We start from the raw sequence: 72,089 nt of genomic DNA, 5'->3' as shown, positions 1-72,089 counted from the left end.
TCTATAAACGACCAAGATTTCAGGGTTCCTCCTCCCAATCCAGAATACTACATCATTTTTCTTTTCAATAAAAGAGGACAAGATATATTTAGAATTTTGATTATAATTTGTAAACACTATCTTATAAGCTAAAGTTCTGAAAATTTTAATAAACTTCTTGGAAGTTAAATAAATATTACATGTACAAAATGCATTGAATTAATATTCACTTATTCAAACAAATTGCATATTGCTGAGTGACTCATATTATTTTCTACATATTTTGGAAGTGACATGTTTTCTCTTCCTTTACTTTTACTATTTATTGCTAATAGAAATTGGTTTGCCATTTTTGTTATGAAGATGAAGTCTCATATATGGAAACATTTTCTAATACAACACAGAGTAGAAAGGGATTACTGACAAACTAAATTTTCTGTTTAATTAAGTGAAGTGTATTCAAAATGAAATGCCAAAATGAGAATATCTTGCCTGGTATATTATAAACATGCTTGATATGTTAAAAATATTTATTTTATAAACATAGTGATTATTTTTTTCATGTACTTACAAATATTACCAAAATTCTAAGTATATCTTGTCCTCTTTTATTGAAAAGAAAAATGATATAGTATTCTCTAGTGGGAAGGTGGACCCTGAAATCTTGGTTGTTTATATATTCTAAATTCATTGAAGTTTTGCTAGAAAATTAAATGGATAAAACAGCAATTAAGCTATTTTTTGTGGTGCTGGGTGTTATTTTCATATTTTTTTAGATATGTTAATACTATAAAGTATATTAAAATATTTTATAATATTATTAGTAATATTATATATTGCTGTTGATAAAATTTCTTCACAAAACAATCCAGATGGATTGCCATGGGTAGGTGAAGAAATCATCTGAAACTTTCTTTGAAGGTGTTCACTTTGGACAGTCTACTTCATCTGGTGTCAGTTTTCATAAATTATATATTCCTAAAATATTAAAAATTTTAAATGACATTTTTCAAATTTATTTGTATACAAATTATTAAGAAAGGCTTCTTCTTATTCTATTAATTTCTTAGCCATGTCTTCATTTTTAACTCTATTGGGTCAATTTTCTTTTTCCTTTTCCTTTTATTTTTAATTGACCTTTCAAAATGTAGCTTCAAGCCTTCTCCTCCATAAAAAGTTTTATTTAGTTAAATTACTTAATTTTTGATTTATTTGATTATTATGGTCTTCTTCTTCTCTGAAAAGACCAATTATGTCTCTGTTGGATGCTAAGTCTGCTGAAGTGTGCTGTCTCTGGGCAAGGTTAGTTGTCCGTGGTTCTCAGCTGTCAAGGACACTATTGGGAGGTAGGGCTTTAAATATAGGTCATTAGGTCATAGAGCTTTGTCCTCTTGAATGTATTAATAATGTTACTGTGGGAGTGAGCTACTTGTGGGAAAGCAGGCTTGTTAAAAAAGTGAATCAGGTTCCCTCTTGATCTCTTGCTTGCCCTCTCTTATCCTTCTACCTTCTGTGAGAGGTGACACACACACAGGCACGCCAGGTTCTAGTGTCATCCTTTTGGACTTCTCAGCCTCCAGAGCAGTGAAATAAATAAATTTCTGTTCACTGTAAATTATCTAGTTTTGAGTTTTCTGTTATAAAGGAGAAAACAGGCTGATAAACCATCTATACATCAAGCATTTGAGAAATATGAAGGATATGCATATATAGTACTAATAATGATAATGGAAATTAATGGTGGTTGCTAGAGATAACTGATGCTTTCAAGAGAGATAATGTAAGGCTAAAAGTGATTAGCTGTCAACTAAAGGCTGATAAGGAAGTCTTTAAGTCTGCTTGACAGCATCTAAACTATGTTTTCTGTAGTTACAAAGGGGGGAAAAAGTAATAAGGACCAGACCCATGACTTAATCACAGCAGTAACAGCTCCAAAGATGTTCTGAGTCCCAACCTAGACAGGTTGGTAAGCCATGTTCAGGACCTTGATAGGAAAATAATTGAACACTGAAAGGGGCCTCTAGGTTGAATAGCATTCAACGATGGCTTTTTAAGGAAGTAATCTTGAAAGTCTGGATGTAATTGGAGATATTTCTGAGCAATCTCTTCTATGGAGTACAAATCCCATTGTCTGCCCTTCCAACAGTATGCCTTAAATTCTATCAGTATCAAGTTGTCTTTTCCAGTGCATTGACCCTGAGTGATGTCCTGTATTCAGTAAGCCCCAGTCATCAAGCACCAAATTTAGTACTAGAAGCTTAGGAGTGATTGGCCTGTCATCAACTGAGAATAAGATATTATTTTTCTCAAGGAGGAAAATAGAGCAGAAATTCAAGAAGGATGAAAACAGAGTTATATCAAAAGCAAACTATGTCAATCTTCTTCCCAATTTTTCTGGCCATTACTGACAACTGAGGGCCCAACAGTGTCTAATAGCAAGTATAGAAACCTTCCCAATTTTTACCATTGACAAATAGCTACATTTTTCTGGGTCTCAATGGCTTTGTCTATAAATCACGATGATATTATTTTCACCATGCACATTCTCCACAAGTTCATAAAACTACTTGTTTAGTACAAAAGTTATAATGTTAGTACGGTAATAAGGAAAGCTATCATTCAAATATTCACTTACAGCAAGTGGGGGCATGTGTCAGAAGAAAAGTTCAGTCGCCAAGACAAGTTTGGGAGAATGTTTAAAACAGAGGCCAGCAAAGGTTACAGAAAACCCCAAGTAGAAATAGTCTGAAGACCACCAGTGTTGTCCTTCACCACCTGCCCACTTGGAAGATACTTTCACATTTTAGAAACTTATCTGTGCTACTTTTTTTTTATTTTGCTCTAATAGAAGAAAGATGTATAGAGAAATGTAAGTTCCAAAATAATCACTACTTGCCATCTCCTAGAAGCAGCCCCCAAGCGATTCTCCAACTCTATTCGTTGAGCTGGGCACCGAGTCCCCAGGACACTCATCTGTTTACTTTACCAAGTCAAAAGTCTTAATCTCACTGGAGAGCCTCACCCCCCGGCCTCTCTTCAAGTTCGTGGTCCAGGCATCTATGAAATTTCACCCCAGGTCACTGTGCTCCTTCTAGTCCCCATCTCAGTGGAGTACCCAGTTGCTCTAAAATTTCCCACTCTTGGCTACTGACTTTTTCCTCCAAAGAATATCTATTGTACAGAAATCAGTTCCACTTTTTTTTAGTACAGTGATAAAAGTAAATGGAGAAAAAAAAAATGGCACTAAATTCCTGTATTAGAACAATCTGAATCACCCAGAGCTGTATTAACTATTCTAATTTTGATCAATAGGTTGTAACTATGTTCACCTGGCCTTCCACCTATCAAGAGCTCAAAGCATTGATAAGCATGGACTCATTATATATTGAAAAAGAAAACTTCTGGATAAATGATTGGGGATTCGAAAAACAAATACATATGAAAGATATTTTGTTACTTGGGCCATGTCCCCCTTTATTTTCAATGTGAAAGAAAGATCTTTTCCCCATCATCTTAATGTCAGTGCTCTTCAAGGTGTGAGGAGAAATTTTTGAGTTAACTGCCTCTTTTAAGGCTTCCATTTTGGTGATTGTATTAGTGTGCTAGGGCCATCACAGAGTATCATGAGCTATAGGAAATGTATTTTCTCACAGTTCCTGAAGCTAGAAGCTGCAGATCAAGATGTCAGAAGGATGGTTATCTTCTTAGGGAGGCATGGGAAGGATCTATTCCAGGCTCTCTCCTTGGCATGTCAATGGGTTGTTTTCTCCTAAGTCTCTTTATTATCTTCCCTGTGTGTCTTTGTGTTCAAATTTCCAATTTTTGTAAGGACACAGATCATACTCTATTAGAAGCTACCCTGCTCCAAGTTGACATCATCCTAACTTAATTGGTTGCATTTACAATGCCTTATTTCCTAATGTCATGTTATGAGGTAGTGGAGGTTGAAATTTCAACATTTAAATTTGGGGGACACACAAGACACTTCCTAAGACTTAATACAAATTTTAGATACTTATCGAGGAAGAAGGAAAAAGAACTTAAAACATATGATAGAAAGGAACTAAGTTGGAACTTTATTATTTTGAATATCTAGCTACTCAATCTTAGAAAACTCCTAAAACAAGAGTAGTCTTTTGGGCAGAGATCTATTAACCTTTATGTCAACTCTGGACTGTAAAACACATCAATCATGAAGCAGGATTTGTTTATGAAAAGCTTTTTATCTCTTGTGTTTGTGTTAGGTAACTTCATATTTTAAAATTTATTTTTACTTTTTCTGATTGTTATATAATAATTGTACGTATTTATGGGATAACTGTGATGATTTGATTTATGTATACATATATTGGGTAATAATTAAATCAAGGTAATTAGCATATCTACCACCTTCAGTGACTATCATTTCTTTATGGCAAATACATACAAAATCCTTTTTGCTGGCTATTTTGAGATACACAGTGCATTATTGCTAACTATATTCACCCTTATTGTGCCATGGAGAGTTATCTTACCACAGAATTATACAAAACAGCATCTCTCTACTGTAGTGAGACAGTCTTATATTAGCAATAATAAAAGATATTCAACATTTGCACATGAGACTTCTAACCAAAATTGTAACAAAACCTAATGACTATATCAGTTCTTTCTAACTCATGAAAAATCATAAATCTTTTTCATCAACCACCATATTTTTTAAAATTCATCAATCCTTTGTTTGAACTTATTAATGAGAAATCAACAATTTGAGCCTCCTTTCTCACTGACTTAAACCCACTAATTATTTGGATAATATGAAATCATGCAAACTTAATGCATATGCATTTTTAAAATAAAATTTTTAAAATAAAATTTTTTCTTCAGTAAAAAAGCCATCCACTTCCACTTAGACCTGTTCCATGGAACTTATGTAAAGAACAGTCAGGGACTAACTGATAGACATCTGAGTTATTAGTGTGTAATAGAAGATTTAAAGTGTTGCTTTTCAATTTAGACCAAAGCTTCAGAATGCTGATAAGGCTTCCTTTGTGTTTAAAGTGTTAGTGAATTAAATACAATCATGATAGGGAAGTATTCGGGATTTCAATATAGACTGCTGTCAATTTTAATTAATGATAGGACACTGTTTTCCTTACCCATTCTATTTGTTAAAATTTATTCTGATACCTAAATGCATCATACAACTAATAAAGTAATATTTGCTTTCTTAAATTTCTCAGTTCCACAAGTTGTTTCTTTTAAAACATTTCATTCAACATGTTTTCTAGAATGTAGTCTCTAGTTTAAAGACAATATAAGGTCAAAACTTTTAGCTCATTTCTATGCAGGCTCAAAGAAGCATGTTATTTAAAGTATGAGCTTCTTGGACTAATTTTCATAAATATCTGGTTTATTAATAAGCCTATATCCTATGTCTTATTCATTTTCCTTGACACTACAGAGGGATTCTGCCACCCTAAGAGTTATAGTTCCCATGTATAATGTGGAGATTTTATATTCAGCTTTATGGATTTTCTTTAATTTTTAAAAATAACCCTATCAGATATATTCTGAATAAAATAGCAACAATTTAAATCTAAGATGTCTGCAATAAACAAACAATAAGATGAATAATTGGTTCATGTATGTGGAAAGTCCAGAAAATTTAGGATTTCAGGCCAGTTCAGAATTGCAATATTAATTTCTGTGGCTCTCTATACTTATTTGTGTGCTGTTTCCATTTGAGAACTGGTTATCTTCAGCTTTACAGACAGGACTGGGGCCCTCATAGAATGCATGTCTAATCGACTCATCATGATAAGCTGGAGGACTACCCAACTGTTTTCTTCAGCTTCCATGGAAGAGAAGAGAAAAATATTTCCTAAATGCTCCAGAGTTTGTTTCCTTATTTCTTGTTGGTGTAAATACAGTCATGTGCTTCCTATTTCTGGGATGGGCTAATGGGTTTATAGTAGTCTGATCTAGCTACACAACTAAAATTTGAGTACATCTTATCCAAATAATATATCTGAGGACAGAGGAGAGGCTCTTGAAGGAAATGCAAGAGCATCAGAAGGAAGAAATAGATACAGGTAATCAAGCAACAAATGCCTACTATGGTAGGCTTTATGATTACCACTTACTAGACAAATTGAAATATGGAGAATAAGTTTTGCTTGTGTCAAGATTCTTCAGCTACTAAAATATACTTGAAAAATACATAGTTAGTATCAGAAAAGAGCTTCATCTGCAAAACTAAGTTCTTATACAGAGGTTTAGTAATATTAAACTACTTTGACAGTTGATAAAATCTTGTCTCAACCTCAGTGTATCTGTTTCTATTTTTGAATTAAAAAAGCATTTACTTAGTTTTTATAGCTATGACATAATTAATTATTGACTATCATATATTAGCATCAGTGGCCAAAAAATCATTTATTCCCACATTATACAAAAGCAGTACAATGATTATCACCAAATATCATGAACCAGATACAACTTCTGGTTGTACTAAATATACCTAGGAGGTGCCATTTGTTATCAAGAATTTTAACTGGATAATACAGTAACAGAGTTCCATAAAGGTTATACTCCTGAAAATGCTCTTTACTTAAATAGGTCCATATTTGAAAAGAATGCAGTTATGGGAAGAAAATATGCACTCTGTACATTTCACACAATTGCAATGCCTTCCTGCCTTTGCTAGTATTGCTGCCCTTATAGCCTCTAAGTCATCTGCTTCCAAGTAATTCTACTAAATTTTTACTGTAAACACAATTTCTATCTCTTTATGATTTAAAAAATCTCAAATGCCACATTGCTTTTGTAAACCTGACGTTGCAACATACCCAGGGAAGCTGTTAGGAATGCAAATAAGAAGGTGACTTCGTTATAATATTCAGAATGGTAAAGCCTCATGAAATTGAAAGCACACTTTTTAAGATACCATTAATAACAACTGGTCTCCTCTTGGTGTTCTGAAGCAATGGAGAAACTGACATTGGAGCCCCATGGGAAGGAGAATTACTGCTTGATTAATGGCAACCAAACTGCCCAATACAGCAGAAAGCTAGGGCTAAGATGGAAATCCCTTTGCCCTGTTACCTTCCTGAACAATTCATACCCTGGAAATACCTATTGGACTCAACAGACTTGACCAGCCAGCAAAAGAGAAAAGCTTAGAAATTGTAACAGTGGAAGCAAGTGCTGACTCATCTGGGTAAAACAGGAGGCAATCACAAAGGAGGAACCTCCCTGCTTCTTTTCACCACCAGGTATAAGTATACAAGAAAAAGAGCTGAGAAAAAAAAATAGCAGAGATTTAACCCAGTTCCCATGAACCAACAAGTAAGAAAAACAAACAACAACAAAAATTCTTAAATTAAAACACATAAATTTTAATTTTTAAAAAATTCCAAAATACATGCCCTACCAAGTTCTTGTTGTATAATTGTTGTATGCAGATCAATAGATTTTTTCCCCCAGTGGTACTGAAAATTAAACCTAGGATCCCTTAACTGCTGAAGCACATCCCCAGCCCTTTTTATTTTTATTTTGAGATAGGGTCTTGATAAATTGCTGGGGTTGGCCTTGGAGTGGTGATCCTCCTGCCTCAGCCACATAAATTGACAAGATTATAGGAATGTGCCACCAAAACCACAAGATAGGATACTAATTAGAACAAGTTATACTCCTAGTACCTATAATATGTCAAAATACACTCTGCTGTCATGTATATCTTAAGAGAACAAATAAAAAAGTTAAAAAAAATAAAAGATACTTTGATTCAAAGGCATTATTGCAGTAAGTAAAACACTGTGACCATGACATCTGCAAGTATCTCAAAATAAATAAAAATAATTTCTGCTAGTAACAAAGGCAGTGTAACAGAAATTAAAAAAAAAAAACTTTTTGGTGAAGCTAGACAATGAGGAGAAATGACCAGCAGTATTCAACGAGAGAAGAGTCTCACTGTATGGTGAGGTGATACTCAGGAGAAGCTGAGGAGAGCACAGTTGGCTTTTCATGCCTGCTCAGGTTTGGGGTTAAGCAGAATGCAGGTGCCTATAGGAAAGATCAGCATGAAAAAATCTGACCAAAGTTTGGTAAAGACAAAGCAGGGGGTGAGAAAGGGGTCATTATAAACACTGGTCCTCTTCCTAATCCAATTCCAAGTAATTCTCTTCTGGCTTTACCACTGAAGGCCTTTTTGTTGTTCAGATGGGAATCTTCTTGTACCCAAGGCTTTATGCTTGTTTCTGGAAGGTATTGCTGGTAAAATTATCCATTGGTGCTTCGCATAACTGGGGCAACTGTGCTGAAAACCTTCTCTACTGGGTTTGCCACTGGAATTGAAAGAACACAAAAGTCATTGTCTTTACCATCCCACTGAAACCATTTCTACCCTTACTTGGAAATGGTACATTCCTCTAAAAGGTTCCTATTTCAGTTAATGCTTTTCTAGAAGTGAAGTAAGTAATCCTAATCTGTCATGAACCAATAGAGCATTTCAATAATCCAAGTTCTTCTCAATTTTCTCCAGGTAGTTTTCTAGTGTTACACTTTACTTCTCAACTTGAGATCTCCCTGCATCTTCTGTAGGATGGGAGAAAGAAATTGTTTAATGGAATACACATCTGAGCAATACAGTCTCCCTTCTTCTACATATTCTACTTCTGGGTTCTCTTACATTTGCCAGGAGCATCAGTTTTCTTATGAGACACTAAATATTCAAACAGATAGCCACATAATAAATAGTCACAGAACTCTGACCCACAATCTCTGTAGCATCCAGACCAGAAATCTAAACTAATCAATGCAGTATAGGCCCATATGATTAGGACTTGGTCAACAATGGTCAACTTCCCCAATTTTTGTCCCTGTTCCAACTCATGAACTAAGAACCAACCAGAGAAAGCCAATTATGCTCTGGGAACCAATCACATAGAAAAATTGACTTCCAGATAGTTGGCTTGCCTTCAGATGCCTCATTCTGCAAAAGAAAAAATTCCTTATACACTTGTTAAAATGGCAAGGAAATTTGTAATCAAGACCATACAAGAAAGGTCAAGACAATCGCAATAATAGATATTGAACTGAATACTGCTGAAATGAAAGACTGGAGGATTTTTAAGCAGTGGGAAGAAAAAATATTGGAGGACTTTAGAGGGAAGGTAGGTCAATGTGATGAGTCCATCTGGAATTACAGAAGTTAGACTCCTACTCTCTTCAGAGACTGGGAGACATGATCTCTACCTTTCTTGATTACATTTCAAAATATTAGCTCACAGGCCCTTGGAAAAGTTTTCTTAATTGCAGAATATTTATATCTTAAAGGGCCAGAGGAAAAACATGCAACTTTCAGCTTTCTAAAATGAATGCACTAAAAATGGAGGTCAGGGCCTGTGGTCAGAAAGAAGACTATCTATGGTTTAGTTAACCTGAGGGAACACTGTGCTACCTTGGCAGTGCCAGAAGCCTCTAGTCAGAGGGCACTTGAGGACTTCCTGTTCTTTATCAGAAAGTTTTCCCACCCCCATTCCTGTCCTCCAGTCTCTGCTGAACACAGGTGATGGTGACTGGCTCCCTGACTATAGCCACCTCCAAATAAAATAGAGCCCTTTATCCTCACTGGGGTTGTCTTCATTTATTCCTACACTTGGAATATGAAATTCTCCTATAATGATCCTTAGATATTTTTATCCATTTTCATGTATGGTGACTAAAATGAACAAAAAGAAACCAAGTGATAAGTAATGATATCTCCTCATATTTCAAGTCCATAAAGAAGGAATTCTACTAAATTGTAAATTTAAGAACATTAAAAACAACTGTGAATTTTGACCCCATTTCTATCTGGGCTCACATACATACACATGCAAACACACACACACACAAAACTTGCAAAATACAGTAATTATGAGTTAATAAATAAATAAGTGCAAAATGATAGAGAGCAAGGTACACAGACTCCATATTGGCAAGGATGGACAGATTTCATAGAGAAAGTGAAATTTGAGCAGAATCTTAAAGGAGGTTTGTCCTGGAGCTTTCTGGGGAAGTATTCTCAAAAACGCTCTGTGTGCTTGGTATGTCTGGGAAATAGCAAGGAAACCAGCAAATAAAAACAGTATTATCTGAAGGAGATGCATGGGAGTGGAGGGAAAATGGGTGAGGTCAAGGAGACAGTGGAGTGGGGGGGAGTATCAGACTACACAGGACCACAGATTTATAAGGGCAAGTAGAAATGCATTGGCTTTTCCCCTGGATTAAACAGATAGGCATTGGAGGGTTTTAAGCAAAATTATCTTTGCAATAATTTTATGTGACAAAGAGAAAAACACAAGGCAGAGCTAGTCACAGTACTTGGCCTCTCTCTAAGGCCACTCTACCACAAACCTGGAAGAAATTCTCTAACCAGACACTACTAGTGCAGGGTTTATTCTGACAAGATGGGGCTGGGGAGCCTTTTATCCTCACTTACCACTCTAAAGAACCTCTATTCTCCTGAAAAATCTATGCCAAGTGGAAAGACTTCCAGTTCCTCAAATGAGTTGGGGATTGACCAATGAGTTGGGGATTGACCAAATGAGTTGGGGATTGACCAAGGCCACTTGTTCTGACAGTTGGAAACTGTCTTAAGTGCTTTCTCCTCTGCTTCCCTGATCTTGACAAATGTTCAACAAGCTTTATCTTTTTGTCTTTTTTTTAATTTTAAGCCTAATTCTGCTGGAGGTTTCTATTTATCAAAAAAGGACTGCCAAGAGAGAAACTATTACAAAGAAAACACATTTTGGTGGCTTATGTAGGATTATTTCCAAAAGGTAATGTAGATTCCTATGAAAAAGATAGGATCAAAATTCTCCAGGAGCCTAGCTTGCTAAGCCCATTATCACATTCTATGTGCTACTATTAGCAGAACAAAGTCAATCAATGCATTTTGGTCAATAATCCTCTCAACTATTAACAGGGAAAAAATGTGAGACTCTAAATGAAATATCTTGAGTTCGATAAGGTGCTCATTATACTGAGAGGAGCAATTTGCATGTTAGCACGGAAATACGATAGGGTTTTTAAAAACCCTCTTCAGTCTCCTAGTCAACTTGATTGTAAAGGATATAATCATTGCCTCTTTTCTGTAAATTGCATTTAATAATTCTGCATTTTCCCCACCATTTTCTACTGAAAGACAGAGATAAAGAATAATAATTGAAAAGAGTAAGCAAGAGTTTCCTCGCATTTAAAATGTTGTCAGTTTTCCATGCTATGTAATGTAGAGGTAGGTGTTTCTCCCTACTGGGGAGCTCCTACTTAAACTTAGTGAAATATCAATGTGGTTGATAAACTGAATTCCCAGAAAAGATACTACTGTAAAGGCTCAAGGCCAGGAAGCAAAAGTTATGTAAGTCACAGAGAAGAGAACATATCCTTTAAAATATGCCCTCTCTCTTACAAGAGCTGCTAATCAATTGAAAGAGATAAAGGTGTGTGGGGGGCATCAATGGCTGCCACATCTATAATAAGAAACCTAATTTTATGCTATTATCTGTTTGATGGTTTAAGCAGAGTAAAGTGACACTGATCTGGAAATGTGAGGATGAAGCAGAACAAGAGAGTGTTTGTAACGGGAATAATTTCAGGCACCCATGAGGGTTCACATAAAACTCATTTGCACATAGACAAGGCTCTCTTATGGACGATGGATAAATGTAATTCGTAGTTACCAGAGGAATTTTTTTTTTAACTTACAAGTAGTCTAAGACAGAATAATGAAATCCAGACTGAAATTGTTTTAAAAATTAAAGCAATTTTAAATGAATTGAATTTCTAAATGATTAGACATTCATGGTGGACAGTTCCTTTAAATAACTAATGCAAATTCACTTAGTTATTATTGTAATATTTAATATTCTTAAACAATACTGCCCAAAGAATCAATATCGCCCAATGGATATTTGCCCATGTGAAAAGGGGTCATGAATTTTTAATAAATATATGAGAGCTTTCAGGTACATTTCACACAATAGAAAACATATATGAACTTTAATCTTTTATCCATGATCTTCCTGACAAGTAGAAAAGGGGATAAAATTTGAAACAAGAAAGATCAAAGCTGATTAAAAATGTACTAGCGCCATCTGGTGTGTGAAATAAAAATCATTATCTACTTTAGCAGCTAAATCAACTCTCTTTTTGTGGGCTTAGTGCAAAGCGGTTATGGCATAATTAAGCCATAATTCTTGCAATGGGATTCCCTTTACGGCTAATGCCCAGATGTGAATATTTACCATTTGGATTGGAACTCAATGAACCTAGGAACGTGAGGCTGGTTCAAACAGTAAGTTGCCATTATACATATATTCAAATGTTTCAGGAAAAAAATGTGCTTCAACTCAAGAATCCACATAAGTGCTACAGTTTTCCTCTCTATGTTTCTTAAGAAAACCTTGATTGAAACTGGAAAAGTGTTTCTATACTTTTAGAAACAACATCTCTATACAAATATAGGAGAAGCAGATGGGGAGCATATTTTTAAGGAAGAAACTTTGAGGCTTATAATGCTAATGCACTAAGATAAATTTAGCAATATATATAAAAAATAGAAATCTAAGTAGTGGAATTTAAGTGGCTTGGAAATTTATGCACAAATCTATTAAAAGGACTTGAAAAATAAACTGCACTTCATGCTGTTCCGCAACTGATTTTTAATGTATCTATACATTAAATGCAATAACTCTCCTGTTCCCTGACATTCCTGGTATGCTTTGAGCTACAGACTTCCTTTATTCATTCCTTCTTTTCTTTCTTTCTTTCTTTCTTTCTTTCTTTCTTTCTTTCTTTCCTTCCTCCCTCCCTCCCTCCCTCCCTCCCTCCATCCCACCCACCCACCCTCCCTCCTTTCTTTCTTTCTTTCTTTCTTTCTTTCTTTCTTTCTTTCTTTCTTTCTTTCTTTCTTTCTTTCTTTCTTTCTTTCAGGGATTATACCCAGAGGTTCTTAACAACTTAGGCACATCATAGCCCTTTTTATATTTTGTTTTGAGATAGGATCTCGCTAAATTGTTTAGGCCACATTTCAACTTGTGATCCTCCTGCCTCAGTCTCCCAAGTCACTGGGATCACAGGCATATGCCACTATGCCCAGTGAGCTACAGAGATTTCTGACAATTTCAAAGACCATCAGAATATTCCTACTTAAGAATATGCATACTTACAACTCAGAAGCAGTCAGCCCTCTGGTATCAAGAATTCTTTAGACTTCCTCTTTACGTTTTGGCTACATTAATGAGACCTAATAGCATTGTGCTTGTTTCTTTAAATAAATACATTTTCCAATGTTGTAGCCATGTTCCTTCCACACAACTAAGTAAGATGCAGCACATAGCCCAGCCATAAAGAACATGAAAACTAAAGTTATAGCTCCTTGTCATATTAAATAAGAATTTTGAAGAGGGTATCCTCTGACTCTTTAGTTATCAAGAAATCAAACTTTTATTAAAAGACAAAAACAATAAAATAGTGAAAATTTTGGGACTTTAAAATGGCAGACTTTTAATATTTGATAACGGATAACTGAGATCATTGCTTCAAAATAAAACAGTTTTACAAGATATCTGCTGGATGTTGGAATCTAATTTCAAGTGATGGTAAGAAATTTTATGTTCTTTCTGCCTGCAGCCCCGAGCAATCATCCCTACCAGAAAAGCAGAGAACAAAGAAACACTAGGGAGCTGGGCAAGCTTATCTTCCTGTCCCACTAGAGAACTGATGGATGTGGCAGAGGAAAAGAGTGGATGCTGGGACTGGGCTGTATCAGCACTGGCCACTTGCTCTCACCTGAGAGGATGCTTCGAGGAGCAGGAGAGGTCTTTAATACAGACATCCAAAAAGATTCAGGAGAAATGATACTGTTTATACCAAGTCATGAATTTCCAAAGTGACTAATAGAGAACTTACGGTTTGACTTAAAGCAAGATCAATAATTCAGTAACATTTCCCCCTGTAATTTAAGAATAATTATGTTAGATGCACTGCACTAAATGTCTACTGTGTTCTAGGAATAGCTCAGTGATGAAAAAGTTATGTTGCTTGCATAAAATCAGAACCCACATAATTCAAGACTAAATCTCTTGTAGTAATAAACATAAAATACAGGAAATATCTTCCTGGAGTACATAAATTTGCAAGAAGTAAGGAGTATTTTCTGCTTTGAAACATTTGTTTACTGCTTAATAAAAACTCGATGTAAACTTTTTTTCTATTCCTTTTTTGTCCAAGCATCAAGAACTCTGTGTCCTTATACAAAATTTAAATGGTGTGGAACATCAAATTTGCATCAAAATCATGTTTTTCAAATTTCTCCATGATCTGTGCTTGACTATATGTTGATTTTTGCACACTAAAATGTATGCTCTTTAAAAGAATTTTTTAAGTCAACATTTTGTCTTGATGGTACTTTGGAATTCTACTTTAGTATTTTTTCTTCTTTTTCTTTTCTTTTCTTTTTTTTTTTTTTTTTGGGTACCAGGGGTTGAACCCAAGGGCACTTAACCACTGAGCTACATCCCCAGCTCTATTTTGTATTTTTATTGAGAGACAAGGTTAACTGAGTTGCTTAGCACCTCACTTTTGCTGAGGCTGGCTTTGAATTTGTGATCCTCCTGCCTGAGTTTCCCAAGCCACTGGGATTACAGGCTTGTGCCAATGCGCAGAGCAGCGGTTTTTTTTTTTTTTTTTTTTTCTTTTTTAATTTCTGATGTTAATTTCAAAAATTCCAATTTTACATTAATAATGTAATATTAATTAATGAGCATCTGGATAAAATTATTATATACTATGAAGAAGACCTTAAATTATAAGGATAATAATTTTAAAAATCCCATAGTGGTAAGATTTACAGCATACTAACAAAGAATGGTAGATATTTGATTACCAATTAGATATGTCATTATACAGCAAGAATAACAAACAACAATTCCCCAGCCATCATAAAAATCTCTAGTATGTTGAATTTTAAACACAAAGTAGAAATATTAAGGTTTCCATATTCTGAAATTTGAAGTTCATATAATCCAAATTAGATAGTGACATGTATAGCAATTACTATCTTATAAACATGAATTCCATTAAATATTTTATGAGCATGAATTCAGTTAAATTGGCAAATGCTATTATGTCCATTAATGCATGAGGGATCTAAAGCTTATACAAATTAAATAAGATCTATAAGGAGAAAAAGTTGGTAACTGACAGATCCAAGATTTTAATCTACTTTGCTCATTTCAATAATTTTCAAACATGGCGCACCCTGGGACTATAGACCATGAGCTCTCTGTGACAGTGCCATAGTAACAGCCAAGAAACATCAGATATTTTCTTTAAGAAGATGGTAACCCTAAAGAGATACACACACACAGAATGATACATACTATAGGCAAAGAAAGTTTCAGAGAAGACCATCAGCACTTTGTTGCCCCAACATTCCCCGAACATCTACTACAAGCCAAACATTTTCCAGGTGTGGTGTTTACACACAACTCTAACCTGAGTTCAAAGAGGAAGGAATCCAAGTTAGTGCTAATTATTATGCATAGCAATAAGGATTTTTAAGGCTTCATGTAAGATCTTGTAAGGACACCAAAGCAGTGATTAATGGATCCTCTCTGGTGGAATGAAATATGTTTTAAGAAAACATATTCTGGAAGAAGTACCTGTAAGAAATATTGTTGGTCTAGCATGAACAGTGCAGGTGAGGAGAGTGGTGCAGTTCATGCCCTGCAGGAATTAGCAAGTGGAGGGTTTCTGCTGTAAACCAGGAGGAGCTGGTTGGAGGGACTGCAGTTTATTTCAAGAGGGCTGGACTGGTGGATTGTGCAGCAGTGGCCAGCAGTGGAGGGGACAAAATAAGACTTGGGAACAGAGGCCAGCTCAGAAGCACAGTTTATATTTAAAACAGTTTGGAAGCTTTGGGGTATTTTAATCCAGGAGCTCATGGATCAATTTGACAACAATATAATAAGAGATAAGAGGGGCTTGGCAGAAGAGGCTGAACAAAAAATTTGTTTTTAAAAATAGCTAGTGAAGAAAATGATGAGTCTTTTAATTAACAGATTAAGACAAATATCCAATATATATGACAACTTGTTATATAATAGTGACCCATTAATGGTAATTACGAAGTGACAGAAATATATTTTATCTGTTGTTTTGAATTTAAAAGATTTCATAATGAAAAGTTAAACATGTAAATACTACCTAAAATAAACAATATGAATTGGTTTATTATATTATAAAATATTATGAAAATATATAGTTATTAATATTAAAATGATTATTGACAAATGCAAAGATAAAAATATGTGCTTACGAAATTATTAACTGGATGATTTCTAGAAGAGTTACAATTATAATTTTCTGCAGTATGAATATTTTTATAGTTCTATAAAGAAAAGTTGCAAAACTCTAAAAATTTTTTAGACTGTGATATAGTTAAGAAAGCATGTGGAAACAGAAGTAAAAAAAATCATATCTCATGAACGGGGTTGTACTTAAAGATGTAATCTATTCAAATTTTCTCAATTAGTGAAAAAAAGGAAAAATAAAAAAACATATAAATATAGTATTTTCATGTTTAATGAGTCTCCAATATATTGAATTTTAAGAAAGTGCATTATAATTTTATTATAATGTTTTGTATCTGTATGTAAGAAAACATTTTTTGGTATAACAACCCTCCTGTTTTCCTACATTTGTACTCTAGAAGTTATCAGAAATATCTTAAGATATATGTATGTCTTATGAGATATATATGTGTATATGTCTTATGATATATATATATATATATATATATATATATATATATATATATATATTATGATATATATAAGATTAGGATATAATTTTGCATACGTAAAGAAGCTGCAAAGTTTTATGATATAGGAGGTAATACCATATTTTATACAACTAAATTATCGTAGAACAGATAGCATATTTAGTAAACAAAATTAAAAGCCCATGCAAGAATTTAAAGGTGTCAACTTAGCAGTCTGTGATTCTTTTGGCTGCACAGAAATGCATAGATACAATAGCACATAGGATCTGGGAAATCGAGTAGTCACAAAACTGAATTCTCTATATTGTGAAGAGGTGGGATAAAAACTTCAAAATCACTGATTTCATTTCAGTCACACGATTTATGAATATATTTGCTTAAGTAAACAAGTTGTTTAGCTTTAAAGATATAGGAAGAATGCATACAGTATAGCATAATCGGAAAACACAGCACTGAATAATCTATGAAAAAACAAAAAGCTATAAAATGTTCAAGAACCCTGAGTCTTCCAAGAAATTCTTCTAGGGTTTGCATAAAAGAAGTTAAATAGTCTTTAATTCTGTGAGGCAATTAGAAATGTTATTCAATATAATAAGTAAAACATTTGTTTTTTACTATGCATAGTTAATGAAATTTATCAACATATCTTTTAATATTTTGCCTTTATCAATAATCACTTTATGCATACCCCATGGTTATATATAATGGAGATTTCTTATTGTGGTTTTTATTTTCATTTCTCTGTAGATTTTGTGTGTACACACACACACAAAAAAAAAAAATCAAAAACAAAAGACTCCCACCTGATTTGAAATTTTGTCCAAGAATACATAAGGCTGAAGTACAACGTAATGTGATAGGAGCGACCCATTCTGGAAGTGTAGAGAAGTTTTTTCAGGGACATAGTACCTGTAATAAATCTTGAAGAAGAAGCTTAAGTTTAATGGAACTCAGACAGTGTAACAGTAAAATAAAAGTTGTATGACTTTTTAAGTTGGACAAACATCCTAAAAAGCATAATTTGCTTGTATTTATTTTGCATTAATTTCATATTTTGATTGTCATCTAATATTTACACCTATTTAGGAGATACAATGTAAAGTTAAGGTTCATATATACATTAGGTACTGATCAAATTAGAGTAATTAGCATATTCATCACCCAAATTTTTAACATGCATTTTTGCTGAATATATTCAAAATACTCTCTTCTAAACATTTTGAAATATTAGAACTCTATTCATCCTCCTGTGCCACTGAGTACCAGAACATTCTCTTCATAGTTATAATATAGAGCTTACTGGTCAACATCTCTCCTGCTTTCCTCCCCTAATTCCCCAGGCATTTGTGACCACTATGCTTCTCTCTACTAGTATTGGATCAAATCTAAAAGACAAAGTTTTTAAAGCAAGAATAGTAAAGGCAGAGTTTTCCTGCCAGAGATAAAAGTATAAGTTAGATTAGAAGATTATAATATGGCTAAGAACAAACAAAATAATAAATTCAAAACAATTAGTAATCTAGAAATAGACTCATGAATATATCGAATTTTAGTAGGTGATAAAGGTCTACTTTAAAATAAAAAGGATAGACTTCGCAATTCAAAACACTAAAAGTTGGTTGGTCATGTAGATAAAATAATTTAAAAGCTGTGCATGTAGCATACTTTACAAATATAGAGAAATAAATTCTAGATGGTCAACAATCTAATTTACATTTCAAAAAAGAACTAATTTTAGAAAGAAGTATAGAGAAAATTGTAATTTTGGTGTGAGGACAGCTTTTTATAAACCACATATATTTAAGAAGTCATAGAGAATGAAAAATCACAAACTTGACCAAAGATAAAATGAAAATCGTACTTAACAAAACTATAAACTTTATGATTTCTGATTTTCTGCAGAGTTAAGAATTGTGTTATGATTAGTAGAAATATTTGATAATGGTATAACATTTAATGGATTAATTTCCAAATTATATTAAATGATCCCACTATTTAATAATAATAATAATAATAACAACAACAACAACAACAACAACAGATCCTTAAGAGAGGCTAATGGAAAATGATCATAAAATATAATACTAAATCTAATTAATAATTCTAATAATAAAATACAAATTTAAACAGAAAAAAATTTGCCTTTCAGATTAAGAAGAAATCATTAAAAATATACAATATTGGTCCATGATATGGAAATGTACATACTCAGAATGTTCTTAAATATATGTATTGGTAGACCATTTTGGAAAATAGTTTTAGCTATCAAAATTTCAATATTGTGAATCCTTTCATTCCATTCTTCCATTTCTAAGGATTTTTATGAGCAAAAATATGAGCAAAATGGGTAAAGTTTCAATTGTAGCTACTCTATTTTACAATCTCTTATATATTAGTCAAATACAAGAGAGAAATAGGAACTGTAAGTAAAAAATTCTTTAGATCAGTGCTTTTTGGTATGTGAGTCACATACGTCATTTAACACATTCTAGTAGTTGCATCTTGAAAGGTAAACACGAACAGATGGCATTAATTTTTATGACATATTCTATTTGATCCCATATATCCAGAATATTATAATTTTAATTTATAATAGTATAAAAATATTAATAATATACTTTAATTCTTTTTTCTTACTATCTTAAAAATCTGGGTTGTAAATTACAAAATACCATGTAGGACGTGCAACTCAATTAGGAATATCTGAATTTCAAGTATTCAATAGTGATATGTGGCCAATGACTCCCCTATAGGTATGTGGATCTCTACATTGCAGTGGGTCAAGGGTAATTTTTTACTGCTTTCTTCAAATAAATGCTCTTCATTCAGACTTATAAAGCCTGCTTGTGACAAAATCCTCCGTTATCACCTCTAAGTTAATCAGACACTAACATCAAGCCATTTATTATGCTTTTATTAATGAACGATTAGTGCAAAGACCTGAGTGACACCATTACCAACTCATTGTGGTTAGCAAAAGACAGAATTAAATAATGGGAAAAGAATTGACATTTGTGATCAATAATATCTGTTAAGTGAATGTTGAATGAAAGGGAATGGGCTTTAGTAATTGTAGGAAAATTATGCAATTAAGAGCTGTGTGGACTTGATCAAACCATTTTTCATTTCCAATTGTAGGACTTGTGGTTTTAAACTATCTTGTGAGGAATCAATACAATAATTTTCTGAATTTCCTCATTAAACTACTATCTTCCAAAATGAATTAGTCCATGAACGACTTGTAGACATAAGTAGAATTCAAACAATTTAAGTAAATATAACTTGAAAATTGAAATTTGGAAAATTAAGATAGGAAGATAAAATGATAGCACAGATAGAATCAGGGCTCAATATACATAGGAGTTTTTTCTAAGAAATTTTTTTAAAAATCAGAATTTTGTTTTTTTTCTTTCTATTTGTTCTTGATGTTTTGCAGTCAGAGTAATGAACAAAAAAGATGATTTGATTTATAAAGCTGAATCTGTAGTGGATAGGTACATTGGTTAAGTTATGCCTGAAAATAAAACCTAGGCATTCCACTTTCAAAGTTTGTGACATTGAGCTTGTCTGCATCTCAGTTTCTTAAATATAAAGGAGAGAGATAAAAATGGCATCCAACTTATAGGGGTTTGAGATTATTAAAGGAATTATCATATGTAAAATTCATGGTAAAATGCCTGCCATGATTAATGTGATGTAAAGATTAGCTGCAATTATTTACTCTTGAAGTTAAAAATACAGATATAATATTTGTGTAGCACCCAGCAAAATGCCTGACATAATAGTGACTTAATAAATAAGCTAATTAATATATGTACACACTTTAAAAACCATGGTTGGAATGGTTGGCACATTCTAATAAATAGGAGAAAATCACACGCACACTTGAGGACATAAAAGAAGTTTCCCCAACTAACTAAGAGAGATAAGTTAATCTTTTCCTAAGAGGTCTGGATTGCCATCTCTGTTGATTCTGCTGATGTTGCAGCCATTATCCCTTTGTAAGTGAGCACATAAAAGAAAGAAATAATCTTAAGGAGTAATACATAATGGGGCTCTAAAATGGAATACAGATATGGTATGAACAATTTGAACAAATTTTGTCCGTTCAGTAAGTGACCATTGTAAAATGTGCCACATTGTCAAGGGTAATATGGTTCTCGATGTGTTTCTCTTTGATATGCTACATAAAATTCTATTCTAAAGCATTCCTCTACCTGAAGAAGTAACTATAAACTAAGCCATGCTATCAACTTAAACAAACTCAATAAAGAGCTGTTCATTGAGCTGAATTTACATACACATTGTCAAAATCCATTATGACTTAGAACCTAAAGAAAAACAAAAACATTTGTACTTGCCATGTTTTTTCCCTCAACTTTTCTATCACTTTCAAAGGATAAATTGCTTCTGCATGAAAATGTAATTAATATATATTTATAAACAATTCAGACAGTAATAATTTTGGACTCTAAATTTTATGACTGTGTAGAAGTGTTTGCACATAAAAGGTATGTAATTTAAAACAAGAATGTATAGTTATCCTGCTTACACGAATTCCATATTCAAGTAGAACTTATACAATAGATTATTGATAGAATTATGCGCTTCTTTTATTTTCCCAGCTCATTAAAATTTTTCTTATTTTAATTTAACTCCCCTGAAGAATCTGCTGGTGCTCTCTGTGTTTGTCAGGCTGATAAGTACTGTGCTGGAACCCTTCACAGTCTCATCTAAAGCAAGGACTATGTGCTCTGCCCCTGGGAAGGAGAATGAGGCTCATTAGTTTGCCTTCGAGTATTGGGACTTTTCCTAGTCAGGGGAAAAAGCTCTAATATTTTTACCCAAATTTTTTTATTTTAGGGGATAATCAGAAATATCCCCATAATAACTTATATCCCTTCCTCAACTTTAAACTTGAATTTTATATTCCCAACATCATGAGACTTTATCATTCTTAAAGTCTGTAAAAGCTAATTTTTGGATTCTGTTTGTTTTGCATAATTAATTTATTATTTATAATCAGTAGTAGAAGTTATTCAAATTCAAAACATGTGCTTTATATTACATTAATTCTTTAAAATGCAAGTGAAAGATTCACCAAATTTTCTGCACTATATTTTCAGTATGCTGAAAAGACTCCCAGGTGAGAAATATATTTGTACAGAATTTCTATACTGACATTTTAAAATATGTATTGAACATTCATAATCTTATCATCTTGTGATTCTTTTAGTGTCCCAAATCATTTATGTACATGGGAATTTAAGCAATAATGAAACTAGATGTATTCCAAATTGCTTTTGTATTTGGAAATTAGCCAAAACAGTCTTTAAATGGATTCAAATGAGAAATTAAATATACAGTGGTCCATTGCATCTGCCATAGTTCCCACTTCCTGTATTCAATCAACTGTGAGTCAAAAATATTTTGGGAAGAAATTGACTCTGTACTGAACATGTACAGACTTTTTTCTTTTGTCATTATTCCCTTAATTATACAATATGACAACAATTTACATTTAGAAATAATAAGTAATTGTGAGATGACTTGAAGTGTATGGGAACATGTGTCTAGGTTACAGGCAAATACTCTGCATTTTTATATGAGAGCATCTGCAGATTCTGGGATCTTCAGGAACCATTTCTCAGTTGCTACCAATAAGCAATACAAAACCGAGGACAGATTAAATAAATCACAATATGTGCATAGGAAAAAAAAGCACTTTTTCAAAATATTGTAGACAATATTATATATCAATAAACATACGGAAATAATTTGATAATTTGCTAAAATTTTAAAAAGTGTAAATTACAAAAAGAGTCCTGATTATTTATATAATATAGGTGTATATATAATATAAACATAATGTGTGTATAAATATGTGTATATATGTGCATATATGTATATATTCCATAAAATTATAATGTGTGTATATATATATAAAATGTAAATGTGTGCATATATATATTATTTGTATATATATTTGTATTATTTATATATATATAAAATATAAATGTGTGCACATTTATATTATTGCTACACATGCAAAATGTTAATTCTTTAGGACTGGTTGGTTACAGTTAATTTTTTTTAATTTTGCTTGTTATTTTTGTACTTTCTAAATTTTCTATCATAAAGATTATTTTCTCTGCAGGGAATAAATAAACACTTTCTAGAGAGAAGAAATTATCCATTAAAGTATCTGGTAAACACATTATGACAGGTTTTAGCAGAAAGAATAAAAAAAAAAGTTGTATTTACAATACCCAGCTCATATTGTTTACTTTATTTGTTGTGATCTTTTAACCTGGTCCAAATTCAGTAACTTTAGGCATAGCCAGAAGACAAACCGTCCTCTGTAATGGCAGTGTCGCCTAGTGATGGTGAGGCTCCCGTAACTGTCCTATCCATCTTGTGTTTATATACTCAGCATTTCTGTTTGTCCTAGTTTCACTTTACTTTTATAGCTTGAAAATGATAAAACATAGCAATCACACACTCCACCTGTCCAGGATTTTAACCAAGGATAAAATAAATCACAACAGCTTTGTACTCAGTTGAAAATTAATATTCATAGCCCAAGTAATGAAGAAAAGTTATGGAAATATCATGGAAGTCATTAGGTCTGTGGATGTCATTTTTGTAGTGTCTAAAAAAATAAATTTATAACAGTCATCATTTTTCTGTCCTTAGTGGGTCCTACAATGGAAACTACAAAAAATATCACAACTTCTTAGAAAGCTGGTGGATGCTGAGAACAATGTTAAGACTCTAAAAGGCCTTGATATTTGACCTCATCAGGGTCAAGGGAGTATTTGGGAGACTCCATGCAGCAGAATAAAGACAGGCTGTCAGACTTTCTGCCAAATAAAAGTTATAAGGCAAAAGAAAACCTAATTGCTACACTCCCTAAAGAGAATGAGTGAGCAAAGCAAAGCAAAACAAAATGAAAAGCTATAGTAGCATTTCCCTAAAACATCAGTTTACTGTTTACTCTTTTCAAAATGCAAATTCCAAGCATTTAATAACTTACTTACAAAGTTGTTTGCTAATATGTGTGTTTTAATAGTCACATGCATTTAAGGTAAGCATTACCCTATGATGGTTTCTTTGATTTAAGAGTGAAATATTCACTTTGAATCTACATCTGAAAATAGATAGAATATATAAAGTTCAAAGAAAACAAACAGAAATACCTCCCAAAGTATTGCCTGAAATTAGGATTCAATGTGATATGAAAAAGTGAAATGAAAATATTATATAAAATTCTCAATTTAACCCTATGCAAAAGTTGAAAACAAACTCACATACTTTTTCTACACCTAACCCTCTTTGCTTGTTAGAGTTACCATCCTGCCTAAGTATTTGCAGAAGTGTGAATTATCAACTCTATCCTAATCCGGGTTTTGTTTAATCCTCATATTTTCATCTCACTGTCTTGAATGATTGTCCACAAGCAGTGAAAAGGTTGAATTTAGCTGACAGGAAGTAAGGAAGAAATCCTTTAAAAAGGAAGAAGGGAAGTGGCAACCAATATATATAAAGGCTTTTAATGTATGTAAGCATAATGATAGGCACTTGTACATGCATTACTTAATAAAAGGATAATAATAGTTGTGAAAGTAATGACAGTAGTGACAGCATACCTTATACAAAGAACTCAATAGAGTACTCATTTATTTATAGACAGAGACATGATAGTTATTTTAATAATTTTATATATAAATAAATGCATTTAAAAGCTTTAAGTCATGCATTTATGTTATATATAAATAATTTTATGCCAAATATAACGGAATCCTAAGATGCATCCTAAGATGAAACTTTTGTTATTATGAATGTATCAATGAAAGAAAAAGAGAAATTCTAGAGGCTTTTTGTTTCTAGTCTAGGATACGAGGAGCTTACATGTCACTGCGGTGTTCTGACAAGTAAATTGCTGGACAAACTAAAAGTCAACAAATCTTTTTAGATTTTTAGATTTATTCAAAAAAATTTTAGATTTAGTCAACAATTTTTTTAAGAAAGTGAGGTCACAAAGCAATATGCTGCTCCCAAATTATTGGCAGATATATAAAGAGAATCACAACTTACAGAGGCAGAAACCCACCCATCAGCAGAAACCTTTTTGAGAACTTGGGCTTTGCCGAAGAATCAATGTGAGCAAGACTGAGAGCGGAAAACTCACAAAAGAGAACCATGACTTTATGAGCTGTACATCCAGGAGCTATAGGTACTCAGTGAATACAAAAGAAAAAAAATCTCTCATGCTTCCAACAGGTGGGGAGGTAACCATTTGAAAGTACATCAGAGCACTGTGTTCTTATAAGAACTGCCCTCAGGAGAAACTATTTTACCAGAGCCTATCCTTATGGAGTTTATCAGTCACCTAAACAAGCCACAGGAAGGGAAATACCTGACTTCAACCCCTCTAGCAATCCTGTTCTGCTTATGTAGGGGTAAGGGCAGGGAAATGAGACAAACTGGTGAAGATCACAATCCAGAGGCTCAAAGATCAAAATCACAGGCTCATCAATAGACTGAGAATAAATCATAGGACTGTAGAATGCCTTACAACTAATGACCATTTTACTGTAGTTTTAAAATCAGTACATCATATCCTATCAACAAAACTTATAAGTCATTATAAAAAGAAAAAGCATGGTTCAAGGATCCTGAAGAAACACAAAAATGACAGTCAGAAATGGCTGGAATGTTGCCATTATCAGCCTATTAATTTAAAAAAAAATTGTTTTTACTAGGCTAAGGACCTTAACAGAAAAAGCAGACAACATGAAAGAACAGATAAATGATGTAAGCAAAGAGATAGAAATTATAAAATGTAAAAGAATTCCTAAAGAATGAAAACATGGTAATAGAAATGAAGGGTGCCTTCAATTAGTAAGTACACTGTCATGACTGTGGAAAAAAAAAATATATATATATATATATTAGCTTGAGGATCTGACAACACAAAATTCAGTATGAAAATATAAAGCAGACAAAAACTGAAAAGAAAAAGAATAGAATATCAAACAACCACGGTACAACTTCCAAGGATGTAACATGGGGAATGGGAATTCCAAAAGAGAAGAAAGAGAGAAAAGCAATATTTGGAGGAATAGTGACTGAAAATTTCTCCCAAATTAATGTCATATATCAAAACACAGAATCAAGAAGGTCAGAGAACATCAGGCAATGTAAAAGTAACAAACGTTACACCTATATATGTCATATTCAAGCTTCAGGAAATCACAGATAAGGAAGAGATCTTTGAAAGAAGCCAAAGGGGGAAAATGCTTTAACTATAGAGGAAGAAATATAAGAACTTTGTCCAAGATCTCCTCAGAAACCATGCAAGCAAGAAGAGAATGATGTAAAACATTTTAAGTGCTAAGAAAAAAATCCACTAATAGAGAACTGTGTTCTGCAAAATTATAATTCAAAAGTGAAGAAAAATGCATTCTGGAACAAAATAATAATAATAATGATAATAAATAAATTGAGGAATTTTGTTGCTAATAGATCCTGTCTTACAATAAATGTTCAAAGAAGTTGCTTAGGAAGAACAAAAACTCATATATGTCAGAAATTGGGATCTATATAAATAAAAGAATAGCAATGAAGACTGAATAAATAAATGTAAATTTAAAAACTTTTATATTTCTCATTCTTAATTGATCTGGCAGAAAAATAGTCTGTTATAGCAACAATATATCTGATATATATGTTAATAAATAACTCTTGTGCAAATCTACATATAAGCATTGATATTTGCTTATGTATGCTTATATGTAAATTGAAATGAATAACAGTAATGATAAGGGAGGGATTAGGAATATTTTGTTATTATAAGAAATTCATGTTATACATAAAAGTTGTGTATTGTTGTTTAAAAGTGGACTTGGATTAGTTGTATTTATTGTAAATATGAGTGTACTAAATATGAGAACACTAAAAAATTTAAAGAAGTTAACAAGTGCTAAGAGAATTGAAATAAAAAAGGCAAATAAATAAATGGAAGACAAAAAAGAAACTAAAAATGACAAATATGGTAGATATTATTAATACCCATTATTTTCTTAAATACCAATGGTCTAAATACACCAATCTCAAACCAATTTTCAGTGTGTGACAAAAAGCTAAACATAACCACATGTTGTCTATAATAAACTCACTTTATATGTAAAATGTAGAATACAGCAAAATGATATAGAAAGATAGAACATGGCAACATGAAACAGAAAGTATGAGTACCTGTATTAATTTTAGACAATGCTTGGGATATTATTAAGAATCGAGGGTCATTATATTATGATAAATATATCAATAGTCCAGGAAGACATAGAAATTCATAATTTGTACACAAATAGTAACAACAGAACCTCAAAGTGTTGTGAGTCAAAACTAACACAATGGCAAAAATATAGATAAATTTAGTCTTATAAATGGATAATTTACCCCATGACTCAGAAATGAATAGAATAGATCCATCAGGAAGAAATTTTAAAAAGACAGTTGAACTCAACAACATCATTAATCATTAAATAATGGACATTGGTAGAATCCTACATCCAGCAACAAAGATTACACATTTTTCTCAAGCTTACATGTAACATTACAATAGTCTTTATGCTGCTTTATGAACACATGTTAACACGTTAACAAATTAAAAGTATATATTTTATAAATATATACTTTTATATCTCAGTCCACAATAATACTAAACTAAAAATCAATAAAAATGAAAGATAATTGGAAAATTCCAGGGTACATGAACACTAAATGATACACTTCTAAATAACACATGAGTCAAGAAAAAAAAATATAAGATAAAATTTTAAATAGCTTGAAGTAATTAAACATAAAAATAAACTTATCAAAAATTTTGAGATGTAGTAAAAACTGCTTAAAAGTACATTTCCAACATTAAATTTATATATTGGAAAAGAAAAAAGATCTAAAATCAATCTTCCAACTTACACTTTCAGACACAATAAAATGAACATTATATTAAATCCAAATTATGAAGTATATAGGTAATAAAAATTACCAAAAAAACCTCAATAGAATTGAAAACAGAAAATCAATAGAGAAACTCAGTGAAACTACAAGCTTCTTTATTTTAAAGATCTATAAAATTAATAAGACTTTATAAGATTTTATCCATGTTAAGAAAAACAAAGAAAACAACAGTTACTAATATGGGTAAGGAAAGAGGGGCACCACTGCAGATCCTATGAACATTGAAAGTTTATTAAAAATACATTGTCCACCACCCCTAAGCCCCTAAATTTGATAATCTAGATGAAATAGTCCAATTTCTTGAAATACACAATGTGAAAAATTTACAAGAAGAAATAGATGGCCTGAATAGATTTATATGTAGTAAAGAAACTGAATCAATGATAATATTTCAAAACAGAAATCATCAGACTCAGATAGATTCAGTGATGAATTCTACCAAATATTTAAATAAAATTTACTAACTTTACAATCTCTTCAGAAGATATGAGTAGAGAAAACACCTTCTAACTTGAAACTATAGATCAATATTGCTCATGAACATTCATATAAAAATCCTCAACATAATATTCCAAATGATATCCAGCAATATGCAAAAATAGTTATATTACATTACCAAGTAGAATTTATCTCAGGTATATGAAACTTTCAACATTTGAAAAATCAATTAGAGATCCAAGATGGTGGGCTAGAGGGAGGCTGTATTCCTTGTCACTCCATGACCTGGAATTCAAGTAGTAGGAATGCTGTTTCACCGCAAGTTATTAGGGTCCCCCCACCAGCTGCTCCTATTCAGGAATTCCAACAACCATGTTGGCATAGCCTCAGCATTCATGCAAGACACCCAGCTGCCTTGCTGAGCAGGACCCCTCACATCAGCACCCATGCAGGATCCCTGGTCTCTGCTCCCATGTTGACTCCCATCTACTAGGATGGGGTGCCCCAAGTAGCCTCCATCTTGGGACGCTGCAACCACTGACAGTCACATGCACCTGGGGACACTGGAACAGGTCTGGAGACAGCCACCAGCCAAACCCTACATGCCACAGAGCTGCATCTCTGAATATGCCAGCCAACCCCATTGCCAGCCCACCTTGATATCCCATCTCTGAAATCAGCCAACTCCACTTTGGGACACCATTGTTGCCACCTTGAGTTTTCCTTGCTATCACCAAAACCATATTTATTTGAGGCAACCTCCCTGTTTGGGACACTGGCTGGGCCTAGAAGCAATATCAAGATACTTATAGTCCCCCAATTCCCCACTCTCCCTTGCAGCCACTAACCTGACACAGTGTTTGCAGCTACATGGCCAGTAGGTAGCTCACAAAGCCTGGCCCTAACCTGGCCAATACATAACACTCTCTGCAACAGGTGAGCAGACCCCAGAGCTCAGCCCAAAAGATCTCCATAGAGAGAGGTAGAAAGGGAGGGGGTGAGATACTGTTTCCAGGCTAAAGTATAGACACAGAATGGTGAAGTCTGCAGGCAATATAAGGAGAAAAGACCAGGCACCCACATTATATGATCAGGTCCCAAAGGATATCCTTGGGATATAGTCTCACAATGGGGACCTGCAAGTGCTATTCCCCACATCCCCCAAAACCAACCCTCCCACCCTATTAACCTTTACCATCCTGAGACTGGAAATACCAACAAACAACAGACAACCCCACCTATTGGATGAGAAGGGAAGCAGGACAGAAACTAAAATTCAATGGAAACAATCCTTTAATTTTCCTTCGAGATTTTCTTTTCTTTTTCCTTTTCTCTCTCTCTTTTCCCACCCTCACATCTGCAACATTTATGAAACCAAGTACTTTTTATGTATTAAACTACTAAGTATTGGGGTGTCTGAATTGTATATTACATTTGTGTTGTATTATAGTTGTTTTATATATTCTTTTATCTTCTATTTTTACATTTTTTAGATTTCTTAATTTTTATGTTGATTTGTTTTTTATACTCTCTCTATTGTCTTCCCACTTGTTTCTCCCAAATCACTTTCTTACTTTCCTCCTGCTACTAGCCAACTTCTTTTGATTCCTCTTTCACACTTCCAAGGACCTAATAATTCTATATTCTCACTCCTACCTTCTTAACCTCCTGACCCTACACCCCCAGTTCTCTCTTTATCCACCATCAGAAACTGTACACCATTTTGCAAACCTACTGTTTATATTATAGATAATAATTGAACTCACCATTTCTCTTTATTGTGACAAAACCATGAGTGTCTTAATAGGAGTTATTCCATTTAAGGATGTATGTTGTTTGTATTGAAATCTGTTAATAGTGCTCTCCCCTTTAAAAGAGAGATACTTGAACCCTGAAGGAACACTATAAACCCATAGGGTAAAAACTGTAACACCTCAGATCCACAATGTTAGAATGGAAGACACACAAACAACATGAAAAAACAAGGTAAGAAAGTACCCAAACACATCAAGATACTACATTATTAGAATTCATGGCCAGAACAGCAGAAGAAGTGTCAGTGAAGGAGTTCAGAATGTACAAAATTAAAATGTTCTGTGAATTAAAAGATGGTATAAGAGAGCAAATACAGGCAGCAAAATATCATTTCAATAAGCAAATATAGGAAGCAAAGGATTACTTCAATTAGGAGATAATCTCAAAAAAACCCAGAAGTCCTGAAATGGTGAAAACAATAAAAAATTAAAAACTTGATAGAAACCATCACCAATAGATTAGATCACTTGGAAGACAGAACCTCAGACAATGAAGAAAAATATATATAATCTTAAAAATAAAGTTGACTACACAGTGAACATGGCAAGAAATCATGAGCAAAACATTCAAGAATTATGGGAAAACATGGAAAGGCCATTTTTAAGGACTATTGAAATAGAGGAATGCACAAAGATTGAAACCAAAGGAATGAACAATCTATTCAATGAAATAATATCAGAAAAATTTTCAAACATGAAGAATGAACTAGAAAACCAAATACAAGGGGCCTCCAGGACACCAAATGTACAAAATCACAACAGATATATACCTGGCACATTATAATAAAAATGCTTAGCATACAGAATAAGGAGAGAATTTTAAAAGCCACAATATGGGAAAACCGATTAGGATCTCTGCAGATTTCTCAAACTAGACCCTCAAAGCTAGAAGAGCCTAGAATAACATGTACCCATCTCTGAAAGAAAATGGATGCCAACCAAGAATCTTATATCCAGAAAAATTAAGCTTTATATTTGATGACAAAATAAAAACCTTCCATGATAAACAAAAGTTAAAAGAATTTACAACTAAAAATGCCTACATTATAGAACATCTTTGGTAAAATATTCCATGAGGAGAAAACAAAAAACAACAATGAAAATCAAAAAAGGGAGGTATTACATTAAACAAAATACTAATCAAAGGAGAAACAAAGTCAAGTTAAATTTAAAAAAATCTATCATCTATCTATCTATCTATCTATCTATCTATCTATACAAATCATGTCTCAATAATAACACTGAATGTTAATGACATAAACTCACCAATCAAAAGACTATACTGGCAGATTGGATTAAAAAAGTAAAAGACCCAACAATATGCTGCCTTCAACAGACTCATCTAACAGGAAAAGACATCCACAGACTGAAGGTGAAAGGTCGGGAGAAAACATTCCACTCACATGGACTGCAGAAACAAGCACGGGTTTCCACCCTCATATTAAATAAAGTGGACCCCAGGCCAAACAGAACACTAAAGAAAGAAATTAAAGAAGAACTTAGAAGATGGAAAGATCTCCTTTGTTCTTGTATAGGCAAAATTAATATTATCAAAATGACCACGCTACCAAAGGCACTATACAGATTTAATGTAATTCCAGTGAAAATCCCACCGACATTTCTCATAGAAATAGAAAAAGCAATCATGAAATTTATCTGTAAAAATAAGAGACCCTGAATAGCCAAAGCAATCCTTAGCAAGAAGAATGATGCTAGTGGCATCACAATACCAAATCATAAACTAAACTACAGAACAACAGTAACAAAAACATTGGCATCAAAATAAATGTGTAGGTCAATGATACAGAATAGAGGACACAGAGACAAACCGACATAAATACAGTTATTTCATACTAGACAAAGGCACCAAAATATATACTGAAAAATCAATTAATGTAATCTGTCACTTCAAGAGACAAATGGAAAAAAAATCACATGATCATATCAATAGATGCAAAAAAGCCTTTGACAATCTAACACAAATTCCTAAATAAAAGTTCTCACAAAAGTAGAAATAAAGAGGAACTTCCTCAATTTGATAAAAAATATTAACAGCAGTTTACATTTAGCATATTACTTAAATGGTTAGAAACAAACACTTCTGTTAAGATCAAGAACAAGACAAAGATGTCCCATCTCATCACTGTTTTTCAATATGATACAGAAAATCCTAATTAAAACAATAAGAAAAGAAGAGGAAATAAAAAGTATATATTCCAAGAAGGAAGAAATCAAACAGGCTATTTTTATTGGATATATAATCATCTCTGCAGAAAATCCTAAAACATAAAAAACAACCTTCTTAACCAGAAAGCAAGTCTACAAGATACAAGATTAATATGCAAAAGTCAATGACTTTTCTGTATGTAAGCAATGAACAAATGGAATATGAAGTTTTAAAACATTAGAATTTACATTAGCACCCCACAAAAAATACTTATATAAAATCTAACAAATATGAATGATATCTATCTGAGAAAAACCACAAAACTGTCACAGATTGTATAAAAATGAGTTAAACAAATTGAGAGAGATTACATGTTCATGCATAAGAAGACAATATTGTCAATATATTAGTTCTTGTCAAAGTGTTCTATATATTTAACACAATGCCAAACAAAGTTTAAAAAATGACTTGTAGATATTGATAAATTGATTCTAAAGTTATAGGAAGAGGCAAAATACTCTTCAGAATAGCCAATTTTATAATCTTGGAGAAGAACAAAATCAGGCTTTAGGACTGATTAAGGAATAGACAAATAGATCAATGAAACAAAATAAAAAGTAAAGAAAGAGACCCATATAATCAACTGATCTTTGATGAATTGAGCAAAAATGACAAGGTGGAGGAAAAATAGTGTTTTAAGTAAATGGTAATGGATATCCACTTGCTAAAAAAATGAGTTCTGACAGTCATCATATATTGTTACATTGTTCACAAAAATTATGTCTAAAACTATCACAAATCTAAATGTAAAAGATAAAATTCTAAAACTACTACAAGATGACATAGGAGTAAACCTCATCTACCTTGAGTACAGCAAAGACTATTTAGATAGCATAAGTGGAAAAATGATAAGATGGACTTCATTACAATTTTAAAAATTCTATTCTGCTCAAAGAAATGGCAAGAGAGTGAGAGGACAAGACACAGACTAGCAAAAATATTTCCAAAGATGCACCAGATAAATAACTGCTTTTGAAAATATCTAAAATATATAAAGAAACCTTAAAACTCAACAAAAATTGCAATGAACCAAAGACCTGAATAGATAATGCACCAAAGAAGATACACAAATGGCAAATAAACATTTAAAAAGAGTTTCAATACTATATGTGATTAAAGAATTGTTAATTGAAACATCATTGAGATATCACTACTCATCTATTAGAATGGTCATACTGACGCAATGGGTACTCTCATGCATTACCAACCAAGAAACAAAATTGTGCAGTCACTTGGGAAGACAATTATGTGGTTACCTACAAAACTAAACATACCATATGATCTTAGTATTCAGTGAAACAATTTGAAGGATTATGTCCAAAAAATTTTAGATTATGGTTGTTTGTAAAAATCTTTATTTATGATTATCACAATATGCATGTAGTCAATATGCCTTCATTGAGTGAAGGGATAAATAGATTGTTGTACATTCAATGAAATATATTATTTGGTTCTAAAAGAAATGAACTATTGAGCCATGAAAAGATATAGAGGAACTGTAAATGTATATTACTAAGTAAAAATAAGCCCATATGAAAAGACTACATACTATCTATATATTATTTTTCCAACTATATAACATTTAGAAAAATCACAGAACAATTAAAGAGTCAGTAGTTTCTAGGAGCTAATGAGTAAAGAGGTATTAATATATGAAGTTCGTAAGAGATTTTAAGAGCAAATTTTGGGGGCAAATTTTATATGATACTACAATAAGGCATACATAATATTACACATTTACCAAAATACACAGAATGTACAATGCCAAGAATGAATCCTAGCTGGGTGCAGTGGCACATGCCCAGTGGCTCTTGAGGCTGAGAGAGGAGGATTGGGAGTTCAAAGCCCGAATCAGCAAAAGCTAGGTGCTAAGGAACTCAGTGAGGCCCTGTCTCTAAATAAAATACAAAATAGGGTTGGGGATGTGATTCAGTGGCAGAGTGCCCCTCTGAGTTCAATCTTCCAATACCCATACCCCCCAAAAAAGAATGAATATAAATGTAAACTATGGACTTTTGGATAATAATGATGCATCAATGTAGATCTATTAATTGAAACAACTGCCCTGGGTAGTACAAAATGTTGTTAGAGGAGGAGTTTGAGCATGTGTAGGAACACAGTATATGAAGGCTTTTACTTTCAATTATTCTGTGAACCTAAAACTGCTATACAAATAAATTTTATTATTTATTTTTAAACTTGAATTTGCAGATGTTTTAAGGAATTTTCCCAAATAAAATATTTGGTAGAGAGTTATGTGGGACTTCAAATCAGGTTCATGTTACTCTGATGGTCTCTTTGTAATGCCAAAACATCCATGTGCACTTAAAAAACTAAAGATGAGGTAGTGTCAATTGACATCAAAGGCAAGAGATTGTCTCTGAATTAATGGGAAGTTGTTTTAGAAAAAGCAAACTATAAACTAGCTTAAGGAATGAAAATATTTGCAAGTAAATGTGAAAATGCAGGCAAACATAGAGAGTTAGACATTAACAGACCAAGACGAAAAAAAGCCAATTGAAAAATTGAGAGAGGAAAACACAGTCACCTCAGAAAAGCAACAATGAGAGAACACATTTAGTCCAAATGAGGTGCATAGAAAGATGTCCAACTTTATCAAGAGGCTGAAATTCAAGATTTAATCTCAGAAGATATATTAAGGTGTAACGGAAAAGCAAAAAAATGATTTAGAAGACAGAGTTGAAATTCTGTTAATGAAAAACACATTATTTTAGGTTACAGAAAGCTTGAAAAAAGGAGGAAGATTTCAAAATATAAGGTTTAAACAGCTGGATTATTTACCATACAGAAATCAACAGTCATGATGACATGACATTCAAACAGTGCCCCTGTACACAGTTTTTTCTTTCATGGTATTTGTCTACCTAGGGTGATATTTGTTTTAACATTACCTGCGTGTATATGTATTATAGTTTTTACATTATGTGTCCCCCAAAAGCTCATGTATGAGACAATGCAAGAAAGTTTATAGGTGAAATGATAGGATTATGAGAGTTTTAATATAATCAGTGATAGAGAGTAACTGAGTGGTGACCCTAGGCAGGTGGGATGTATTTGGAGGAAGTAGGTCATTGGGGGTGTGCCTTTCACATTTATACTTTATCTCTGACCAGTGGAGTCTCTCTGCTTCCTGGTGCCATGCTGCCAGCTGCTTTCCTCAGCCAAACTTTTCCACCGTGATGTCTTGCCTAACCTCAAGGCCAGGGGAATAGAATTGACCATGTATGGACTGAAACTTCTAAAACTGTGAGCCCCAAAATAAATTTTTCTCTTCTAAAAATTGTTCTTGTCATGTCTTTTGGTCACCGTGACCAAAAAAAAAAAAAAAAAGTGACTAAAACAGAATGTGAGTGCACTCATGCAATTGTATATGCATGCATGTAATTTTAAAGTGTCCAATTCCTGAAGGTTTTCCTAATGATCCCTACAGTTTTCTTTAGAAAGAATAATTTTTGAAGTTCTTCTGTTTATTATTCTGCACATTTAACCAAATTCATCATTTATTAGCTTTCCATTTTGAGCCTGTACTATGCTGAGTTTCAGATAGATTAAATAGATAGATGCATACATATAAATATATATGTATATGTACATATACATATATATATACACACACAGAAATACATAATATATGCTATTTACATAGATCAATTAAAGCTACTTCTATCAAACACATATCACTTTCCCCTTCAGAAGCACACTCTTTTTATTCTTTTCACACTGCAACTTCAATCATATGTTTGCTTAACTTGCTTCTCATATTAGAGTAAAAGCTGTTATATCAGCAGCCTGTCAACTAGAAATCTCTATTTATGGGTACTCTTGCTCATTTGCAGTGCTCAGTCACTCTCCAAGTTATGAAATGTGAATCTCTGATATATAAAAATAACCATTTGCACAGTGCTTGCTCCTCTTTCCACTCACTTAAGATTGCTCCATCACAGCCACAATTCATAAACTTTCCCAGTATGAAAACAACACCAAGGGAATTCACTAAGTTGAATTGCTACATCAATTCAAGAAATGTCAGCATCCACTAAATATATGCTGTGTGTCAGGTTCTGTATTTGGCATAATGGATGTTTTATTGTTTCAAAACTAATAGGCACATATAAAATACAGATATTTTTCTCCATTTAGGAGGGGTCATAATCAGGGGTCAAAGTGGCACTACTGACTGTAGAAGTTCACATGCACTAGAAATGAAGCCAGTATGTGAGTGAGGTCATGCTTGCTCATGGTTGCATGCCTGAAGGTAGTGTTATTTTATCTGGCTCTGCCAACCGAAGAGACCCAATACAGGACATAAAGGAAAATACCAGGAATTCTATTGTTCTTCCTTAAAAGCAAATGGATTACTTTAATGAATTGAGTCATTTTAATAAGATACTTGGGAATGTAAATTTTCTGTTTACTTAGAAGAAAGAATTCAAAATCTTTTCGACCAAATAGAGCATTATATGATTCATTAAACCATTTCTTCTATTTTTTTTCCCTGAGAATACATAAAAGGTCACCTGGCACCCTTTAACTCCCTCCTAAATGTTCATTTTAATTAGAAAGTGCATGCATTTTAATTTCTTATAATTGCATGTCTTAGTGTCAAGGAAGTTCAGCAGAAAAGAAAAAATCTTCTGCAGTGATTCTGATCTATTTTTACTCTATTGTCACTGAAGCCACATATCCTTGTCTGCTCATTGGTCTTTCTTACATATTTTTCATAAATATGTAATAAACATTTAAATGTGTTTTCAAATGAAGGTTAAACACCCAATACTTTATTTAAAACAGTGAAAAGTATATTTTTACCAAATAGAATTGCATTTAGACAAAATAAGTAAACAGATAAATGTTTTCTTTTTTTTTATTTCCAGGGCTTTCTGGACTTTTCTATCAAGAAAATGAATGTCATAATTTATTCATTAAAGATTTTATCTAGAAAAGAGTAAGTATCACCCAGGATGCTAAAAATTGGGGGAAGAAGTAGAGAAAAGTCTGCAGAGCAGACATTGAAAACTTAAAGGAGGAAAAATCTTATAAGAGGAAAATAAAAAGAATAGGCTGCTTTCGTAATAAATAGAGTTACAGCGTCCATATTTCTTCAAAGAATTAACAAATATGAGTTTGGAACTAGAGGGGAAAGTAGTTGGAGTGAAGGAATCTTCCTCTTCAGAGGCTCTCTTTAATAGAATTTTTCAATAAAGATATGTTATTTTAATTCAAAAATAAATGAATAAATGTGGGGAGATCCAATTGGGATCTTTGATAGCATAATGAAACCAGCCCAGATTCATGCAGCTCATCATCTAGTGAGAGACACAAATAACTTTTAGAGAGCATTTCATAAAGAGCAGTGGAATGTGAACTAACAACATAGGAAGGCTAGGAAGTTTCTTTGAATTGCCTTTAAAGAACCATCAAATACCTTGTAGAAAACAACAGGTGTGCTAACCCTGAAAATAAACATGTGCAAAACAAAGTGAGTCAGTAAAGAAATTCATCAAAAAGGAAAGATCAGTGGGGCTAAGTCCTGACAGGGTCTACTCGGGGATCATTGTGAAGTTAGGATTGATGACCATAGGTTTGTCAACATATTCCAGAATGGAAATTTCATCAATAGTACAGGTGCACTAAGATAAGGTTTGCCCTGTTATTAACATTAACATATGATTAACTTATAGATGGAGCCCCCTCTGAATGGGATGGTCACCAGAACAGTTCCAGAAAGGACCAGCTTGGGTCAAAAACTTGTCTACCCAATATAAAGAAAGATTAAACATCTGATTGGTGAAGATTGCAGAAGGTGAACCCAGTTCTCCTGGTAACTATCAAACAGTAATAAATTTGGAAGGAGCTAGCATTCAACTCCCTTTGTCACTCTCTGTTTGGAGGCAACCCAAGCTCTTTCTCTATTGAGAGTGTTTATTTTTTATTTGAGCCTTATCTTCACTTATAAAAAAATTCTCTTGCTAAGTTTTTTTTTTTTTGTGTGTGTGTGTGTGTGTGTGTGTGTCTGACTCTAAAGTTTCTTTCCTCAGGACACAAGAACCTAGGTCTGGGGAAAGCTGAGAGAAGACCTTAGCTATAAAAGAGGGAAGACCTCCCCCTTCCACAGATTCCACTCTTTTTCCTCCGGGTGCCCTTTTTCCTCCGGGGAGAAGTCTTTTCTGCTTTCCTTTAATAAAGCTTTTATTTTCCACTCAAAAAAAAAAAAAAAAAAAAAAACTAGGTCTGGAACTTCAGCTCCACACTTACCTGTGACATAATCAGTGTTCATAGTGTTTCTTTTAAAAAGTATGGCATTGGAGAAGATAATGCTAAGTGAAGTTAGCCAATTCCCAAAATACCAAATGCTGAATGTTTTCTCTGATATAAGGAGGCTGATTCATCGTGGGGTAGGGAGGGGGAGCATGGGAGGAATAGAAGAACTCTAGATAGTGCAGAGGGGTGGGAGGGAAAAGGAGGGGGCAGGTGGTTAGCAAGGATGGTGGAATGTGATGGACATCATTATCCAAAGTACATGTATGGACACGATTTGGGGTCAACCTACTTTATACACAACCAGAGATATGAAAAATTGTGCTGTATATGTGTAATAAGAATTGTAATGCATTCCTCTGTCATTTATTTTTAAAAAGAATTAAAAATTAATAAATAAGCTATTTTTAAAAAGTACCAAAAACAGAGATTGGTAATTTAAACCAGAAGCTCAGTAAAGTTTTTCTGATATGCCCTACAGATGAAAAATCAGTAGGTATTATAATGATGAGGTGAAAGAGAATTCGAAAACTGTGGGAATCTTCCACAATGAGATTATCAGAAAGTAGAAAACTGCATGAAGAAAAAACATGATAAGTCCAAGCAACTCTTAATGGATCAATATGACACAGTGATGTTCTTAAAAGTAGTTTTTGGTTGATTTTGTCTTCTTTTGTTTGTGTACTGTGTAAGCCATATGACTTCCTCATTCATAGAAACCCAGATGTACCATCTTCCTGAATCCCACATTTACATCTCCTCTGATTGAACTTGATGTTGTGAGGTGGTCCTGAAGTCTGGTTCTGCCCTATTGCTGCTACTCCTCTAATGCATGCTGAGCGCACAAAGACAGACTCACACTCCCTGAAACATACTGCACACACACACAACCCTAAAAATTTTCTGAAAGTGCTTTGTACAAACCTTTTGCCCTTTAAGGCACAATTTTCACACCATGGAGCTGTAGTCTAGAGTATGAGAGTAAGGGCTCAAAGAAAAGGAGATGAAGTGGTAAATGAACCATGAAGGGCTTGTAAATCACTTTTCAAGTTCATATCTGAGTTCATCTTTGAGGTTAAATATGAGCTTAAAACGCATTGAAGGCAAAGGAGAGATAATAATGACTGAAATGAGAAGGGGGTGAGTGAGGGATCCCATTATGCTTTAAAGAGATTACTCTCAGCCTAGTGCCAAAGAGTTAATTATGAAACCCTTGTGACAACAGGTGAGAAATGATGGACCTCAGCTAAGGTCATGACAATGAAGATAAGTAGAAAGAAGTCAATAGACTTAAGACATGTTTGGGAGGAAAAGCTGTTAGATGTAATGATAACTGGATGGAGTATTCCAAGAAAACAATACTTCTTTCTTGAAAACATTAACAAAATTTATCAAAATAAAGAAAATAGAAAATTAATGAAGGTAATAAATAAACTTTATTGAGATTATGTTCTATGTGGAAAATTGACCTTATTTAGTAATCTCACAGGGCTGGGGATGTGGCTCAAGTGGTAGCATGCTCGCCTGGAAATGCGTGTGGCCCAGGTTCGATCCTCAGCACCACATACAAACAAAGATGTTGTGTCCACCAAGAACTAAAAAAATAAATATTAAAAATCTCTTTCTCTCTCTCTCTCTCTCTCTCTCTCTCTCTCTCTCTCAAAAAATAATCTCACAAAAATATAAACATAAGCTGGGCATGGTGATGCATACCTGTAATCCTAGCAGCTAGGGAGGCTGAGACAGGAGGATTGCAAGTTCAAAGAGTTCAAAGCCAGCCTCAGCAAAAGTGAGGCACTAAACAACTCAGTGAGCGCTTGTCTCTAAATAAAATATACAAAAGTTCTGGGGATTGACTCAGAGGTCAAGTGCCCTGGGATTCAATGCCCAGTACCAAAAAAAAAAAAAAAAAACCAAAAAAAAAAAACAAAACAAATTTATATATATATATATATATATATATATATATATATATATATATACACACACACACACATACATACACACACAAATAAATAAGAACTTTAAGAGAAATTAAACAAAAATGGCTTTACTAAAATATGTATAGTTAGTGAAGTTTATTGGCATATATTTACTAAATATACTTACATATTTACTGAATAAGAATAAAAACTTACTTTCCAAATATTCTAACCCAGTACTCATTGCTCATTGCCTTTAAACTGCTTGGAATGAAAAAGTATGATAGGCAACTTAACATTTGCAATGAACAATTTCTATACATGCCATTTTTTTTGTTCATCTATAACATATTTTACATTTATTATTTGATTCAAGGTTTAGTACTTTCTGAATAATCAAAGCTCCCCAGCCTCATTTGAGACTATTCTCATGAGGCTACTTTTTAAAAAAAGAAAAAGAGAAGAAAACAATTCATTTCTATTATTTTTCAATATACACTGCAGATATGGGAAATAACTACTCAAGTGCAAAAAGGCCCATAGTGGATATAAAGATCTGAATTACTGTTTGTGGTTAAGGCCCTGCTGACTCCAAATACAGAGGGAGGTTGAAACAGGAGGATCCCGAGTTCAAACAGTTCAAATCCAGCCTCAGCAAAAGTGAGGCACTAAGAAACTCACTAAGCAACTCTTTGAGTCTGATCTCTTACTATTATGGTGGCTAATTCCAAACTCTATTTTAAGGCTCATTTTTGGGGACCCACTGACCTTCACCAGAGTCTATATTATCAGGGTTCACGTGGAGGAAATGTGACTGCTTCCCTTAACCAGTGTCACCCTGAGCATGTCCATGCCCATGATAAGAATCTGTCTTTTACTTTACTGTAATGCTCAGTTTGTAGCAGAGATGTAGAGAGGGACAGCCAGAACCTGCCTTCAGATCCTTTTTTCACCTTGTCTGAGCTCATGGAACATAGAGATTTGCCGGTGGAAATCTCTCTTAACCTTCTTTGCCTTTTCCCAATTTGCTGTGCCCCTCTGCCCTCTCCCAGAGTTCTTATTTCATATTCCGGTGGCACTGAGAGAACTCAGTGAACAACCAGTTAGAAAAAAAATGCAGACATATCAAGTTCTTATCTTGGGGTGGCTCCTAATTTGCAGTGAGAAGATTAAGTGTATTGGCTTCTACACATACAAGTTGAAGGATAACAGGAAGTGGAAAATATTGTTCTTGTCTAATGAATTCATCTGTCCCCTACGTTCAACTTTCATTCTATTAGTGGGAAGGAAGAGGGCAGGAATGTACAATACAAGTTCTACAGTAATGTCACCTCTCCCCAAACCACGAGGTGATTTATCTAGGAGTGAGGAGGAAAATTCTCTAATCTTAAAATATGAAATACACCAAAACTTATATTTTTAGCTATGTGGTTAAGGCCTTGCTGACTCCAAACACTGAAGCATCTGTAAGTCTGATCTCCTATTTTTATGGTGGCAAATTTCAAACTCAAGATATCTTAGGTCTCATTCTTTGGGGATCCACTGACGTTTATCAGAGTCTTAATATCAGGGTTCACACAGGAGAGGTGGCATTTTTCCAGGGTAAATTTTACACAGGGCAGTAAACATGTAGACTAGAAAAGAGAATCAGTTCTTATTTCATATCTTAAGAACAAAGAACCTGCTATAGATACTTTAGAAAGAACTCTATCAGCTTCAATTCAGAAAAGAAAGTTCATTCAGTGGCTCTTAAAGAGACACACATCTGACCATAGCTTTGGTCCCACCTGGTCTAGGAGTTTTAGATCACCATATTCCCAGTACTATTCTAAAGATATTTAAGTGATTGACATTGTTGATATGAATGTATGCTTGTGGGTGTATTTGTTGCATGTATGTATGTAAAAGTTGAAAGAAAATAATTTTACTTTATAGGGACTAAGATAACTACTAAGGAAAGTAAGCTAGCATTTTCCCAGCTCTTATTAGAATTCAATTCCAAATATAAGCAAAATAATTATAGTATGTAGATCATATTACAAGTTGGGAAAACATGCTTGTTCATTTTTCTAGCAATCATCATTCCCAAATCCTATAAAGTAAACATTGATCTCTGAGTCCTTATGCAATACCAATTTGTAAACTTGGAGCCACTTAGCTTCTTAAATAGAAACTGTAGTAAACACTGAGGCCAGAGAAATAATACATCTTGTGAAAACCTCAAGGTTTTGGACACCATTGTGCTCTATTCACCAGATGGCATGCCACCTCATCCAGGCTGCTATTCGTTTAATATTTATTACCTAGATGCTAAGCCAATCATGTTTCTCAGATCTTATCTCATCTAACAAAGGCAATATTTGCTATTGGGTTTCCCTCTACTTCAATTATCTTTTTGCATTTTCTGCTAAAGCAAAACGTTTGCAAAGAAAAAATCAGAACTCTCTCTGAAATGCAGCCAGAGGGAGCTGCCAGTGAGCTAGAAACAGAAAAGGAATATGAAACACTATCAACCACTAACAAGAAATGGAAAGACAGGAACCAAAAAAAAAAAGAGGAAAAAGGAATCTCATCACACACACACACACACACACACACACACACACACACACACACACCTATACATACAATGTATAAACGCAGCACATCTTTAATGGTGATGTTCATAGCTAGCCAGATCTTTATAACAGGAACTTCTGTTTGCATGTCACTTCATATTTTCAAAGCATCTTTATAAATCACATCATTTGTTTTTTATAACAATCTACCTAGGCAAATCTCTATTAATAATTTTCTAATATCTTCCTTGTTTTACAGAGAGAGAAAAGATGCTAATGCATAATAAATTAAAACTTACTTGAATAAATGCATGTTGTTGCAAAGAGCTTAATAGCTGTTAAAATGCTTGCACTAAAGTAAGATTGGAACAGTATTAAAATCACAAATAATTAAAATATACATTTTGATAAATTTTTCCAAGTGCATACTTGCACAATCATTATGAAAATCAAAATAATGAATTTACGCATTACCCACAAGAGTTTCTTCATGCAACTTTGTAATCCCTTTTCAATCTCCATCCTGTCCCTTCATCTTCAGGCAATTATGGATCTGCTTTCTGTTATGACTTTAATTTGCATCTTCTAAGTTCTTCATAAATAGAATCATATGATATGTATTTTCTTTTATCTAGATTTGTTCATTTGCAATAAATATTTTGAGATTCATCTAAATCATGCTATGTATCAATTGTCAATTACCTTTACACAGTGAACAGTATTCCAACACATGGGTACTATTCATATATCACAGTTGATTCATCTATGCACCTATTCATAGATACTTGGTTTGTTTCAAACTTACATATAGTATATATAAAAGTGCAATGAACACTCATGTACAAGGTTGTGGGTGCACAGAGATCTCCTTTTTCCTTTGGGATCTCTACTTTTAGACATTTGAAACATCTCTGCTCATGATTATCAAAAAATGGAGGAGAGACCTAAAGAACTATTATAAAAAATTAATGACACTATAAAGGCAAAATATAATGAGTAAATACAAAAAAATATGCCAATTATTTTGACAAATTAGATTAAATGATAAATTCCTTCAGGACAAGATATACCAAAGCTTAATTTTGGAAAAATTTATAACCTCTGTAGCATTATATGAGCTAAAAACTGTATTTATAATTAAAATCTTCTGAAGCAAACCTTATACTCAGATGATTTTATTGGCAACTTTGACCAGAAGTTGAAAGAAAAAAAATTACATAACCATTTTGGAGAATAGAGGAAAAATATTTCAGTTCATTTTATGATGCCACTATGATTGTAAAACAAGAACCAGAAAGACATTATCATGAAAGAAACCCCAGACTACCATGTTCCACTGAAATATACACAGGATTTTTAATCAAATATTAGCTGACTAAATTCAAAAACATGCTAAAAGAAAAATGTATCATAAACAAGGTAGAGCAATTGCCCAGAAACCATGTGTTTATATTTAAAACTCAAGCAATAGAATTCACCACATTTATAAACTGACAAATAAAGCCATATGGTGATCCCAAAAGATAGTTAAAGAGAATTTGCAAAATCACGAATCCAGTAATGTTAATAATTTCTCAAAGTAGGAATCAAAATTAAATTTATAAAATTGATATGAAAAGTGTAACAACCTGTAGCTAAGTTTACATTTACTTGTCAATGTAGTCCCACTAAATTAGAAACAAGGTAAATATGTATGTAGATAAAATTGTTATGTAGCTTCATACTAAAATTTCCAAGCCAGTGCAATAACCATGATAATTAAATAAAATTAAATAAATAAAAAAATTAAAATATAATTATTTATTCAGTGAATATACAACGTAGATGATTCAGCAAATCATCTACACAGAAAATGCTATGAAGTCTACAAAAATAGCTACCACAAACTATAAGTGAATTCAGTAAGGTATAAGAATATATTTTATATTCAATTCAGTTGTATTTTGCATACTATTAACAAATATTCAGACATTGAAGTTTTAAAATATCATGTAAAGGAGTATCAAAATTTGGAAAAATTTAGTTATACATGTACTTCTATCAATGCCAGAATTCAGCACCATGTTTATGACATACTTATAAAAGAAGTTACAATTGATCTAATTAAATTGAGAGATATATAATCTTCAGAGATGAGAAATACTAACAGTAAGTTAGAAATAAAGTCAAAATTTCAGGTTTACAATCAATAAATTTACTATAAGTAGACAGTTTTATTATTTACAATAAGTACAACAGAATAAAAATATTAACATAATTATCAGATTACATACTAATAAAAAATGCAGCTACATACAATTTTTATAGATGACTTTAAAGTATAAGGAGAACAAACAGTTGAAAGAAAATGGATTAAAAACTGTTATTGTTCAGATATTAGGTGTCCTCCAAAAGTTCATGTGAGATCATGCAAGAAAATTTAGAAGTGAAATGATCGGGTTATGAGAGGTTTAACCTAATCTATGCATTAATACCCCAATAAGGATTAACTGGGTGGTAATGTAGGCAGGTAGGGTGTGCATCGAGGAGTTGTGTCATGGGGGCGTGGTGTGCCTTTGGAGTAGATATTTTGTTCATGGTGAGGAGAACACTCTGCTTTCTGTTGCCATGTCCTGGGCCAGTTTTTTTTTTTTTTTTTTTTCTCCCACCATGATATTCTGCCTCACTTCAGGTCCCCCAAATGGAGTTGGGATGTCTACGGAGTAAGACATCTGATTTTGTGCGCCTCAAATAAACTTGTCCTCCTTTAATTAATGTTCTTGTCAGGATTTTTGGTCACAGAATCAAAAAAGCTGACTAAAATAAAAACATAGATACAAGCATAATCTAACCAAAGAATGCTAGTTTAACATGTAAAATAAACACAGCATATTTTATGTCTAAAGGAACTTAGTATACTAATATATTCTGAAATTATAAAGATAATTTTTCTAGATAATGTCTAGTGGATAATTAACTTCATAAACTTAACAACAAAGCTTTAAGCTAAATAAAGCGGAAAGGAGGCTAAGACAGAAGAGGATGAGAAAAACTAGAATTTCAAGAAGGAAACAACTGCTCGTGCTTAGCTCAGGTTCCAACTTGAAGTGTATATGTGTACATGTATGTATAAGTATATATACATATATATATATATACACACATTGTAATGGTCAATTTAAATTGTCATCTTGATTGGATTAAGAGATGATTAAGAGGTTTATGGGTGTGTCAATGAGGGTGTGTCTAGGAATGATTGGCATGTGGGTTAGCCAACTGAAATGGAGGCCCTCCCTATGTGTGGGCAGCACCACCCAATAGGATGATGGCTTGAAGGGAATAGAAGTTGGAAGAACATGGAAGCAGCAGTAGATGCAAGCTCAATTCTCTTGAATGGGGCCTTCATTGCTGCTGCAATCATTTAAGGATATCAGATTCTTACTTCTTTACTCTTCCAAAGCGGACTCTACCAGTGATTCTCTAGAAGCTTTCAGTCTTGAGCTAGGGTAGCACCATTGATCCTTCTTGTTCTGGGGCTTCAGCCTCTCCAACGACTTGTCACTTAAGCCAACCTAATAAATACCCTTTTTATAATTATACTTCTTGTTGATTCTCTTCTTCAAGAGAACCTTGACTAACACATACACACACAAGTATACGTATATATTTATATTCACACACATATGCATATATATAATAGCTTTCCATAAAAGAAAAAGATGAATAATAATAGTGACATGTATAATATAATTCAGTGAAGCTCTTTGATGAAATGGATTTAGAAAATCCATTTTTTAAAGTTTAAATTATTTGTGTGACTTTGTTTAATAAAAATGAGATAGTTCTTTAGAAGTTCAGAGTGTTCAGTTATCATTTGTGTTCCTAAAGCTGGATGAGAAAATGGATTTCAAGGACAAAACAAATAAAATATTCAGAGTGAGGGCTGGAGTTGTGACTCAGTTGTAGAATGCTTGCCTAGCATGTGTGTGGCACTAGGTTCAATCCTCACCACCACATAAAAATAAATAAGTAAATAGACAAATAAATAAATAAATAAAATGTCTATCAACGATTTAAAAAAAAATTAAAAAGAAGCTCTAGCCACAAAAAATATTTAGAATGAATATTTTACATATTCAATAAATGAAATAATAATGCTAATATTGCAATAAAATAAGTCACTTGGATTTTTGGGTATCCCATTGCATATAAAAATTACATTTACACTATAAATGGTAATACTATAAGTGCTGCTTGTCAACTAACTTTATAAAGTATTTGAAATCCTTTTATTAATCATTCCCAGTATATTCATACCATATTCCCAGGAGTAGACTCAGCTGAAGTTTCCACTTTATTTGCTTATCCATAAGAAGTAACCCCTTGTCTACTAAAGTTTCATCATAAGATCCAGCAATTTTGTTCTACCTATAGGCTCCACTTCAAATTCTAGTTCTACTTCTCTCTCCAAAATATCTGTACTTTCTTGGAGTTTTGAACTTCTCAATTTCATCCATGAGTGTTACAATCAGCTTCTTTCAAATTCCTATTGACATCACTGTTTTGACCTCCTTTTATGAGTCACTCATTTTCTTGATGGTATCTGAAATGGTGAATTCTTTCCAGAAGGTTTTCAATTCATATTTTTAGGGTTCATTAGAGGAATCACTGATGGCAGCCAGATAGCCTTAAAAATATATATTTCTTAAAAATAGAACTTCAATGTACTTCAGAATGGATATTATGTCAACAGATATGAAAATAACATTAATCTACTTATTCTCCATCAGAACACTCAGGTAACCAGGTGCATGGTGAATGTATCATGATATTTTGAGACTAAATTTCTGGAACAGCAATGAGTCTGAACTGTGGACTTGAAGTCTTCAGTAAACCATAGTATAAACAGTTGTGCTACATCATTTAGGCTTTGTCCTTCCCTTTATGGAGTTCAGGAAGAGTAGATTTAGTATAATTCTAAAAAATCCTAAATTTTCAGAATGGTAAATTGGTATTCACTTCAACTTAAACTAACCAGTTGCATCAGCCCCTTCTAAGAGAGTTACCCAATTCTTTGAAACTTGAAGGCCAGCCATTGACTTCTCCTCTTTAGTTATGAAAGTCCTATATGGCACTTTCTTCCATTATAAGGCTGTTTCTTCCATGTTGAAAGTCCATTGTTTAGTTACTTATGTTCATCAATTATCTTAGCCGAATCTTCTGCATACCTTGCTGCAGCCACTACACAGCATTTGCTGATTCACCTGCATTATTATTGTATGAAGATGGCCTCTTAAACTTCATAAGCCAACCTCTGTTATCTTAGAACTTTTCTTCTGCAGCTTCCTCACCTCTCTCAGCCTTTACAGAAGAGAAGAGTTAATGCCTTGCTATGGATTAGTTTTTGGCTGAATGGAACACTGTGCCTGTTGTGATTTTCTATGCAGATCTCTGAAACTTTCTACCATATTAACAAAAGTCTGTTTGTTTTCCTACCTTATAGGAAATTGAAGGTGTGTTCAATGGAGTAGCACTTTCAGCTTCATAGAAGAACTTTTTCTTTTCATTAAATATATTGCCAGTTGTTTGATGCAAGAGGCCAGGTTTTTAACCAATCTCAGCTTTTGACATGCCGAACTTACTAAGCACAATCATTTCTAGCTTTTGACTTAGAGATTTATAACTCATTTATAACTTGATCATTTAGATGCCATTGTAGGGTTATTAATTGGACTAATCTCAGTGTCTCATAGAGATGGAGGAAAGGACAGTCAATGGAGCAGTCAGATCACACATGACACTTACCAATAAAGTTCATCATCTTTCATTGGTGTAGTTCATGACATCCCATCACAAGTGACATCAAAGATGACTGATCACAAACAACCTCAACAGATGTAATAATAATAATACTGTTTGAAATATTGTGATCATTGACAAGTTGTGACACAGAAACTTGAGTCATATAGACATTGTTCGAAAAATGCTGCTCGTAGACTCGATCATCACTGGATTGCCACAAACCTTCAACTTGTAAAAGTGAATAAATAACTAAATAATTGGTTAACTAAAAACATTTGAAAAAAGCACAATGAAACACATAAAAATAAAACTAGGTATAACTATATGCAAAATTGAAAGACGTGAAGAAAGTGTATGTGGTGGAGGCATTGGTAGATAGTAGTTTGGGGTGCTAAAGGGAAACATGGAAGGGAAACAAGTGCAAAGAATGCACCAGAGCTGCTGTATCTGAAAAGCTGCAGTCTTTGCCCTGCCTGTCCTGTGCAACACAACAGACACTCAAAATTAATTGAAATGAAATTATGGGTATCGATATCATATATGCACTTCATATTGTACAGATTACCTTTGCTGCAGTTTAGTTAATGTGATAGTCTAATGTCAAGTGCAAAGGGGGAAAATCATGAATTTTTGGAGTGGTGTAATGCAGGTTTTCTAATGATTTATTACATAACTAGAAAATCAAGCATGAATGAAATTAAGAAAAAAAATTGGTTTCCTTAACGGTTACAAAAAGACTCATTGAGAAGTGCAATGTGATAAGATACCAATACCAGGGTATAAAACATATTTTACATATATTTATATATAAATATATAAAAATACATATACATATGTAAATATATAATATTCTGTACATATGAGTAATACTGCCCCCATAGTAAGATTTTTTCGATATACATAAGCTTCTACAAATTGCACCATTTTGCTAAAAGTTGAGATAAGAAATCCATCCTTATAATACCTATGTGTAAGTTTAAAACCCACTTATGTTTATTCCCATTTTATTTGTGGGTAGGTTTTAAAATGTTGGACTTCAAGAATTTCCTTCTAAGCTCTTAACTGTTTAAGCTCCTTAAATATTTAAAAAACAATCTTGACTATCTTCATGTTTTCTTAGGTGGGAAATAAATCATCTGAGGAGGGGATCCGTTAAGAGCATGGTTTATCTGCAATGCAGAACTTCTCTCTGCAGAAACAACCAAGGCAGAATTGCTCAGCAGCATTGCTCACACAACCAGTCTCAACCATTTCCTGAAAGTTATACCCAGATGCTGCCACAAGATTTGGGGTTTCAAGTAGCCTAGTGCACCCTGAGATAAATTCTTTTATTTATATTTTAATAGATACTGCTAATATTCCAAGCATAGCCAGATACTCTGATTTGCACATTTTTTTAAAGTTCCTGCGGTTCTATCACAGGACATAGCCCTCTTCTGGAAAGCACTATGTCAGCGAAAGTCAGAGTACTGCATAAAATCTGCACTTTACAAGCATGGACGGATTCTTTAAAAAAACATAGCAAATGTAATATATTTTTTTTCTAGGAGAAATCAAGCACAAGTGCTTTGTCTTTGAGTGGAAGTTCCTATTGAGAATCAGGGGAGAGAACTCTTAATAAAGATGCCTATTTCAGCATTTCCTGCAGAAAGCAAGGAATTTCACATGTGATTTTTCAGAATGTGTCTTGAATTAATTTGACATTAATTATTCACTTGATAGTCCAAATTACACATTTTCTTTGCACAAAAACCAGGTGTTCTCCAAACACCCTAAGCATCTGCTGTCTTTTACACACAAGTCAAATGGGGATAGCCCCATGAAACAAGAACATTACAAAAGAATTATTCTAGTTTTCTCATTTGGTGGCATAAAAAAGGCATCAAATAAAAACATCTTTTTGTTACTTATTCTTTCAATAAGTATTTTTAGATTTGAAATAAACTACAACATATTTTAACAGGTATTTAAATTACATTGACTTAAACCATCTAGAAAATTTTATTTTCATTTTAATTACCAGAAAATCCAAACCATCTTATTTTCTGCCATGGACTATTAAAATGGCATGTTTATAATCATGTTGTCCTAAAAACAGATTTTTGTCCTTTTGGAAAGCATTAGAAGTTTATAATCATTTCATGACATAAGCTCCTGAGGTGAACTGAGTTCCAATGATTAATCAGTGAAGTTATCCAAAATGTTAGTTGCAATGCAAGGTCTTATGCTTTTTAAAGCCCAATGTCAAGGACATTCTTTACACGAAAGGCAGGAACCTCCGTGATGAACAGGATGCAGCCGTGGAGAGCTACCCAGGTTTGACCTGTACAGAGAAGAAAATGGAAAGCATCTTGTCTTGCTGTGCTCACCTAACCAAAAGGAAACATTTGGTATGCTGTGGTTGCTGAGATACCTCCACACATGAAGGTAGATTCAGCACTACCGACAGCAAGCCCTTCCTCTTCCCAGATGTTGTGATTAAGCTCTTATACATTTTCTGTAAGATCGAGTTTGAACAAAAAGAACATTCATTCACAAATCATGTGATTGCAACCCAGGCAAGGAATAAGCAAAATGATTGCTTGTTCACTCTGAAGTGATAAAGGGCATATTTTTCTGGAAAAAAATTATTTAAGCATCATACATTATTACATTTGCCTGCCCAAAGAATGGCTCAATGTAACTATTAGATGACCTACTTCTTTAGATTTCCATGGTAGATTAGGTTTCGATATAGCTATTGTATTTTTTATGATGATAATTCCTTGCTTTTTTCCCTTCTATTTTGAATTCTCAGCCTTTCTAGAGCAAAGAACAAACAAAAAAGTGATAAAGACAGATGTGCCTCAGCAATTTTAGTGGAAAAATTAAAATTCACAATGCTTTTTTTTATTGGTTGTTCAAAACATTACAAAGCTCTTGACATATCATGTTTCATACATTAGATTCAAGTTGGTTATGAACTCCCATTTTTACCCCAAATGCAGATTGCAGAATCACATTGGTTACACATCCACATTTTTACATATGACAAAATCATGGAATTTGCAGGGAAATGGATGGCACTAGAGCAGATTATGCTTAGTGAAGCTAGCCAATCCCTAAAAAACAAATACCAAATGTCTTCTTTGATATAAAGCAAACAACTAAGAACAGAGCAGGGAGGAAGAGCAGGAAGAAAAGATCAACATCAAGCAGATACATTAGGTGGGAGGGAAAGGGAGAGAAAAGGGAAATTGCATGGTAATGGAGGGAGACCCTCATTGTTATACAAAAATTACACATAAGAGGTTGTGAGGGGAATGGGAAAATAAACAAGGAGAGAAATGAAATACATTAGATGGGGTAGAGAGAGAAGTTGGGAGGGGAGGGGAGGGGGGATAGTAGAGGTTAGGGAAGGTAGCAGAATACAACAGTCACAATGCTTTGTTATTTAAAATGTGTCCCAAAACTAGATCTGTTAGTGTAAAACAACAATACACCTTTCAAGTATGCAGAGTAGTCTTTTTTAAGTGGTCTTTAAAGAAAACAAGAAGAATCCCTCTTTTTCTTGATACTCTGCTCTCAACTCTAAAGGTAATTTTGTTTGAGAAGCACATTTCTTCTTTTATGTTCACCTTTGTCAGGCATTTTTACAGTGATGGGAAAAGTAAAGTCATTATCAAGACTTTAGTGAACTATTTTATCAAGTAACATTTCATTTTCTATTCCTGATTTATCTCAATTTTAAAATTAAAAAATACATCAGACAATTTGTTAGCTACAATTTTATTTCTCCATTACTAATGATAGTAAGTGGGAAACTTAGCAAACTAAATATTTTATGTTTCTGGGTCCATGACAGAAATAGTGAAGGTGTAAGTATTTTTCTACTCAGTAATTTGATTTGGCAAATGTACGTATATCTGCAATAATTTTAACATGATTAATACAGGAATATATTTAGATGACTATAATATGCCAGACACAGTTATACTCAAGAAAAATAATGAGTATAGTAAGAAGACACTGTCTGAACTCTCAAACATTTTAGTAAAATGTATTGTCAAAGCTCTTCTCCTAGGAGTGATGTCACTGCATGGCAAGTTGGCAATTATTTGAGGAGTTATTTCAATAACTGCACAGCTCTTTGTCTGATTAATGAAATTGCCAATGGATTTATAACTCCTGTTATGGAAATGTATCATTGGAGATTTGCTGAATGGTGTGTCATAAATTCCAGACACCTGAGAAATTATGACAGAATTTTATTAGAACAGCTACTTTCATCTCCCTTTTCCCACTAAATTCACTTCTCATTATCTACTGCTGGCACTGCCTGTTCCAAGAAGAGAGAGAAGAGGGCTGTTTGTGACAAATATTCTGTTTGCTAAAGCTATTCTTTTTTTTTCACTGTCCACACTATCTAAATTTTCTTGTGGTCAATATTTAAACATGTCAAAGCACATCCAAAGAGAATTAATGTCATTGAAGACAATTACTTTGGACTCCATAATGTTTTGGCAACTAAGGGCAGATCCAAAAATATTAAGAATCCAAGCAATAAGACTCAGCAGAATTTAAGTTATGGCCAAATACTTTATGCATTGTTAGGAAGGAGGCCTCAAGCCAAATGTCATTAGATCCACACTGCATGAATTATTGTTCCATTACTCAAACCTCAAGATGCCCTACATGATTACAAAAGTACAAATATTTTTGTTGATTCTCTTAAAGAAGAATATGTGGTTTTTAAGATGAGCATAAAAAATGGAAAACTTAGTATTTGTAAGTAATTGCAAACATTTCTATTAACATGACTAAGAACTATATTGAAAACAAACATACAAATTAGCAAAAATAGGCTTCGATTTACATGTAACCCATTATATATAGCATACTATTATAAGCTAATTTTTTCCCAGAAGATTATCAGTTTGAAACAAGTTTTTTTCCCCTAACCTGAAAATTCATTTTGGAAAAAAATAAGATGTTGTGAATATTCTTAATTACTGATAAATGGTTCAGGAAAAAAAATAATAATACAAAGATAGCCACCCTTTACAATGTGGTCTCCCTAAAAAAACCAAACAAAACCAACTGCTCTTAAAGTTGAGTAAAGAGAAATAAGCATAGAGCAAATCTTGGTTCATAACAATAGGAGTAGAATATCCCAGAACTCTAATTTGTATCTTTATACTTAGAAATGAACGAAAATAGAGGCAGATCCCAGAGATGAATTGATTTTACTTCCTTCAGCTCATACCATATATTATGTCTGTAAGAATTATGATATAAACCAGCATGTATATTTCAGTGAGTCCCAGAGAGAGCCATGAAATATACAGGATCAAAATGTAGGAGGGGAGTGACGATTCATTAACAATAATGAATACCAGTCTAAGGCTTCCTCTAAACCTCCTCACATAGTAGCTAGAACAGTGTCTATCATGTCCATACACACCTAAGTATTGTGACAGTCCTTTGCATTAAGTACTAATATTATTCCTGTTTTACAAGTGAGAAAACTGAAACAGAGATTATTCAGTGGCTCCATGATAGAAGAGGGATGAAAGCGTGGCCATCTGACTTCAGAGTTCACACCCTTTTTCTCTCTAATACATAGACCTCAAGAGCATAATTCTTCAAATAAGCCTGTGAAGAAGATACCCAATAATAAATCTCAGTTAAATTTCCTCAAACATTTATTTCATTCATCATGGTTAGAGAAATGGTTATCTCCTCATTTTCTGGTCATGTTTCTTTATTTTTATCTCTCCAAGTCCCATGCTCTCCATTTCCCCACATTTCCACATTCATATTTTGTAAAAAAACAAAAAAAAGTATTTTTTAATTTTTAAAATGATTGAAGTACAAAAAAACAATTAGTTCATCATTGACATCTGTGGGGCTCAACAGGACAGGTGATATCCTTTAGCCACATCTCTAGTCTGGAATAGCCATTGATTATTAAGTTTAAAAAGTCAGCTAATATTTTTGCATTTTAGTTTAACTAAAAGAAGGAAATGGAATTTATAAATTTTACAGACTTAAAATATCCATTGAGATTCCACTGTGGCAACACCTGCCGATTCTCTCTTTTCATTTTGTGAATGAGCTTTCTGAGTGTTGCACTTAGAGACTACCACCAATCAAAATGTAAGAAATTCATATCAACAAAACTGCTTTAGTATTAATTTCAGGTAAAATGTAATTAATAATCCCATATATGTCTAATAAAGCTATTAGGTAGAATAAATAAAGAGAAATGCAGCATGCATTCTAGTCACATTATACAATCTCTGTGCAAGGCCCTGAACCAAAATCGGAGCCTACTTAATAGGATTATTGCTCTTCTTCAATTTCTGAAGCCTAAAGAGAAAGCTTAACAGAAACTGAGACAAGGGGGTGATGAATGATCTTTTGTTTTAAATGTGACAGATCATCTCTAATGAGATGTTAAGTGTAAACAATGTAACCTGAACCTCTTAACTATAGATGTGGTATTGGAGAAAACATACAAATCCTTTTAAAAGCCTCAGCATTCTCAGAAACAAATCTCATGGAGTTCCAAAATCCCATAAGCATGGAATTCTCAGCCAGAGATACTGGATCAGAATCAGAGAACAGAAATAAAATATAAAGCAAACCAGTCAAACTTGCCCAGTAGGCCTTGCCAATTATTGAATAAACCCAAGAGCTTTTAGAAAAGCCAACCAAGGGTAGTAAAATAAACCCTATAACTTGTCATTGGAGTTCCAGTGCCTTGTAGCAAAAACCCCTAACCTCGTTTGCAGGTGTAAGAAATTTATATGTGCATTTCTCAGGGCATAGAGCTTTCTGGATGACTGGCATACCAAATGAAGTAAGAATATCCCCTGAAAAGAGACCAGGCTATGTCCTTTTAGATTAGTTTTCTATAATTCCTGAAGTTATATTAGATGTCCTTCATAGTCCAAAATAAGCATGAAATAAATAATGTCAATTATCAAGGTGTTTTTATTTATAGGACTTTTTCAACCTCCTTCAAGTTGGATGTCAGGTAATAATTTTATCTTGATACATATATCAAGTTCATTTTGACCTCTAACATTTTATAGCTGGTGTGTGTGTGTGTGTGTGTGTGTGTGTGTGTGTGTGTACTTATAAATGGGGTGTGTTTATGTTTACTTGTATTTGCACATTCCAGGTCTTACGAGGTTCATCACAGGATTTGTAAAGTATAATGCTGAGATTTGTCTCTTTGGTTTACTATACTGGAGAGGCCCTATGAGCTCTATGCATAGTCATAAAGGTCAAACTCTTGCTATGCATCTTCATATGCAATGAAATGCTGCTTAGTTTTGCTGGAGTTCTTTTTAAATCAGGAAAAAAAATTAGGAAAAGGAAAATCTACACAGTCCATGTTCAGAGGTGTATCTAAATAGAGCCATTTAAAAACATTTTTTTTATTATTATAATGCTTTTAAGAAAGTCCTTGGTTGCTAAAAAGCACACATATTTTTCATGCTGAGGTCTAAGACTGTAACATTTAGTATACTTCTAGAATGTCCTGTCACATCATTAAATCACATCTAAAGGCTTTATAAGACTAGAAATTATTTACATCAGACTTTAACAAAATCTTCTCAGGGAAGGACAAGTTGTGACCTAATAAACTATCTTCAACATGAGGAATAGGCACTGTCTCCAATAAGAATTTCAAATGACCTTTTTATAAATGAACCAAGTGAATAAAATTCCTGTTTCCTTTTTTGTGGCTTCTTGCTACATGTCTCATTTCTCTGATTACTTCTACAAGAAATTGGCATATGGGTTTGGGACCTGTTTTTATTTCAGATGATCTAGCCACCAACTGACTACTGAAACACATCAAGAGCCCTTTTTATTTTTTATTTCGAGACAGGTTCTTGCTAAGTTGCTTAGGGCCTTGCTAAGTTGCTGAGACTGGCTTTGAACCTGACTGTCCCTTTTTATATACTACAGATAATAAAGCTAGAAGTACAAAAATAATATTAAAACCTGTTTTATAGAAAGTCAACTAGTTATATCAGTCTCCCTTTCATCTCAAAACAAAGCAAAAAATAAAGAAAGAAACAAATTCAAAATTGGAAGAAACCACAAATGTGCCATTGTTCTCTTTTACTTGAGTATTTTCTGTGCTCTTTGCATGGATGCAGCTCAATTTTATCTTCCAAATCTCAAATTGAATACTAATTCCTCAAAGAGGGCTTATCTGGCCCCAAACTAATGTTTATTTTTCCCCATTCTTGTCTATCGCAACTCACCTTTTGGATTTCTATAGCATTTACATCTGCATAAATAAATTGTACAGTTAGATATTGAAGAGATACCAACATATGTTTAGTTAAGGTGAAATGTACTACAACAGGATAAAGAAAACAATGACAAACTAAACAGATGAAACTTATCAGGAGCAACATCGGGGAACTTTCTTGGTGAATCTGGCTGTTCTTCCTCTTTAGATCACAAACCATAAGTTCATTAAGAGGTCTTTTATTCTTTACTAAGCACATAGGTAACACCAGGTTGCAAACTATCAATCTGTACAATTTTATTAAACAACATAGACAAGATGGTTCAGAATGCCTCCAGGAGAGCTTCAAATTTTATACGGCAAATCATAAATCACTATTTAGTATGCTTAATCTCTTTCTGACCCAAGAAATCCCTAAACTGACCAGACTTTAGTTAGATATAAATATAGTTACTACAAACCAGTTGCAAATTTACCCCTGATATATAATGTCAAGCTTTAGTTCTGTTATTTTATTTTATTACTTTTGCATGAATTTATAAGTCCTGTTATTTATTATACATCATTTGTAGGATCTGGGGCCAGAAAACAAATGGAGGCCCCAGGCCAATGGTCAGCTCATTCTAACACTCAGGCTTAAGAATGTGAACAGCATTAGCTACTTTGGTCAACTCTCAAAACTGATTGAAAAATGGGGGCTCACACTATGAAGTCAAACAACAACAAGTGCTGGCGAGGATGTGGAGAAAAGGGTACTCTTGTACATTGCTGGTGGGACTGCAAATTGGTGCAGCCAATTTGGAAAGCGGTATGGAGATTCCTGGGAAAGCTGGGAATGGAACCACCATTTGACCCAGCCATTCCCCTTCTCGGTCTATTCCCTAAAGACCTAAAAAGAGCATGCTACAGGGACACTGCTACATCGATGTTCATAGCAGCACAATTCACAATAGCTAGACTGTGGAACCAACCCAGATGCCCTTCAATAGATGAATGGATAAAAAAAAATGTGGCATCTATACACAATGGAGTACTATGCAGCAATAAAAAATGACAAAATCATAGAATTTGCAGGGAAATGGATGGCACTAGAGCAGATTATGCTTAGTGAAGCTAGTCAATCCCTAAAAAACAAATACCAAATGTCTTCTTTGATATAATGAGAGCAACTATGAACAGAGCAGGATGGAAGAGCAGGAAGAAAAGATTAACATTAAACAGAGACATGAGATGGGAGGGAAAGGGAGAGAAAAGGGAAATTGCATGGAAATGAAGGGAGACCCTCATTGCTATACAATATTACATATAAGAGGTTGTGAGGGGAATGGGAAAATTAACAAGGAGAGAAATGAATTACAATAGATGGGGTAGAGAGAGAAGATGGGAGGGGAGGGGAGGGGGGATAGTAGGGGATAGGAAAAGTAGCAGAATACAACAATTACTAATTGGGCATTATGTAAAATTGTGGATGTGTAACCGACGTGATTCTGCAATCTGCATTTGGGGTAAAATTGGGAGTTCATAACCCACTTCAATCTAATGTATGAAATATGATATGTCATGAGCTTTGTAATGTTGTGAACAACCAATAAAAAATAAAAAAAAGTTCTATTTAAAAAAGAAAAAAAAAAGAAAAATGGGGGCTCAAACAGGCACTAGAAGCAGGTTTTTAGTAATTTGAGCAGGGACCCTGGATTCCCACATATCTGAAAAATGGACTTGAAGTATATATTGGGGATACAGGCTTGATACACTTGGCCTGTGAGCAAGGCAGAGCCACAAGTGGGCCTGCATATAGCTATCTAAAGCACAGGGATTAAAGTGGGGACCTCATGTATGCAAGTCTATTACCAGTAGTGTCTATCCCTTCTGTGTTGAAATTAGCAACCTAGATCATAACAACAACCATGGTTGTTTTCTGTGCTATTGAGAGAGTCATTTAGCAAGGTGCAGAGTGGGCACCCAATGAATATTGAATGGATATGTGATTAAATGAATGAATAAATTAGTGAGAGAAAAAAATGACAGAACAGAAGTAAAATGATTGCTGAGAATATAAATCAATATTTGATGCTGACATTTTTAATGTGACATTGGAGTACAGAAAATGGTTGGGAATAGGAAGACTACAGATTAACACATAAACTCAAATTCTTATAAACAAAATATTATTATTAATAGAGATATTTATGTTCAAAGAGTAAAATGTGGATTCAAATCAGCAGTATGACTTGAGAAGTTAGTTGTATAATTCATTTGTCAGTGACAAATCTAATGAATTAGTGATATAACTTGAATATTAGAGATACAACGTAGAATCTCACTACATGTTTTAATAAAACTTGATGCACTGTGCAAATAAATCTTTAAAACATAATCCTAAATCAAACTGTAAATAAAAATATAAAGAATGGCAGTCTGAAGCAGTCAAGAGGGAAGATGATTAAATGACCGTGGGTATTGACTTTCATGGAGAAAAGAGGAAGCTTGAAATGAGGACAGAGAAAGGCTAACGAGAGGAAGTAGAAAGGGATGTTTATCATAGTCTCATGTCACCACCATCAATATTTATTGTGCTTGGCCATTCTGTACTTTGCATTGCAGTAGGTGTTATGAGATACTATTCTATTAGCACTGGTGTTGCTGAATCATCTGGAACTGGAAGTGGGCCAGATAATAGAGAATTTGGTTGTCCAACTAAGTTATGTTGGCTATTTATAATGAATTGAGAGAAGCAAACACTTCCAGACTAGATGGTATTGCAAAGCAAAAAACTGATTAAAACTATAATTCAAGCATTTCAAGGTAAAAAAGAAATCTAGTTTACATTGTTCCTCTATGTTTTGTCCACACCCATCTTCCTCCCAGTTTTCATTCTCATGAGCATATGGTCACTACCTCTTAAAACAAAAAACGAAATCTCAACATCCCCAATTTAAGTCTTCTCTATTGACATTTGCCCTCTCTATTTGTCTGTCCTCAACAATCACAATTATGTTTTGTGTTTCAATACGACCCTTATTTCTGCTATTCCAATTACTTATAGGTGTTACATTCACACACAGAAGAGGAGGAAAAATATACCCCATATTCTTTTTTTAAGTATTCAGTAATGTATTCCATATTATTTTAAGTTATAACAGTCACAATCCTGATGCAATGCCCTTAGAGAAATAAAATTGAGGAATATTTGCTTCTTGCATTGTTTTGTACTTAGTTTTCACCATTTGACTTCTTTGATTTGGCTCCCTGATAAAAGAAATATAAGTAGAATTTATCATTATGAAATACTTCACTTTTAATTGCTATGTTCTAGTAATTCCAATTCACTTGCTTAAAAGTATCTTTTGAAGATAAAAGATTGGTTTCTAATTTAGATTGGTTTCTAATTTAGAATGACATACTTTTTCCTTTAAAAAATCTTGACCATATCTTACACAATCCACCTGGGCAATCAAGTTCACATACGCAATGTGTAACTGCTATGACGCCATTGTTTAATGGTTTGTTTGCATGGAAGCCTTTAAACCACATTTCTGTCCCATCCATTCCTCATGGTACACTCAGAGTTACTTTTGACCTGAAGCCCACTTCCTCCTTTGACTGCCTTTTATCACATTTATTGACCATATCACTATTTGCCAATTGAATACTAATCCCCAAAGGAGTTCCATTCTGCTCTTGAATTATGTTTTTCCTTCAAATATGATTCTTCAAGTATGATTTCTCTTGTTGTCCCATAAACAGTATTTTATTAAACATGTCATAAACTGCATTTTGGAAGAAACCTTACCTCCTACTTCTTTATCTTATATAACACTGCAAAAAGCTGTGAACTTAGTTATATATCAGAAGTTTTAAATTTTGACATTTTAGTCACCAACATATTTCAATAAATCTTATACTTGGAAAACAATTTTATGTTTTCTAGTTTATTCAAACTTTGTAACAAGGCTGTACATTATCAGTCACCTATTATAAGTGATAGAAAAAAGTTCTAGAATGTCTGTGTTACACAACAATCAAAAGGACAAGAAGCAAACCCAAATCAGATGACTCCAAGGGCAAGAGACCCTTTCCTCCATTGGGGAAGACATAAGAACTAAACAGTTCAAATACTGGGCTTGAATGTGAAATTACAAACGCCTGAGGAGGGATGTTTCACCAACAACTCACAGATGCATACCCCGTGAGCAGATGAAAATAGCATAGCCAGAGATGGGCAGCATCTGTGTCTTTATTACATGCTCACTTTGCAAGGTAACTCTGCATCTGTGCTGCCCTTGAGGTGGTTTTATTAATACATTAGGAGATAGAATGCTTAAAATTCACAAAAGGCACAAAAGCAAATATAAGAAAAATCACACCAGTGGGAAAAATGTGTAAACATTCATGTATAAATATATATGTATATATATATGAATGATATATATAGATCTATATATATCTCATATATATGAGATATATATATATGCACTGCACAAAGTGTTTTTCTGTGTGTGTTTCCTCTAAATAGCTGTTTAGATGGATATACTTATACAAAAGGCTGCAGGTATATTGGAAAATGGAAAAGTATAGTCTCCACATAAAAACTTCATGATTTATACAGATGAAAAACTAATTTCTCATGGGTACATGTTTCAGGGTTGCACAGTTATCACTGTTTTCTCTCTTATGGCAGAGGCTATGGCTACTCTTCTCATTTAACAGATAATAAAATTGCTGTGCCTCAAGTGATAAACAAAACTAATGGCACAAGTAGAAAGGAGTCTGGACCATTTAATTGCCAGTTGTCCATCTTTACTATGAAATAAAATTCCATTTTTGATGGTGGTATTCTGACTCAAAGGCATTCAGATAATGGATACAACACCGATTTCTCTCTTTTATGCAAATATGATTGGTGTCAAGTCAAGCAAATAAACACTCAAAATGTTTTGCGGCTGCTTCTGGCTTGATTGATAAAAAGCTATATCTCTAACACTAAAGCTTTTCTTATTTTCCATAATCCAACCTTGTGTCTGAAAGAAGGAAATACATTTAAGATTGTTCTTAAAATATAGGAGATTTAACCCTCTCTTGGAAAACACTTACTATTTGAATCCACAGACATACCTCTTTAAGGATTACTTTGATTAAAAATAACAGATGATGATATCATTAGACTCGGCTAAATTAAAGCCAAACATAAAAGAGCAGAAAACAGGGCGGGGGGTGAGGAGTAAGAAAGAGAAAGAAAAAGGAAGGGGAGTGAAGGAAGATACCATGGAAGGATGGGAGGAGAAAAATGAAAAACACAAGATGCTAAGAAAGGGGAAAGGAAAGTTTTTACCATCATTATGCAAGGCATTTAGGAAGGACAATCTCATACAATGTTTAAAGCCATAGAATCTGACACAGGCGTGAGGTTAAAATTTTCACGTACATATAATATGTCTTCTAAGTATGCATCTATCTCAACCTTCTAAGAATTTGTGCTACAGAAATCAACTTTTGTACAAATATTTACTGCAAGTGTTATAGTAGTATGTATGGAAGAAAAGTTGCATATAATCTAAATGACCAACCCAAGAAGTCTGTAAATTATAGCATGTACATATGAAATGCAATCTTTCAAATAATGCTGTTAAAGAATAATGATAGATGATCAAGATATGTCATTTACTGTGAAAGGCATAATATAAATTAATATTTCTTAAAAATAATCACCAGCAATATTTGATAATGTACATTGATTTATATGTTTTACATGCATGGAATTGCTTTCAGTCATGTCAGTACATTCAAGCTGTTTCCACAAAATAACATAAACTGGGTGACATACAAACAATAGAAATTTATCTCTAACAGTTCTGGAGTCTGGGAAGTCTAAGACCAGGGGGCCACTGATTTGGTGTCCAGCTTCCTAACTATCTTTTCATTGTAAACTCACATGAAAAGGAGCTCTCTCAGTCTCCTTTACAGGGGCACAAATACCATTCATGAGGGAAGTGTCTTAATCACTCAATCACCTCTGAAAAGACTCCACCTTCTAACACCATCAAGCTAGAGGTGGGGATTCAACATGTGAATTTTGCAGACACACAAACATTCAGACCCCAACAATGGTTACTACTGATTAAAACATTCTCAAGGATTTTTTTTTCACTCTTCACCTGTAGTTATTTACTACTAAGTTTTAGGCAAGGAAGTTGTCCTGTAAATTATAGGAATTTTTTGATAGAGAGTTCATGCATATTCCCTCTTTAGAAACATCTCCTAAAATACTAATATTTTCAATATAAAAAATCTATATTCTGAATTTGTATTGCTCAAAATTTCTAAAAATTGGAATATAATCCCATATGCAGGTATCAGCCAATAGAAATATAACTGGAATTACACATATCTATTTTTTTTTACTAAAAAGGAATTTTATAAATAATTGCTGAAATTTGCAGAGTGCATGTACATATATATGTGTGTGTATATATATATATACATACACACATATTTGTATAACATGCACTTCTCTAAAGCATTTTATATATAATTTCACAAATTTATAAAATGTACTTTTATTTTATTTTTTCACCCCGATTTTCTGTTGATATTTGTTAAAAATTCTAACTGCTTACCCAGAAAAGTACTGAATTCTCAAGTGTTATAATTTTAAGAGCAGAGGAACTTTCAAAGAGAAAATAAGTAAAACAGTAAGGCTAGCACTCAAAATACTATAATCATACTCACAAACTATCAATAATTAATTAGAGCTTCTTTTAGAAAATAAGACCAAAAAAGAAATACCATCCAAGAAATCAAAGGCCACATCACACACTGGTCCACTTCCCCTTTCCTCACCAGTTGTTCCCACTCTAAAATCACTGTCTCCAAAGGAAGCATGTCACAACTTGACAGTTTTTCATTGTCCTCAAACTCCTGTGCACTTTCAACTGTGTGTTTACAACTTGTTTCCCTGTCACCTCAGTTCAATGGTCTCTTTCCATTAATCTTTGCCCAGGAGCAATTACCTGTATACCTTGCTCCTGTAACCTTGGTTGCTACTACATTGAAGTTTAGAGCGAAAATGACTTAAATACCAGGTTCTTTGTTCATAATAGATATAAATGATATCCATTCCTAAAATTTGAATATAGGATGGCTAATTACTAATGGGTTAGCCTAACTTTCATTCAATATCGTCAAATGGACAAGATTCCAAAACCTGCCCCCCCAAATTCATAAGATAGTTAAATTTTTATTTTTTACCACCCTCTCTTCCCTCAGGATTTACACATTCTTCTAAAAAAAGTAGCTAATAAATATTTCAAAATGAAAAGACTTTTGAGGAATGAATTAAAAATGTGACAACTCCCCATACAAACACTCTTTATTACTGAAAATAGGCTAAGGGAAAAGAGAAAATCAAAAACTTAAGAGACAGAACATCATTTTTCTTTCTTACAATAATTTGGAGATAGATAGTCTAGGGGAAGTTTAGCATCCATATGGAGGTCAGAAACAGAGCCCCTTCTCTTCATAGCTTTACTGTGCATGGTTTTCCTTTTTAGAACACTTGTAGCTTCAGGAAGTGCTGGAGCTCCTGTCATTTTGTCTGTTTTCAGCAAGAGGGCAAAGAAAATTAAAAAACAAAAACAAAACAAAACAAAAAAAAACACTTCATAATCTGGTAAGACAATTCACAGAATTTTCCTTACTACCTTCCACTTGCATCTCATTGACCAACTCCTAATTGTGTTTGTATGGCAACAACTACTCTAAGGGAGGCCTGGAAATCTGAGAAAGATTGGGAGGATGGGCATTGACTACCAGCAAACTCCACCACATGCACTTCAGGTGCATTCACAAATATTTTGATTCCAGTCTAGGTGGTGTGTGAATGTGTGAAGCCCTCACCCTCACTCTATGTCAAGAATCCCTGCTAACAAGATGAAGACTCCCATAGACTAGGAGTCTGGCTTTAGGACATCATAGTCCTGTTGGACTGTGACCCATAACATCAAACCCAACAAGAATAACTCTTTGGCAATTACACAGAACATGTATAGATAACTTATGTTTATTCTTAACATTTGCTTTCATCTGTATGGACAGAATTTCAACCTCACTTAGAAATTTTTCTTTTTGGCCCGGCACAGTGGCACATGTCTGTAGTACCAGCAGCTTGGGAGGCTGAGGCAGGAGGATCAAAAGTTCAAAGCCAGCCTCAGCAACAGCGAGCCACTAAGTAACTCAGTGAGACCTAAATTGTCTCTAAATAAAATACAAAATAGGTCTGGGGATGTGGCTTAGTGGTTGAAGGTCCCTAAGTTCAATCTCCAGTACAAAAAAAATTATCCTTTATTTTTTGTAGAATAAAGGATATATCAGATGAACCTGCTACCAAGTTCTTTCATCTATTAACTGATGATGGCCATTTTTTCCCTCTTACTTCAGCCTTTTGTTGTTATTTCTTTTCCCGGAAACTAATTTGATTGGAAATCTCTGTGAGGAAAATCTGCTTGAAGTTTGTTGTTGGTTTTATTGACTTTGTGGCAAATAGTCTTTTGTAAGGGGTTCCAGAGAGTTGAGAACTGGTCTAGGAAAAAGATATGACTGTGAAGTGGCATTAGCACAAACAAATTTTGTTGGAGGATGTGTTGGCCAGTTTATAGGTAGGAAACATTTGAGGTTATGACCTGAGGTAAGGAGGTAGAGGAGAGGTGAGGGTGTCACCATCTAGAAGAGGAGGAGAGTACTAGGAACTGCTAGGTGAGAGCAGGAGGGAGGGGTTTACTTGTTGAAGTGATGTCACTCAATAGGAATGCCTGAGGTTCTCTGAATCAGAAAACTCTGGAAGCTCCATAGCAGGTTGGGGCCTCATAACTGCAAGACCCTTGCTTATCAAAAGTCAACAGCTGTCAAGTGAAGTTTCATAGAATATGCAAAACCAGCACTAAGGAGGTACCCTAGAGGCCAGTGCAAGGCGACTCTTTAGTTCATTTACACAAATCAAACACTGCCTTTACTACTGAGAACTAAAGGTGAATTAAAAGTCTCCAAGTGTCCACATTGAAGAGAATTTGTCAAAGTCTCATTCTATCATGTCAGTTGGTACTCTGAGTGGGGATGGGGATGAACTTCATTGATGAGTAAGGGGCTTACACAATTTCCTGATGTACCTAACAGTTTAGAATGGAACCCAGAGGAAGAAGTCTTGGAAGATTGGACATAGCCTTCAGTCTCTGAGCATCCCTTGGAGATGTGGTTGCGGAGTGGGGTACAACCATGTATTATCATTTTGTACACCAGGATAAGAACCTTGACCCCTACTGCTATCTCTTTTTACTGTGGTTCTGACAAAGCATGTGTAGAAAGACTTAGCTGCAAGCTGCAATCAAGTCTCCCCCTTTCTTTGAATTGAGAAGGACGATGTGATGAATGTAAAATTTGGTACCATGCTCACTATTCCAAACAATGGCTTCTGATAAATCTAAAATGAAAAGGTGAATTTCAAGAGGAGTTGACTAAATTCAAATGGTTTACAAATAAGGTATTTTGCCTGCATTTCTGAACCATTACTGAAAACTGTGAAATGAATTCTAAAGCTGACCATCAAGAACTGAAAAAGAACAAAAGTGTTTGACAAAGATTAGTATGCCTGTAATATGAACCTTGCATTATAGTGAGTTAAATAACATGGTAATCTTGCATATATTTTTAGGTTGATAATAAAGGGCTGCTCTGATTTTTGAAAAAAAATATTTCTATCAGTTTTCTTTGAGATTTACAGATTATCTTTTTCCCTGAGCTTCATAGAGCATTCTGAAAACTTAGTCACTCATCTTGAGTGTACAGTTATATAATTATTTGTTGAAATGTTTTATCTCTTTGAAGATAATAGTATGTTTATTCTGTCACACTCTATTTGATGATTCTGAATTGATACACATAATTTGGGGGGAGATAGGCATCTATATGACTTAAATTATACCCATATTTCCTTTATCTTGAGATGTGGAGACTTGTACAACATTGGAAACTACTTGGGGACAGAAATTTTAAGAGTATTTGGTATAGGAAAAGCAGTTGTTCTGATAAATACCCAAAGATATATATTCAAATGATCTTCCAAGAAGAAAAGATCATGCTTTCACTTTGCTGCACATTTAAAGGAAGTTCTATTGGAGTCTTGACCTCCTATTTTGTATCAGGCCAAAATACTAGTTCCATTGTATAAGTAGATAGAAGTCTGGTACAATATGGACTGGAAAAGTTAAGCATATCTTTTAGGTTACAGAATTAGTAGACATTACATAATATATATTTAAGTTTTCAAATGTCATTGCTATACTGCAAGTATCTTTTCAAGTGTTAGACTATTTTCCTAAATTTATTCTGATATTTTATTTTCTATATGTTCTATTCATGTAGGTAGTTTACTTAGGATGAGACTTCTCAAGTAAGTAGAAATAAAAATAACATTCATGAGAAATGATGATGGCCAAATCTTTGGCCAAATCTTAATGCCAAGAAATGCTATGTCTTCAATTTAGATAATCCTCCAAGCTTATTTTAATACATATTGCCTTGCTAAGTGTTAAAATAGGACTGCATACAGTAGGCTGTGGGCTCTGCAGTGTCAGGCCTGACTTCTAGTGGTATTCAACAAACAAAACATTGGATGTAGGGTTCGGAAAATTAATGATTAATAATAATTCCAATGAAACAAAGATCTTCATCTAGGCTGTTTACATGGAACACATTCTGGAAAAATAAATATTTGCTAAAAAAGGTGTGAAGTTTCATTATTTATGTATATATTCTGACATTAAGTTCTAAGTAATGAGCACCTTGATCATAGAATGTTTTTCAGTATCCCTATAATCTAGATTGACAGGTAGTATTTTCAAAGAAATATATTTTACTACATTTTACTAGAGAAATTTAAGGAGATACTTGCTCATACCAATTCAAGACCTTAAATTTATAATTTCTCAGAATCTTCTGTAACTATGTCATAAAAATTTATCAAAATCCCAGGTTCACTTGTGAGAACGTGGTAAGAATATAGGATAAATAATTATTAAATGACTCAGTTCCTAGTTGACAGACATAAATAGTATTCAGTTACTCTAAGAAGGTCAACCTGTAGCCCAATGATAATACTTCAGGTTGTAATGATCTACTGTATTGAAACAGAATCTTGACTTCAGACCAATTTTCTCTGTACTTTGAGTCACTCCAACATTGAATTCTAAGCAATATTTCTATTCTCGGGCTGGGATGTGGCTCGAGCGCTGGTGCGCTCGCCTGGCATGCGTGCGGCCCGGGTTCGATCCTCAGCACCACATGCCAACGGAGATGTTGTGTCTGCCGATAACTAACAAAAAAAAGTGAATGTTGAAATTCTCTCTCTCTCCCTCTCTTTAAAAAAAAATATTTCTATTCTCTCTCACTATGCATAAACTCTATATAGAATAAAGGCATTCCCTAGAAGCTTTCAGAGCATTGAACTTATTTATGTTAGGGAAAGAATTATCAAACATAGTAACCTGACTAAATAATATTATTAGTTATCAGTCTAAGAAAAGGGTATCATTGACAAAAAACACTGAAAATAATGATTAATTTAATGTCTCTTATAAGACTTCTTGTTTTGCTCTATTTCCCAAACTGTACTTAATCATCAAGAAACAAAGTTCAGCTGTGTTTGTCTCCCTTCTATATCTGGCTACATGTCTTTTAATATCATCTTTATAATTTTGTGGACAGAAAAGTTATTCTCAGAAATATCTCTCCCATTTCTATATATTGTTAGTATTATTCCTCATGTCATTAATGGTTCTGGAACTAGGATCTAAGTATAACTTCTGCTAATTAGTCTAAGTAATGAGCTTTGGGAACAACATTCAGTCATTGATTAAATTATTTATTCAACAATTAATAGCAAATTTGGCCCCAGACTTTGTCCTAGGTAGTGGTGCTACAATGATGAGCTGTATTGAGCAGCCCTCTCCAATGAAAGTAGAAGTAAATATTACAAAAGTTAAAGTATTTGAGGCAGTGAACAGAGATTGACCTGAAAGATAAAACTTTGAGAAAAAGTAATCATAGAGCTGAGAGCTATTATAAACACAGAGAAAGAGCATTTCTTTACAAGCAAGCAGAAACCACAAGTTCCCTGTAATAGAAGAAATGTCATTGGGGCTGACTAAAGACATGAAACACAAAGAATGTGGGTAAGGAACAAGAGTTAGGTGAGCAAGAATCTCTCCAAGATTCATATATTTTTTCCTTCTGCTCAAAAATCAAATCACATTTTTCAACCGGTCTTAGTATTCATTTTAGTAATATAACCAAGTAATCAATGGAGTAAGAATGTATACAACCTGTGCTATATTCCAATCAAATATTTTAAGTGGTATTCCTTCAGGCCATCCCTCAGGTTATCTATTCCTCCTGGTAGCATGAAGATGATGAAACAAGTGGCCTCCAGCTTATCTACAGGAGAAACAGCCTGAGCCTCTAAATTAATGAATGAGGGATTGTTGTGGTTTGAATATGAGAGATTCCTCAAAAGCCTCTGTGTTCATTCAGGAATATTCAGATCTAAAAGGATTGGCTTATGAGAGCTGTAACTAATCCTTCTGCCCTTCCTCCATGATGTACCTCCCCACCTTCCCTAGCAATAGAGTCAGCCCACTGTTGGTAGCCATGAATGAATTGTGGGCTTGTCTGAGCCATCTCTAGGTGGAGGTGTACCCCTAGGAGAACTCATTGATCTGAGACTATTACATTGCCTTGGCAATGTCCTGCTCAAAGAGAAATTGGTTCAGACAGCCCTAGGTCCAAACACATCTCCCCAGAGGTGGAAAGAGATACCAGTGTTCCCAAGTAGCCCCTAGGTGCCAGCTTCCTGAAGGAGGAAGAATTACTGTGCAAGTGATAAGATTCCAATCAGACCAACATCCCACAGCCTCTTGCTTTTTGTGTATCTTACAGAACCCTTCCTAACCACAAAGTCCTTTGATGTGTTCCCCTATAAAATAAAGATTGGCAGGCTTATGTTCTTTGTTAGGCTCAGACCCATCAGGTCTTTTCTACCTGTAAAGCTCCCACTTTAACTATATTTCCTGTGTCCTTTGTCTTTATTTCTTAATAGTGTTGTCCAGCCTTTTATTTCCAGCCCACCCACACCTTTTTACAGTTACTGATTCCCTCACTGTGCAGGTCATGGTCAGAACCCACCATGAACTAACTCTCTGAAACTGTGAAACAAAATAAACCTTTTCTCCTCTAAATTGTTTTGTTGGGGGGGGCATTTTGGTAACATTTAGTTAGATGACTAACACAGGGATTAATGCTAGTCAATCAGAATTCTCACTTTGAACTGGTAAGATATGAGACTTATGTTTCTGCTACACTTGATACAGTATATATTTTGATGTTATTTGCTACTGAAACTTAACCTAATATGACTACTATAGAAGTGCACATATTGAAGTGGGTTATTGCAATGACAAAACTTAAACATAAGGTGTTAAGTGACAATCAATCACATATTTTGCCAAAAAAAGATACAGACTCATGTTATGCAGTGGCAAAACATACGGATAAAGCATTGCCTGAAATGAATGAAAAAAGAGATCATGAGCCTATTGAGCCTCTAACTTTAGAAGATATTAGAAGGGATTAAATTGTAATTTTTTGATGTTCATAATAGGTATTAAGCGAAGAGATGAGGTCAGTCAAGGATTCCCAATGGAAGTAAAGGGGAACAGAAATGCCAGAAATTTAGAACCACGGGAGCTTTGTCTGCTTCTGAGAATTCCAGAACCTAGAAATAAGACAAGAAGTTTAAGCTGCAAAGACTCATCAAAACTTCTCTTTTTTACAAAGGAATTCAGTTCAGTGGCAAATGAAGAAAAAGGCTATATATATAGCCTTCCAAGTCATGCCTGCTGTTTTACAAACTTCAACAAAGCCATCAATACCTTGAAAGAGATGGGCATTGGGTGGCTGAGTGGGGGGAATCAGGGAAGGAAGCAAAGAAAAAAAGCAGGTTTAAGAACTAACCTAAGAAAGAAACTTGAGAATTCTGGGGATAGCTGGAATCACATGAATCAGATATCTATCATATTTTTGAGAATCTTCCCAAGAAAAAAAAATAAACTAGAACATCCTTTGACTGTTGGTGCTATGCAGTAACCCATGGACTACTCAAACAAGAACTAGGATGTGAAGTTTGTATGCCTCCGAAGTGGGCACACTACCATAGTCAACTCATGTGTTCATTGTAGAAAACATACAAGGATAAGCCCTTTAGAAGCTGGCACCTCCCACAGAGCAAATCCTCTGTGTGAGAAAAGCCTTCTTCTGCTATGACTGAAGGACTTCAAGAGCCTGCCCCAGAGGTTTCCATCATTGGCAAAGACAAAAGGCTGCTGAGTATCCATATTGTTGCTTGTTTGTTTATTCACAATAATCCTGATCTTACTCTAGCCTATCTTCCTTTCCTTTGGTGCATACTAGGTTGAATTTCCGAACTTCCTTTGCAATCATATGTACCATATGACTGATTTCTTAATAGAAGAAGAACAGAAGAAATATGTGCCTTTTATAGACTAAGGCTTTTATAATAAAGATGTTCCTCCTTCCATGCAGATCTATCCCTTCCATAGCTAAATGAAGGTGTTTGAGAAAAGAAAGTCACAAGAAGGAAAAAATCACAGGTCCCTGAATACTGGCATGGAGAGTTATCCTCTGACCAGGATCACCCATGCAGAGGGTTAAATGGAAGAAAACTAATATACAATGTAATCAAGTCACAAAATATTCAAGTCTATTATTTACCATAGTTCATCCTATCATGACTAACATAGGGGATGTATTGATATACAAGGAGGTATAAGGGAATTTGAGGGCCTTATAAAATAAAATATAAATATTATGGGTCATATGTTCCATAATATTTGGGCAAGGAATACTCACTGCCCCAGACTCCCATTCAATAT

Source organism: Urocitellus parryii, unplaced genomic scaffold (genome assembly GCF_045843805.1).
Source record: "Urocitellus parryii isolate mUroPar1 unplaced genomic scaffold, mUroPar1.hap1 Scaffold_62, whole genome shotgun sequence".
Classification (NCBI taxonomy): domain Eukaryota; kingdom Metazoa; phylum Chordata; class Mammalia; order Rodentia; family Sciuridae; genus Urocitellus; species Urocitellus parryii.
The sequence above is the reverse complement of the archived record's forward strand: the minus strand, read 5'-3'. Positions refer to the sequence as shown.